The sequence below is a fragment of the Bufo gargarizans genome, chromosome 4, assembly GCF_014858855.1.
Source record: "Bufo gargarizans isolate SCDJY-AF-19 chromosome 4, ASM1485885v1, whole genome shotgun sequence".
NCBI classification, from domain to species: domain Eukaryota; kingdom Metazoa; phylum Chordata; class Amphibia; order Anura; family Bufonidae; genus Bufo; species Bufo gargarizans.
The window spans coordinates 96,759,386-96,831,474 of record NC_058083.1 but is presented as its reverse complement, the minus strand read 5'-3'; the positions used below and the strand labels follow the sequence as shown (position 1 = coordinate 96,831,474).

At 43.3% G+C, this 72,089-nt stretch overlaps 1 protein-coding gene and 1 long non-coding RNA gene across 4 annotated transcripts; one reads left to right on the top strand and one right to left on the bottom strand.

The window, feature by feature from the left end:
- The first annotated feature begins 15,903 nt into the window (after positions 1-15,903).
- LOC122934045 lies at positions 15,904-44,444 on the top strand. The gene is made up of 3 exons (XR_006388627.1): positions 15,904-15,993; positions 34,687-34,773; positions 43,748-44,444. It is a non-coding gene; the product is annotated as an uncharacterized LOC122934045 (long non-coding RNA).
- NRROS (negative regulator of reactive oxygen species) lies at positions 36,426-55,824 on the bottom strand. Of its 3 annotated transcripts, none has more exons than XM_044289189.1 (3): positions 55,474-55,824; positions 47,519-47,735; positions 36,426-40,577 (listed from the first exon to the last, which is right to left on the bottom strand). In XM_044289189.1, the coding sequence occupies exons 2-3, from the start codon at positions 47,624-47,626 to the stop codon at positions 38,637-38,639; spliced, it is 2,049 nt and encodes a 682-aa protein (XP_044145124.1). In that variant the 5' UTR covers positions 47,627-47,735; positions 55,474-55,824; the 3' UTR covers positions 36,426-38,636. The 3 variants fall into 3 exon arrangements, with proteins under 3 accessions (XP_044145124.1, XP_044145125.1, XP_044145126.1); XM_044289190.1 differs by having other exon boundaries at positions 55,483-55,824; XM_044289191.1 differs by lacking the exon at positions 47,519-47,735.
- Positions 55,825-72,089: the final 16,265 nt, after the last annotated feature.

Below are 72,089 nucleotides of genomic sequence, written 5' to 3'. Positions count from 1 at the left end.
CTTTACTGAATGGCAGCACAAGTTGTTTCTTGAAATATCGGTGATACTTCTATAACTACTAGTTTCACTCACTTATTGAATGGCAGCATAAATCCATATGAGTTACAGCAATAGTCCTTTAGGTCCCAGCAGGTATTGGCAATATGCGGCAGAGATCAATATCTCTTCTGCTTCTGATCATATGCTTGGAGAATATGGCAGGTATCTATATCTTCTGCTCTATCTTCTGCTTGGTATGGGCCTGACTAGCTGAGGAGGTATTTGGCTTCTCCTGGACTCTGGACATGTACTCACAGCTATGCTCACAGGGAATGCTCTTCCTGGAGGCTGGAGGTGGCTGCTTGCTTGTCAACCAGCTGAGGCAGATGGCTCAGGCTGGGAATGTTCTCTGGTCTTAACCGAGACAAGGTCCTGGCTTGGGATCCCTGTAACTGGGAGCTCCTACTAACACAGCCTTCCCCAAGCAGGGGTAGCTGGTACACTTACTTAGACTTCCCTCTCCTCCCCATGAGACAGGACATGGGACCGGCCCACTTCTGCTCACAGAGGGGGGAGAGACTAAACTGGAATGAACTATTCCAGTCTAGCAATACTAAACTGGCTAAGGTCCGGCTACATACTGCTGCCACCTGCTGGTGCACATGGAAATTACAGCAAAATACATAAAACAGGCCTAGAAAATACATATAAATACAATAATGACAATATAATTACACCTAACATGTGGTAGCAGGGAAAAAGAGTTTGGTAACATACTTCGGGATGTTACAGATGCAGTGCATCTTATAAAGGAAATACTAGTGAGCGCACTGGTATTTTTTATTTTTTTTGTATCAGCCGACCGTTCCAGCCCCATAAATAGGACCGCAGGGCAGCAGCATTATACATCAGCAGGCACGCTGAGCCAATGAGGAGCGGCTCTACACACGTGCCTGCTGAGGCTGATTGATGCTGCCCAGCGGTCTGCGCTCAGAAGGAAGCATGCAGAGGTTAGGAAGAAAAAACCTCTCTTCATGCTATCAGCGGTGCTCCCCCTCCTTTGTGCCTCCTGACTGCTCCTCTTCTGCAACCTCCAAGTAGAAAGCTAAGGGTTTGTTATGTGTGTGTATGTATATATATATATATCTATGTATGCATGTATGTACTGTATATATGTATCTATATATATATATCTCTATGTATGCATATGTGTATATGTGTCCATATTTATCTATGCATGCATGTGTGTTTATATATGCCTATATATATATATATATATATATATATATAGACCAAGGAATGTGGGCAGCACCACTGTCTGAACAGTGTCACTGCTTGAGAAAAATCCCATTGAGAGGATTGAAACGTCGCATGCTTGGTGATTAAAGCTTCTTTTACTTCTTCACTACTTGGATGTGCTGCGGATTTCATTTGTATATATATGTATATGCATATGTATATATTTTACTATACAGTTGCAAGAAAAAGTATGTGAACCCTTTGGAATGATATGGATTTCTGCACAAATTGGTCATAAAATGTGATCTGATCTTCATCGAAGTCACAACAATAGACAATCACAGTCGGCTCAAACTAATAACACACAAAGAATTAAATGTTACCATATTTTTATTGAACACACCATGTTAAACATTCACAGTGCAGGTGTAAAAAGTAAGTAAACCCTTGGATTTAATAACTGGTTGAACCTCCTTTGGCAGCAATAACTTCAACCAAACGTTTCCTGTAGTTGCAGATCAGACGTGCACAACGGTCAGGAGTAATTCTTGACCATTCCTCTATACAGAACTGTTTCAGTTCAGCAATATTCTTGGGATGTCTGGTGTGAATCGCTTTCTTGAGGTCATGCCACAGCATCTCAATCGGGTTGAGGTCAGAACTCGCGTATTTTCTTCTGTTTAAAGGGAGTCTGTCAGCAGATTTACCCCTTTTTAACAGTTGCCATACCGCTGTAGCTGCAAAACAGATGATTAACACAGTACCTTTATATGCTTTGGTGGACTTTTAAATATGCCAAAAACTAACTTTGATGAGGGCTCGCAAGTGCCCAGGGCGGAGTCCACCGGTTGGAGCCCAGGCAGCTCTGCCTCTTCGGCTCTTATCCCCGCCCAGCCTCTTCCTCTGCCCGCCTATCTGTTGTCTCTCCCCCTCAGTGAGATCCCGCGCCGATGCGATAACTTCCTTGGTCGGGGCATGCGCATAAGCTACTGCGATGCTGTGTCAGCAATGGGCATGGCAGTGCGCATGCCCCGGCCAAGGAAGTTATCGCATCGGCGTGGGATCTCGCTGAGGGGGAGAGACAACAGATAGGTGGGCAGAGGAAGAGGCTGGGCGGGGATAAGAGCCGAAGAGGCAGAGCTGCCTGGGCTCCAACCCGGTGGACTCCGCCCTGGGCACTTGCGAGTCCTCATCAAAGTTCATTTTTGGCATATTTAAAAGTCCACCAAAGCATATAAAGGTACTGTGTTAATCATCTGTTTTGTGGCTACAGCGGTATGGCAACTGTTAAAAAGGGGTAAATCTGCTTACAGACTCCCTTTAAGCCATTCTGTTGTTGATTTACTTCTATGCTTTGAGTCGTTGTCCTGTTGCAACACCCATCTTCTGTGGAGCTTCAGCTGGTGGACAGATGACCTTAAGTTCTCCTGCCAAATATCTTGATAAACTTGGGAATTCATTTTCCCTTCGATGATAGCAATCCGTCCAGGTAGGACAGTCTCAGAGTTCGGTGGCTGTCCTGCCTTCCTGGGAGGGCTGTGGCATGTCTAGCTCTTACCTATCTCTGCATTTTTAGGATGCAGAGACAGTTGAGTGCAATGGTGCTGTCATGTGTGTTCTATTCACCAGGGGAACAGGGGGAGTGTTATTTTTTATTTTAATTCAGGGGCCGGCACTACTGTGAGGGGCCACAAAAGGAAGTATTCTACTGTAAAGGAGAATTCAGTTTTGTTGGGCCCAAAGGGGACTGGGTGAAATTGGGACATGCATAGATAGACCTTAAGCAGGGTTAGAGGCATTGCTGCATGAAACAAACAAGATTTGCTTTAACTGCAGACTTTATTTTGAGGGTATTTACATCCAAATCAGGTGAACGGTGTAGGAATTACAACAGTTTGCATATGTGCCTCCCACTTGTTAAGGGACCAAAAGTAATGGGACAATCGGCTTCTCAGCTGTTCCATGGCCGGGTGTGTGTTATTCCCTCATTATCCCAATTACAATGAGCAGATAGAAGGTCCAGAGTTCATTTCAAGTGTTCTATTTGCATTTGAAATCTGTTGCTTTCAAATCTCAAGATGAGATCCAAAGAGCTGTCACTATCAGTGAAGCAAGTATTAACCCCTGCATTCCCTACCCTATACCACCAACGATTTAACCCTTATCTTTCTATCCATTACCTATACCACCAACGCTGTATTAACCCCTGCATTCTCCCTATCCATTCCTATTTCCCTATACCACCAACGCATTCCCCTGCATTTAACCCCTACTTCACCAAATACCACATTTCCCTATACCACCAACACATAACCTGTATTGCATTAACCCCTGTGGCTCCCCTGCCTGGTATTCCATTTACCCCTATATTGCTACATTGCATTAACCCCTGCTGCTACCTTGCATTAACCCCTTTGTTTTCCCATAGGGACAGAGTGTAAGGCTAGGTTGGGTGGGCTATGTATGCAGGTAGCCTAATGCTAGCCAGTGCAAGCCAGGGGCTTATACACTCACAAGTTCTGGCATAAATGTCAGTGTTCATCAAGAAAAAATGTACCCCAAAATGAAAACCACAAGGCGTCACACAAAAATCAAGCCCTTGCACAGCTCCGTTTTATTCTACAGAAGTGAGCTAAGCTGCAATACCAGGAAAAGCCCATGGACAGATAAAATCTGGGCAAAAGCATGTGTTTCTTTCTAATCCTAGACAATCACTTTTCATATATTTTTTTATAACACTGATCATAGTAGAGGCTACTGGACTGTATAGTTCAGCGGTGGGAGAGAGCATTGGCATTAGCTGTGACTCAGTCTATGGGAAGCATTTCCATATCCACAGGTTCTTTCTTGTTCTGTATCAGGAGTGGAAACACAGATCTGCAGCTACTTAACTACACCAACTGGATGGCACATTCTGAACTAAGCCAATTGGACGGCATCATTTGAATTACACCCACTGGACTACAACTGCACAGTAAGAAAACAATCTATTGCTTAAGTGTTGCTACAGAAACTTTTTAAATAAAGACCAAAAAATGTAAAAGGGTTGTCAATGATTAGGAACACCACCACCCTTATCTATGATGAGAGGATGTGCGGAAGCATTTTTATATGGTGTCTTCCTTCCTATATTCACAGGTTCTTTCTTGTTGTGCATCAGGAGTGGAAACACAGATCTGCAGCAACTTAACTACGCCAACTGGACGGCACATTCTGAACTACGCCAAGTGGACTGCCCTGTTGGTAAAATTCCCTAGAAACTGCCCTGCTCCCAACTTAATGTAAAAAGAAGACAGAGGGGTGGTCCTTCAGACTGCATGCCTGCATTAGGCTTCAGAGTGACGAGGCGTGTCTTTCAGTAATCCAATCTGATTGGCTGGCAGGAGGCTGCTTGCTACGGCAAGTGTGTATGGGAAGTAAGGGAAAGCAGTTTTGGCTTCAGAGAACTGGCAGAGGAGCCATCTTGAGAAGATCCTCATATTCTAGGATTTAAGACAGCCGTAACTAAGGGGAAAACTCAAGGAAAATGGTGGTATGTGAAGAAACTAAAGATTGCTTTATGCATAATGCTGCTGCAGCAGTAACATATGCTAAAAATGATTTTTTTTGATGAAAACATGACAGTTATCCTTTAAGAACAGCTCAGGCAAGATGACTTCCCCCAAAATCATGTCTAGGAAATAGAATAAAAAAATCTAGAATCAGAAAAGAAAAACAGATTAGAAAAAAGGATATAACACTATGTATTGCAAAACATTATACAAGAAACTGCTGTTTCAAGTTTCTTAGTGGGACAAAAAAAATAAGTAAAAATAAAAGTTTTATAGAAAAATAAAGATCCCCCAAGAATAAATTAACAAAAACACTTTTTTTATTATAATTTGTTTAATTAATTGTTAAACAAATTAAAATAAATTTATATATATATATATATATATATTTATATTTATATATATATATATATATATATATATATATATATTACCATAACTAAATACATATTCTGTACCGCCGCAATTGTAACCACCTGTAGAATAAAAACCACTACTACACTCATACTACTCGGTGGAACAATAGCAGAATTGCAAGGTTTTTGCATTTCCCCAACGAACAGATTTGGTTTTAGGCTATTCCCAAGGGCTCGTTCACACGACCGTGTTAAGCCCGTGCCAGCGCTGTGGACCGCAAATTGCGTCCCGCAATGCACTGGCACCGACCGTGGCCCAGCTGCATGGCGATCCTTCCGTTCCGCAAAAAGATAGAGCATGTTCTATCTTTTTGCTGTGCGGAGGCATGGAACAGAACCACAGAAAGCACTTCGTAGTGCTTCCGTAGTGTTCCATTCTGTGCTTCCGTTCCGCACCGTTCCACATCTCTGGATTTGCAGACCCATTGAAGTGAATCCCTGTGCAAATGCAGTCTGCAATATGGCAACGGGCAGCACACCTTCGTGTGAACAAGCCCTAAGGGTGTTATTCTAGCCACTCTCCTGGTTTTCACCCTTTACCTCCCTGTGCAGGGATCTGGATCTGCAGTGCAACCACCAGGCCTCTACTTCCTGGAGTGGTCTCCGTGAGCTGACCTACAGGAGTCAGAGACTCTGGGGGAGAGCACCAAGGGGTCAAGCAAAACTGCAGTCAGGGACAGGCCGAGTTGAGGACAGGCAGAGTATGAGCAACGCTAAACAGTCAGGGCAGGCAGTGAAGGGTCAATACAGAGGTCAGGTACAGGTCAGGTTAGACCGCAGAGGGTCAGAATCCAGTAAATGGACAAAAGTTGGTATAGTAGCATACAAAAGAATACCGCATATCTTTTCAGAAACTAGGAACCTATTGTTCAGGCACCTTCTCACAGAAAAAGGTGCCTTACATACTCCATGGTTGCCAGCCATTGACTATTGAAGATAAAAGAGCAACTGCCATTTAATTTATTTATTTTTTTTGCTAATGGGTAAGGACAGTGACAGGGAACATTTTTGTAATATACTTTATTTAGGGAAAACGTTTATTTGTGGTAGAAAGCTGGGGCTTAAATGTCCCTTAGCGGCGCTCTTTCAAATGAGCGTTGCTAAGGCACATCTGTCTTCTATTAGCATAGGAGAGACGGGCTGTGCTGGAGCTGTGGGCCTCTGCCTGCCCTGCTCCCTCACAGCCTGGTGGGTACAGGAGCTTTATGTGTTACATACAGTATACATAGTGTTATATATACATTTACCCTTGTATTAAATATAATCTTCTACAGTATGTTTATGCTCACTGACCAGCGTGGCCAGCACTCTCAGTGAGCCTTCCCCCTGCACTCGGTAAGTGCTCACTACAGGCAGTGCAGGGAGGCAGGGGGAAGCTGCTATACAGTATATAAGGACAGTTATGTACCTGTATAAGAGCTTTCCCCCTTGTGCACTTACCGCTCACACAGGCATCGCTCCCGGCAGTTGCTTCATTAGTCAGCACGCCGGTAGTACAGTCGTGGCCAAAAGTTTTGAGAATTACATAAATATTGGAAATTGGAAAAGTTGCTGCTTAAGTTTTTATAATAGAAATTTGCATATACTCCCCAGAATGTTATGAAGAGTGATCAGATGAATTGCATAGTCCTTCTTTGCCATGAAAATTTACTTAATCCCCCCAAAACTTTCCACTGCATTTCATTGCTGTCATTAAAAGAACCGCTGAGATCATTTCAGTAATCGTCTTGTTAACTCAAGTGAGAATGTTGACGAGCACAAGGCTGGAGATCATTATGTCAGGCTGATTGCGTTAAAATGGCAGACTTGACCTGTTAAAAGGAGGGTGATTCTTGAAATCATTGTTCTTCCATTGTTAACCATGGTGACCTGCAAAGAAACGCGTGCAGCCATCATTGCGTTGCATAAAAATGGCTTCACAGGCAAGGATATTGTGGCTACTAAGATTGCACCTCAATCTGATCATTCAAGAACTTCAAGGAAAGAGGTTCAATTCTTGTTAAGAAGACTTCAGGGCGTCCAAGAAAGTCCAGCAAGCGCCAGGATCGTCTCCTAAAGAGGATTCAGCTGCGGGATCGGAGTGCCACCAGTGCAGAGCTTGCTCAGGAATGGCAGCAGGCAGGTGTGAGCACATCTGCACGCAAAGTGAGGCGAAGACTTTTGGCAGATGGCCTGGTGTCAAGAAGGGCAGCAAAGAAGCGACTTCTCTCCAAAAAAAACACCAGAGACAGATTGATCTTCTGCAGAAAATATGGTGAATGGACTGCTGAGGACTGGGGCAAAGTCATATTCTCCGATGAAGCCTCTTTCCAATTGTTTGGGGCATCAGGAAAAAGGCTTGTCCGGAGAAGAAAAGGTGAGCGCTACTGTAAAGGGGGAATATTAATCACCAATATTATGCGAACATCGGTAATTAATATTCATAAATAGGAGGAATCGTCTAGTGAAGACTCCGCCTATTTATACCTTTATATAACAATAACACAATACTTTCGCTATGCTTACACTGATCGCTACACTAGCTGCATGCGCCTTACTTACTACCGCTAACAAGTACACACTACACAAAGGGTACAAATATTACGGTATTTATTACAATACACTACGCACGCAATACTGACAACACAACACTAAATATACAGTACTCAACTACACTACACGTTCCCAAATTCCACCCACAAACTAACTATACAATACACACATACAAGTATAACAACCCACCCGCCTAGCTCTATACTGTCCCTACGGGGTACAAGGGGTTTCCAGTGGCGCTGCAGGGGCGAGTGCAGGCCACAGACACTATAGATTCAGCACTGCAAGGGTTATTTGCCAGTGAGTGCTGAGGTTAATACCAGCAGGAGAGCTGGGGTACTGGCAGGGAATAAGTTAAACAGTAGGGTTAATCAGGGGTAACAAGGGGCAGCATGGGGTCTGGGATACAAAGGGTTAAATCGTTGGTGGGATAGTGGTAGGGAAATAAGGGGGGTGAATATGGTTGGCACTGCAAGGGAGGTACAATGCCATGCCAGCATATACTCAGCCATCTCCAGGGCCAAATGGGCCTCTCTTCCTTCAGGCAGCAGTCCTCATGTGTCTCTGGTTCTAGTCTGGTTGCAAGAGCCCTGTTCCTTTGTCTTGGACTGATATATAAGTCACTCTCACCCCCCCCCCCCCCCCTTTCTCCCATCCAAGGTGTAGGGAAATGACATCATCGTGTGCGTGTGACAGAATGCATGCACTCAGATTGCAGCAGACAACTGGCTGGCCCCCTGAGGCTCACAGCACCATACGCCCAGCCATGTCACAAACACAAGGTGGGGCCGCATAGTAAATAGGCTGATAAACCTCAAATCAATTGATCCTTTGAAGTCACCAGCCACCTGGAGACATATCCACCCCCTGCAGGAACTCGCTGAACGCTGGGGAAATTTAAGTATATATATATGCATATAGATACTTGGGGCGCATCTATATACATATATATACTCATTAGAAACCTGGGGGCATACATGGGCAGTTATAGGCCTATATATATATATATATATATATATATACACACACACCTGGGGGAGAGCCATGGCAGATACACATATATGTCCTCCTGATAATATATATACACGTATATAAGGGGCATAATGTATTCTAAGGGGGATTATAGATATATATATATATATATATATATATATATGTTATAAGGGGCCACAGCCATATATATATTATAAGGGGCACAGTCTAAAGGAGGCACATATTTCCCACAGGGGCCACCATGAGCCCCTGGGGATCACCATGGGCAGACGTGCGCAGATGCTGGGCACATCTGCGCACATCGTCCCATGATGCTGTGGTTAATGTATGCACATATATACCATACATGCCCGCACATGTTTGCAGGCATGCATGGATATATATGCATACGTCTCAACCCTTCCTCAACAATCCCCCTGTTGTCGGACTATAATACGACAATATATTGGGGGAACGGGTTGAGATATATTTGCCCCCCCCTCAACCCCATCCTAGGTGGAAGTTCAGGAAGAACTGTAGTGTACACTGTTCTTTAGGTACTTAGACATCCCTAATCCATTTTCCTCCGACCTGCCCTTCACCGTAACCTACTCCTCCGTCCACAGGATACACAGTCTTCTTCTTGACATCTTTAGGATACCACACACCCACAGTCTCTCGGTTAACTGGCCTTTCTTTATCAGTCTCTTGGTGTTGGCCACCCCCACTTTGGAGTGACCACACCCCCACAGTCTCTCGGTAATTCTGCCGATCTTCAGGTATGGCCCGTCTCCAAGGAATCTGGAGCGGGTTCACCCTCGCAGTCTTTAACTGGCCTTTCTTTCGCAGTCTTTTAGTGTCGGCCACCCCCACTTTGGAGTGGCCACACCCCCAGTCTCTCGGTCGTTCTGCCGATCTTCAGGTATGGCCCGCCTCCAAGGCATCTGGAGCGGGTTCACCCTCACAACCTCAGTCCCAACTTTCTTCTATCCAACGTCTGTTTCCATCTTGCGGTTCTCCCGTGGACAGATTAATAGGTCTTTACAAGGCAGGTCAGACTCTTAAGCGGCGATGTCCCAGTACCTAAATTCTACTGCGGAGAACACCTCCGCCCCACTACACCTCCAGCCCTTCCCTTAAGAACCTCACCGTTCCAGGGTTCAAGGTGGCAAATGAATGAGGCCTGTCCCTATCGTGACCTAACCTTATCCCCATTCACACAAAATACATGTCATACATCCCTCCCAACACCACCAAATTCCATTACATGTGTGTACCCATAAAGACTCATGCAACCTGGCATTCCTCTCTACCTCCAAAGACACAGGTAGATCGTAGACCCCTGTGTCAATGGGAAACGACTATAGGATACAAATGTGTACAGTCAAATGATAGCTCACCGCAGTGCGTTGGGCGAGTTTTGGGCTGTCACACATTTGTACCTAGAGTGTCTATGGGTACACCATCGACCGACAAACAAAATCAATAAATACAATGTGCTATGGGGTTTCAGGATAGTACAAGTTATACATCCCGAACCCTCATAGAAAACAATGTGTGTCCATCATACAATAATATTTGGCTACAGGAACAATGTTTGGTTATGTCCTGAGCCTCCTCCTCTGGATAGTTCTGTACAGTTCTGTCTGGTTCTGGTGTATTTGGTCAGTAAGTCCCTTGACCCTCCGACACAGTCTACTGTAGATGACGATCACCAGAACCAGAAGAAGTTTCACTGGGTGAAACAAGTGATAATATGCTCTTCCACCCGAACGTCTCCGAATCTTCCTCCAGAGCCTTAAATAATGCTCCCGCTGGATTGTGGCACAGTCTTCCATCTCTAGAACACCTCTAGGCAGAGGTCGCTTGGTTGCCAAAATCCAGTGGGATCCTCTGGAGCCTCCCAAGAGTGTCAGGGGGAATAGCTGGCCTCTTCCGTGGCCTTTCCTGTTTTTTTTTCTTCCGCTCCATATAAAACCTATGGCAGAAGAAAATACCAGGCGCTCCCAGGGGAATATCTCCCCTAACAGTGCGATTAAGTGTAAAAATTCCCAGCCCCAATACCTTTGACCCATGGGTAGAGAAAGGTATTGGGCTGCCCTTTATCTCACAGGACCCCTCGTTATCCCAACACTGGTGACTGAACACCCTACCTTCAGAGGAGCGCGTCCTCTGCTACACATCCCTCTGCACCAACAGATAAGGATGGCCTCCCTACTAGGTTAGGATAACTGGAGTTCTGTGGACAAAGCTCCATCTTGTTATTGATGGCACCGCATCCCTGTCCACTCATGTGCACCCAGGCTGACTTCCCCCTCTGATCCCATCTTGTGGAGGCCCGCAGAACCAACGGCATAGGCATGCCCTGGCTCCCCAGGACCCCACAACACAAGAACACAGTCCACACTCTGCTGCCAAACACTCCGCGTCCAATCCCTATCAGAGCTGTGCTACCTGCTCGGACTAGAATTAAGTGCGCAGCACAACATTACACCAATGTTGTCTGTCCGCCCCAGTCCCCAGCGCAACACAGCCCTACTGAAAACCTTGAGCACAACAGTGTTATCCGTATCGATCTGAGACCCTGGTTGCCCAGAATAATATCACATCATCCTTTGTGTGCTGCATGAAGAAGGTCCTTATGCCTTCTCCCGACCAGCAGGATTTCCCGTGTGATATTATCTGCTCGCGAACCTATACGTTCTCGATCCACGGTATAACACTGCTCCACTCCAAGGGGACACAGAATGAAACAAGACAGCAGACGGGACTTAAAAAATCAGCCTGGTGGAACACACTCATAGACAAGGACCACCATCAACACCAAGAAGAACGTTAGAATGGACAACAAAAACACACAAACCATATGGACATGTACAGGGAACAAACAGTGTAACAAATAGTACAGGAGTGTCAAATGTTGCCTAGCCGAGCTTGGCCACTCTGGCCCCTCAGCAGCTGATGATGCTGCCGAGAGGTAACCCCTTTATGGCCAAGCTGACTAGACCCCGCTGCACCATTTGTTAACTGAATCCCATCACTGGACACATTGCAATTACTTGCACAAGGGCAATTCCTTGCAATGTGTCCTTTGTTCCCACACCTGAAGCACCTGATTGGGCTTTCTGTCCTGTGTGTTTTGCAGTGCTTCGCTATATGACCCAAGCCACCACACGCAAAACATTTGATGTTTGCCCGGCGTTGCGTAGGTCCGTCCACACTGCAACCGCGCTCCCTGAATTGTTCCATCTTCAGGGAGGCACTTTTCACGATGTTTCTTTTCCCCAGAGTCAGGGAAAAATCTCTGTTAGTCTGGACAGGCTTGGTCTGGTGATTTGGCCTGTCACAGACTACTCTCCCCCCTATTTGCCCTGCATAGGGCAAAGTTTTGGGATATTCCGACCCTGACTTTATGGGAAAAGAAAGGGTCGGCACCAACTTGGTGATGACCTGTTGCATGCCAGTCATTATCTGGGAGCTTACAGCAACCTGAGCCTTCAATTTGGCTACTGTCACATTAGTAGAGGCAGTCTGCTCCTTGAAGGCCTTGACCTCAGTATAAGACTGGGTCAACTTAGCCTCAATTTCCTCCTTCTGCTTCTGCAGCTCTACTAACTGTGACTGTATCCTAGCCACCTGTGCATCTCGGTCAACAGTAGACTGCACATTCTCCGCCAGCTGTGCCCGTAATGCCAAAACCTGGTCCGAATTACTAGCACAGCATAGGCAGTGAATGGCCGGAGGAATTGTCTCCGTTGACTGAGATACCAGCGCCACTTCCTTTGGCTTACAGATGCTAGCCTCAAACGTATGAACGAGTTTGGCCAGCATCTGAAGCCGTTTAGTGGCCTTGTTTAACACCATCCGTTTGTTCACACAAAGCTTGTCATAACTACAAGCCTGTGCCAACAAATCGGACCACAGCATTTCTGCTGACTTGTATGTGGTGGGGAGGATGGGATTGAATGTGCTGTGTCTGCTCAAGTGTTGCAGTGTGGGGAAGTCCATACTCACCGTTTGATGAGCGTCCATCTTCTCCTTGGGGCCGTACTTCTTCGTCCTAGCAGCTGCTTGGAAGAAGTCCATTTTCCCGGATCGCTTCTTCCTGTTTCCCGCTGGACTTGTACGCCGCTCCAATGAAGATGGATCTCCTTTAGTCACGTGTCCTCTTCTCCCTTGCAATCACTTGAGCGATGCAGTAACCGTGTAAAGCAAATAGCAAAATATTAATTCACAGAACAATTATAGATTCTCTGCTAAAGATTTTGATCTGCGCTTGGTGCTGTGAGGAAGAGTCGCGTTACCTGTCTGAATTATCAGGTCCTAGACGCTCAGACCGCTGACCACGTCTCTCCTAGACGCTCAGACCGCTGACCATGTCTCTCTTGCCTGACAATTCACAGGACAACCGACCTTTAGCCTCAAACACCATAAGGAAGAGTCGCGTCACCTGTCCGAATTATCAGGTCCTAGACGCTCAGACCGCTGACCGCGTCTCTCTTGCCTGATAATTCACAGGATGACCAACCTCTAACCTCAAAACCAAACACAGATTTCAAAATCTAAGCAGTGGGCCTGACTCGCCAATGTAAAGGGGGAATATTAATCACCAATATTATGCGAACATCGGTAATTAATATTCATAAATAGGAGGAACCGTCTAGTGAAGACTCCGCCTATTTATGCCTTTATATAATAAATACACAATACTTTCGCTATGCTTTACACTAATCACTATACTAACTGCATGCGCCTTACTCACTACCGCTAACAAGTATACACTACACAAAGGGTACAAATATAACGGTATTTAATACACCAAGCACACAATACAGTAATTATACACAGCACTACACATATACAGTACTCCACTACACTACACGTTCCCAAATTCCACCCACAAACTAACTATACAATACACACATACCAGTAACATTAACAACCCACCCACCTGACTAATATTCTATCCCTAGGGGGCACGACGAGGGTTAACGGTGGTCTTACAGGGGTGTAAGCCGACCACAAACGCAAAGGATTAACAATGGGGATAATTGTACAGCAATGCAGGGGATAAATACCCTGCAAGTGTACAGTGAGGGGGGGGGGGGTGTGGCAGGGTTTAAGGAGGGGTTACAACCAGGGGTTAATCAGGGTAGGGAAAGGGTATATCAGGGGTTTCAGGGGTGGGGGTCAGCATGGGCCAGGGTGCACAGTAGGCACACAGGGACCAGGGTCAGCGGTAGCAGGGATCAGGCATTGCTTATAATTATATACATCTATATCAAAAGAATATATATATATATATATTTATAGCAGCACACTACAATAATAAGGGGGTAGATCAGGGGTTATTGGGTTGATACTTAATCCTTCCAGACTAGGCCTTTTCCAGCTGGTCATCATGTAGCCGCTCTCTCCCATGTGTCTGGTTCTGGTCTGGTTGCAAGAGGCCCCACCTCTGTTCGGTTTGGGTTATTATAGCCCCAAAACAGCTCCTTCCTCAGGCATGTGACATCATAGTGTGGTTTTTGATGTCTCTGGTTAGAAGGTCCCCTCACAAATGGTGCCAAAGAGTCTGATTGCTTTGGGCCTGAACAAAAGGGGACTAGATGCTAATCAGCTGTTATCCTACAGGCTATCAGCACAAGTTTTTCTCTAAACAACTCTGTTGATAACAGTTGGAATTGAACCGGGGGTATGAATGGGCAGCAATAAGCCCACATACATACTGTCATGCTGACATAAGTGTATATACATAGACACGTGTGCAAATACATACACACATATCTATATATACACACACCCTCGCATATATCTGGGGCATCACATACAGGGGACATGCATATGTCCCCACTTGCCATACAGGGCCAATATATACACGGTCATACAGGAAATATATAGTAACTATAAGGGGACACATATAAGGGGGCACATATATACTAATATAAGGGGGATTATAAGGGGGCACAGCTTCCAGGGACCACATATTTCCCACAGGGGTCACCATGAGCCCCTGGGGATCACCATGGGCAGACGTGCGCAGATGCTGGGCACATCTGCGCACATCACCCCATGATGCGGTGGTTAATGTATGCATATATATACCATACATGCCCGCACGTGTTTGCAGGCATGCATGGATATATATGCATACGTCTCAACCCTTCCTCAACAGCTACCATCAGTCCTGTGTCATGCCAACAGTAAAGCATCCTGAGACCATTCATGTGTGGGGTTGCTTCTCATCCAAGGGAGTGGGCTCACTCACAATTTTGCCCCAAAACAAAGCCATGAATAAAGAATTGTACCAAAACACCCTCCAACAGCAACTTCTTCCAACAATCCAACAACAGTTTGGTGAAGAACAATGCATTTTCCAGCACGATGGAGCACCGTGCCATAAGGCAAAAGTGATAACTAAGTGGCTCGGGGACCAAAACATTGACATTTTGGGTCCATGGCCTGGAAACTCCCCATATCTTAATCCCATTGAGAACTTGTGGTCAATCCTAAAGAGGCGGGTGGACAAACAAAAACCCACTAATTCTGACAAACTCCAAGAAGTTATTATGAAAGAATGGGTTGCTATCAGTCAGGAATTGGCCCAGAAGTTGATTGAGAGCATGCCCAGTTAAATTGCAGAGGTCCTGAAAAAGAAGGGCCAACACTGCAAATACTGACTCTTTGCAAAAATGTCATGTAATTGTCGATAAAAGCCTTTGAAACGTATGAAGTGCGTGTAATTATATTTCACTACATCACAGAAACAACTGAAACAAAGATCTAAAAGCAGTTTAGCAGCAAACTTTGTGAAAACTAATATTTGTGTCATTCTCAAAACTTTTGGCCACGACTATACAAGGGGAAAGCTCACTGACAGTGCTGGCCACGCTGGTCAGTGAGCATAAACATACTGTAGAAGATTATATTTAATACAAGGGTAAATGTATATATAACACTATATATATGTAACACATAAGGCTCCTCTACCCACCAGGCTGTGAGGTGCAGCTCCCGCATAGCCCGTCTCTCCTATGCTAATAGAAGATCGCTGCTAAGGGACATTTAATCCCCAGTTTTCTAACACACAAATAAAGTATTTTACAAAAATGTTCCCTGTCAGTGTCCCTACACATTAGCAAAAAAAAAAGGGAAATGGCAGTTATAGTTTAAGTGCGCGCACACCCCAATAAGCACAGAAGGAGAGTCCTTGCTGGAAAGCAGGCTGTAACCGGCATGGACTGCAGGAATAGCCAGACCCATGAGAAAGGTGAGCAGGAGGCATGCCCGGAGCCACGGGAAAGGTGAGCAGAGACCACAGGGCTGCTGTAACATCTAATGAAATACAATGAAAAGTGCTGTTTTAAGGATAGGCTATCCTTATATGATTGGTGTGGTCTGACACCCCACATCCCCACCAATCAGCTTTTCTGGGGTAACTCCAGTGCAGGGAATACACAGCTTTACCTATTGTGTAGTGGACAACTAATAACTGAACCACTGCAGTAACCAACTCCATTCTCTACACAATGGACAGAGCTGTGAAGTTGAGGTGCTGGTGCTACCAAGGAAAAGCTGATTAGCGGGGGTGTGGAGTGTCAGATCTCCACCGATCAGATATTGATGGCCTATCCTGAACACAGGCCATCAATAGTAAAATCCTAAATAATCCCTTTAAGGTAAAAAAAAGGCAGGTCTTCAAGGGGTTAATGTTCTAATGACAGTTATGTTTAATGGTTGGTACAGAGGGACAGAGGTGAGAAAGATTCAGAGATAGTTACGGTATTTCTGTGGTTTCCTGCTAAGTCACTCAGATGAACACCCTCAATTACCCAAAGAGCTGAAACTTCATAATAAGGACATTTGAGATGCTGAGAATCCTGAGTTTATTTTGCATTTGACATTTCGTCTTTGATCTAAAACTAGAATTTGCGTGGAATTTTGTTTAACAGCTCAAAGTTTGCTTTTGCTCCTGCTATGTGTACGTGGTTTTGTCAATTCTTGAATAATGGATGGATTGAAAAAAATGAACCTTATATAAAAGCGGCGCTGCTGCAGAAGACAGGAGTGGATCTTTATTTGTATTAGTCTACGCGTTTCAGGGGCGGACTGCCCCCTTCATCAGGACAATATGTCTGTACATTGTGGGTGTGATTACTATCTCTTTTATTCTGTCTGTTTGGGCGCTATAATTCCGGCCTCTGGGGGCGTGTGGGGGCGTGGGGAGGGAGGTGACGGGGGCGTGGATGCACGTGTTCATTCTTATTTGCATGCCGCCCATAGCAGGTATACTGGGTGCCGGCTTGATGTTGTGTAGGCAGTCCTTGCTGACGTTTCACTGGTGGGTGGGGTATTGGTGACGCGCTTCATGGGCGGAGTTATGCTCTTACAGCGGTATCTTTATGCTTGAGCTCCGATGTTTGTGGGCAGTGTGTTTTGTTATGATGCGCTCCCTCGGCCACTGCGGGTGTTATTGTGTGAGCATGGCTTGCGCGGCGTTAATGTTAGATGCTTCAGATCTCAGCAGCATCCATTTTCTGGTATATGGAATTTCGGTATGTGAGTCAGGTCATTTTTGCCCGGAGGAGAATAATGTCAAGTGTTACTAGTACTCAGTTTCAAAGCAGGAATAGAGAAATGCAATAGACTGAGATGGGAAGTTATATATATATATATATATATATATATATAGAAGCAAAAAGAATCCGGAATGCACTCCAAAGTAGACGTGAAATAAGTGATTTATTCACCCATAAAAAGGCACAACTTGCGACGTTTCGGCTCACAGAGCCGAAACGTCGCAAGTTGTGCCTTTTTATGGGTGAATAAATCACTTATTTCACGTCTACTTTGGAGTGCATTCCGGATTCTTTTTGCTTCTATAATACTTGAGGTATTGCCGCTACCCCGTGCTGGATAGTGCACCCACATTCAGGTTGATGCTCCCGCTGGATTTCTTCGTTTTTTATATATATATATATATATATATATATATAAATATATATACAAAAATATATATAATGCGCGACACTATAATATATATATGTACAGTATATGTGTGAGGTAAGAAGCCCACACGTACAGGTCCATATAAAAATAAGAGTAAACATTAAACTAAACTAAAAAGAATAATAATAAATATAATAATAATAGACAGCCATATATAGGGATGTTTCTTTGAGGGTGTGTCAAGGGTAAAACGTAGATTCATGTTAGAGTAAAAATAGGTATTTTGATAGGGCTGGGATTTATATCTAAAAATTACTGTTATTAAAGGGATTTAACGGGGAGAAATAATAATTTGGACAGCCTTATATAGGAATGTTACTATGGAGATATGTCAATGGGTTAAAATAAAAGCAGGTATTTTGGTTGGGGTTTGTATCTAAAAGTTATAGGTTATAATGGGATTTTCCACTAAAACCTAAAAAGGAGTAGGGTCCCGACAATATTTTGGGGTCCCAGAAAAACAAAGGTAGTGGTAAGAAGATAATAGGCAATATTAATACGCACACATACACTCACCTAAAGAATTATTAGGAACACCTGTTGTATTTCTCATTAATGCGATTATCCAGTCAACCAATCACATGGCAGTTGCTTCAATGCATGTAGGGTTGTGGTCCTGGTCAAGACAATCTCCTGAACTTCAAACTGAATGTCAGAATGGGAAAGAAAGGTGATTTAAGCAATTTTGAGCGTGGCATGGTTGTTGGTGCCAGATGGGCCGGTCTGAGTATTTCACAATCTGTTCAGTTACTGGGATTTTCACGCACATCCATTTCTAGGGTTTACAAAGAATGGTGTGAAAAGGGAAAAACATCCAGTATGCGGGAGTCCTGTGGGTGAAAATGCCTTGTTGATGCTAGAGGTCAGAGGAGAATGGGCCGACTGATTCAAGCTGATAGAAGAGCAACGTTGACTGAATAACCGAGGTATGCAGCAAAGCATTTGTGAAGCCACAACACGAACAACTTTGAGGCGGATGGGCTACAACAGCACTCAAGTACCACTCATCTCCACTACAAATAGGAAAAAGAGGCTACAATTTGCACAAGCTCACCAAAATTGGACTGTTGAAGACTGGAAAAATGTTGCCTGGTCTGATGAGTCTCGATTTCTGTTGAGACATTCAAATGGTGGAGTCTGAATTTGGTGTAAACAGAATGAGAACATGTATCCATCATGCCTTGTTACCACTGTGCTGGCTGGTGGTGGTGGTGTAATGGTGTGGGGGATGTTTTCTGGGCACACTTTAGGCCCCTTAGTGCCAATTGGCCATCGTTTAAATGCCATGGGCTACCTGAGCATTGTTTCTGACCATGTCCATCCCTTCATGACCACCATGTACCCATCCTCTGATGGCTACTTCCAGCAGGATAATGCACCATGTCACAAAGCTCGAATCATTTCAAATTGGTTTCTTGAACATGACAATGAGTTCACTGTACTAAAATGGCCCCCACAGTCACCAGATCTCAACCCAATAGAGCATCTTTGGGATGTGGTGGAACGGGAGCTTCGTGCCCTGGATGTGCATCCCTCAAATCTCCATCAACTGCAAGATGCTATCCTATCAATATGGGCCAACATTTCTAAAGAATGCTATCAGCACCTTGTTGAATCAATGCCACGTAGAATTAAGGCAGTTCTGAAGGCAAAAGGGGGTCCAACACCTTATTAGTATGGTGTTCCTAATAATTCTTTAGGTGAGTGTATATATGTACACCCATACCCATACATATTGAGCACTGTACACATATACATGTGTGCGTACATGTGTATGTCCGCTGGTCTGTGGGGTAAATTGTTTTACAAGATGGTTTCGCTGATCTCATTTAGTCCGAAGGGGGGTTAAGGTGTCCAGTTGGAATATCCAGAAGAATTCCCTTAAGGCTGTTGAACCTATTGTAGGGATTTTCAGGTATATAGTCGATAGGTGTGATTTTTATCAGATGTTTATCTTTTTCTGCTGTGGTCATACAATGTCTGGAGATGCTATGTTTTACATTCTGTTTCCATATATTATATCTGTGCTGGTTGACTCTGCAGTGCATCGGCTGTGTGGTGCGGCCCACATATTGGAGGCCGCATTGGCATTCGATCAGATAAATTACATAGCTGCCCATTGTGTTGGATTGTCAATGCAACCCTCTTCTCCCACTCTTCACACACTGATAGCAACACCGCAGGAAGATACGAGATGTGCAGCACCTGAAACTACTGATACTGGAAGCCTGTGCTAGCATATCTCCTGCGGTGTTGCTATCAGTGTGTGAAGAGTGGGAGAAGAGGGTTGCATTGACAATCCAACAGAATGGGCAGCACATTGAACACATTTTATAAGTGGTCAGAAACTTGTAAATAACTCATGAAAGAATAAAGTTAAGTTAAAACCAAGCACACCATTGTTTTTCTTGTTAAATTCCCAATAAGTTTGATGTGTCACATGACCCTCTTCCTATTGAAAAAACTAAAGTTGGATTCAAAATGTCAGACTTCAAAATGGCCGCCATGGTCACCACCCATCTTGAAAAGTTTCCCCCCTCATATATACTAATGTGCCACAAACAGGAAGTTAATATCACCAACCATTCCCATTTTATTAAGGTGTATCCATATAAATGGCCCACGCTGTATATTCCTACTATTATAGCCAAATTTACCACCCTAACTCCTCCCACAGTTTTTACACTAAATAGACAGTAATATACTGAAAACGTGTGGATTGTTCCCGATTAGTGTGCTATTACTTTGTGGAATGTTTAGCCGAATGGTTCACAAAATATCGGTCTTTTTGTGGCAAAATTGGTCCCATAGGAATGAATGGCGGCATGTTCAAAACTAGAGTGGGAGCTGACAAAAGCTAGAGTGTGAGCTAAAAAATTAGGACATGATTTCTAAACTGCCACCACTCCCTAATTTTTAAGCCGACCTACACAAATCTTATATCAAAACAATCAGCTATCCCTGCTGCCACTAAAACATAGTCCTGATAGTTTTCCCATTATGACCATTTGTTTGCCACTCACGCCACCCATTAAAATTCATTGAAACGCCACTCTAGCCATCCCAAATTTGAAGAGCAATTTCTAAACGGCGAAAAATACCAAAATTAAACCAGGCACTCAGGTATGGAGTGATTGATCAAAATTTAATGAAATAAAAAATATCGATATAAAAAAATACCATAAAATATATAATAGCATAAAATCATATAAATTCACATAAGGAAAAACATTGATCAATAGCAGCAATATATGTCTACTAGTTTCAGCAGCTTGAATTTGAAAGACTGCAGTCCTTGTTTCAAAGGAAGACAAGCTGGCCGACAAAACCAAATGGCTTGACACACAAAGGAAGAAAATATAGTGTCTACAAAATCCAGCAAAAGAAAATCCAAATTAAACAAAACAGTTTCGATATTCCCTGTGCCCCACCCCCGAAAACAGAGCAAACCTCCACTCTGCGGGTGATTTACAGGCTAACAATATAAAAATCCTCTCTAAACGCTGTCTCTAATGTACAAACACTAAAACAAATTGCTGCCTCTACAAAATTACAGTAATATAAAAGTTATGAAGTTACAACAAAAAAACACAATACTCTGTACTGCTCAGCACACACATCACAATCTCTGTACAATCAACTCAGAGCCACCAAAAACTACACAACGGAAAAGCACTTACCTCGTCCTTACACAAATAGAGCGAAAACGTTCTTTCACCAAGCAGAAATTTCCTCTCTGACGCAGCAGATAAAATTATAGTTTACTTTTCTCTCCCCTTTACCTGCTGTGCAGAGAAAAAAATCTGTTGGATCCTTCCCAGTTCGCCATCTGTAATAGAAATATTTATAGTAGAAATCCGCTCGCATCAGACTTTGTGTAAGGAAAGGTAAATCTCTTCAACAAGACTCAGACAAAGGTGTTATCATCTTAATTTCTTACTGAGCAACTCCCTAGCTCCTGCCCAGTCTGTTCACTTTTATTTCTTAATCACAAAAGATGTAACAATAGAAAAGGGGCTGGCCCGTCACCTGACCACTTACTTCACGTAACAAGGATGTAGGAAGTGATGACATACAGGAAGTGATGACATAGGAAGACAAGACACCATCATTTAGAATAACATAGCCAGCTAACACCCATTACCACTGGAGCGAACTTTATCCAGCCTTGCTCAGTGATCAATGCCCAATGAAGTTACTATGATCCTCATGCATGTGTCATGGTCTCACCTTCCTGCTGTTCTCCTTCGTTTGACATGTGCTGGCGGCCATCTTGGTTTCTGGGTTTCTTGTAGCCTCCCACCCTGCGGCTTCTCCTTCCCACTGGGAGGAGCTGGATGCCTAGCTCATATATATAGGAGGTCTAACATGGTTATGGACTCAAGCGTAGAGGGTGAGAAACCATCGACTCCTATGACTAATGTAGGCAAGACTGCAGCCAAGGACAAAAAAGATAAAGTGAAGTCTCAAAGGAAGCAGCTGTTGCTGGGTGATTCAATCATAAGAAGTGTGGAGCTTAAAGAAAATGGTTTTGTGAGATGTCTCCCTGGGGCTACTGCTAGAAGAGATAGAAGACGTATTATTAATATTGTTAAGCAAGCAAAGCAGGAAGGGGACGTGGATGTTCTTGTCCATCTAGGGACAAATGACCTGGCTTGCAATGAAGTGTCAGAGGTGAAAAAATCTTTTATCACACTTGGTAATGACGTACAGGATTTTGCATCCACAATTTCATTTTCTGAAGTTCTGCCTGTACATAATGTTCAGAATGATAGGCAGAGGCGCATAAAGGAGTTTAACATATGGCTTGGTAAATGGTGTCAAGAGCAAGGATTTGGCTTTGTTTCTCATAATAGCTCTACTTGGAACAGAAAGGAACTGTACAAAAAAGATGGTTTGCATCTTTCTCTCAAAGGAACAAATGTACTTAGTGAACAACTCCAAGAATTTGCGAAAGAGTATTTAAACTAGGAAGGGGGGGCAAAAGAGTGAAAATAAAAGAGTCCAATTGCCCCCCGAAACAATGCCAGAACAGGTCAGATGCACAGAGGTTAAGAAATGATAAGCTCAGAGTCCTCTCTACAAATGCTCGCAGTTTAGGTAAAAAAATCAATGAACTTGGGTCAATAATGGCATCTGAGAATGTAGATTTAGTGGCTGTTACGGAGACATGGTTTAATGAAAGAAATGACTGGGACATAACCATACCAGGGTACTCTTTATACAGAAGAGACAGAGAAGGCAAGAAAGGAGGAGGAGTGGCCCTGTATGTGAAAGATAGCATTAAATCTAACCTAATACAAGTTGGTGAGGCCAACATAGAGTCAGTTTGGGTTACGTTGCAGTTTGCTAATCATGCAGTAACTCGTGTAGGTGTGATATATAGACCACCTGATCAAGTTAAAGAACTAGATGATCTACTAGTTGAAGAAATAGCTAAAATGACAATGAAAGGAGAAGTTATCATTATGGGAGATTTCAATCTTCCAGATATAAACTGGAAAACCAAAATAGCAAGTTCTACCAGGAGTACAGATATTCTAAATTCCCTACTGGGGTTATCCCTACAACAAATGGTTGAGGAGCCAACCCGGAGGGAGGCCATTTTGGATTTGATATTCACAAATGGGGATTCGGTATATGATGTCATTGTAGGCGAAACCTTGGGATCTAGTGATCACCAGTCAGTGTGGTTTAATATAAGAACTGTGAAAGAGTCCCACCACACAAAAACAAAAGTTTTAGATTTTAGAAAAACAGATTTTTCAAAAATGAAATTAGTCATAAATGAGTCCTTATCAGACTGGAACGGATTACATGGAGTCCAGGAGAAATGGGACTACTTAAAAGGTGCATTATTGAAGGCAACAGAAAATTCAATTAGACTTGTCAGTAAAAGCAAAAAAAGGAAGAGACCACTGTGGTACTCGGCAGAAGTGGCCCAAATCATTAAAAATAAAAAGCTAGCATTTTGTAATTATAAAAAAACCCAGAGCAATGAAGATAAGGAAATCTACAAGATTAGGCAGAAAGAGGCCAAGCAAGTTATAAGAACTTCTAAAGCGCAGGCAGAAGAAAAACTAGCTCAGTCTATGAAAAAAGGGGATAAGACATTCTTCAGATATATAAATGAAAAAAGGAAATTAAAACAAGGAATAACTAAATTAAAAACAAAGGACGGAAGGTATGTAGAAGAGAATAAAGGGCTAGCCGACTGCCTTAATGAATACTTCTGTTCAGTTTTTACAAAAGAAAAAGAAGGAGAAGGACCTCCACTAGAAAGGATGACTAATAAATCGTTTGATGCATGTGTCTTTACAGAGGAAGATGTTCTAAGTTTGCTGTCTAAAGTGAAGACAAATAAATCACAGGGGCCTGATGAGATACACCCAAAATTATTAAAAGAGCTTAGTGGTGAGCTGGCAAAACCGTTAACAGATTTATTTAACCAATCATTAGTAACAGGAGTCATCCCGGAAGATTGGAAATTGGCAAATGTCGTGCCCATTCACAAGAAAGGTAGTAGGGAGGAATCGAGCAACTATAGACCAGTGAGTCTGACATCAATAGTAGGCAAATTAATGGAAACCCTATTAAAGGATAGGATTGTGGAACATCTAAAATCCCATGGATTGCAAGATGAAAAACAGCATGGGTTTACTTCAGGGAGATCATGTCAAACAAATCTTATAGATTTTTTTGACTGGGTGACTAAAATAATAGACGGTGGAGGTGCAGTAGACATCGCATATCTAGATTTTAGTAAGGCTTTTGACACTGTCCCACATAGAAGACTTATCAATAAACTGCAGTCATTGAGCATGGACTCCCATATTGTTGAGTGGATTAGGCAGTGGCTGAGTGACAGGCAACAGAGGGTTGTAGTCAATGGAGAACATTCAAAACAAGGTCATGTTACCAGTGGGGTTCCACAGGGATCTGTACTGGGACCAATTTTGTTTAATATCTTCATAAGTGATATTGCAAAAGGCCTCGATGGTAAGGTTTGTCTTTTTGCTGATGACACAAAGATATGTAACAGGGTTGATGTTCCTGGAGGGAAACGCCAAATGGAAAAGGACTTAGGAAAACTAGAAGAATGGTCAGAACTCTGGCAACTGAAATTTAATGTGGATAAGTGCAAGATAATGCACCTGGGGCGTAAAAACCCAAGGGCAGAATATAGAATATTCGACACAGTCCTGACCTCAGTATCTGAGGAAAGGGATTAGGAGTAATTATTTCAGAAGACTTAAAGGTGGGAAGACAATGTAATAAAGCAGCACGAAATGCAAGCAGAATGCTTGGATGTATAGGGAGAGGTATAAGCAGTAGAAAGAGTGAAGTGCTTATGCCGCTGTACAGAACACTGGTGAGACCTCACTTGGAGTATTGTGCGCAGTACTGGAGGCCATATCTCCAGAAGGATATAGATACTCTAGAGAGAGTTCAGAGAAGAGCTACTAAACTGGTCCATGGATTGCAGGATAAAACTTACCAGGAAAGGTTAAAAGACCTTAATATGTATAGCTTGGAAGAAAGAAGAGACCGAGGGGATATGATAGAAACTTTTAAATACATAAAGGGAATCAACTCGGTAAAGGAGGAGAGCTTATTTAAAAGAAGAAAAACTACCACAAGAGGACACAGTTTTAAATTAGAGGGGCAAAGGTTTAAAAGTAATATAAGGAAGTATTACTTTACTGAGAGGGTAGTGGATGCATGGAATAGCCTTCCTGCAGAAGTGGTAGCTGCAAATACAGTGAAGGAGTTTAAGCATGCATGGGATAGGCATAAGGCCATCCTTCATATAAGATAGGGCCGGGGCTATTCATAGGATTCAGATATATTGGGCAGACTAGATGGGCCAAATGGTTCTTATCTGCCGACACATTCTATGTTTCTATGTTTCTATGTCTGTGGCTTCAGTTCCTTGCTTGGTCCTCCTGTGCTCACATGCTTCTAAGACTGCTGCTGCTTCTGGTTCCTGATCCTGGCCTCGTCTGACTACCCTGCTGGTTCCTGATCCTGGCTTCGTCTGACTACCCTGCTGGTTCCTGATCCTGGCTTCGTCTGACTACCCTTCTGGTTCCTGATCTCTGGTTTTGCAAGACCCTGCTTCGGTTTAGCCATCCGTTTGGACTTTTGCCTTACAGCTTTATGTTCAATAAAGCCTTCTTATTTCCACTCATCTCTTGTGTACGTCTGGTTCATGGTTCCATGACATTAGGACCAAGCCATGAATTCTGACGGTACAGGGCCATCCTCGCTATCTACGCTGGTTGCCAGACTTGATCAGCAGGATCACCTGTTGGGTCGGTTCGCTGTGGCGTTGCAAACCCTGCTTGAACGCACGGCTCATTTAGCTTCCGTTGCCGATGGGTCGATTGTCGCTCCTGGGCCCGCTCCTACTGCCGCTCCGGTTGTTGCGCCAGAGTCTACCCCGACACCTGTTGCTGCGCCTGCGGTGTTTCGGGGTATGACCGGTTCTGCCCCCCTTCCACAGCGCTTTGGGGGAGAGCCAACTCAGTGCCGAGGTTTCCTTAACCAGGTGGGCATTTATTTTGAGTTGCTGCCACATGCCTTTCCTACTGAGAGATCAAAGGTGGGCTTCTTGATCTCGCTGCTCTCGGACAAGGCCTTGGCCTGGGCCAGCCCTTTATGGGAGAACAACAATCCGGTGGTTGCCGAGTTTTCCGGTTTTGTTGCTTCTCTTCGGAAAGTATTCGATGTGCCGGCTCGTGCTGCCTCTGCTGCGAAGCTCCTTATGTCCATCAGACAGGGTTCACGATCCGTAGCTGAATACGCCATTGAGTTTCGTACCCTGGCAGCAGAGGTGGGCTGGAATAATGAGGCTCTGGTCGCTGCTTTCTCTCATGGTCTCTCGGATGCCTTGAAGGATGAGGTTGCAGCTAAGGACCTACCAGTGGAGCTTGAGTCTCTTATTTCTTTCCTGATTTTGATTGACACCAGACTCAGGGAGAGACCTTCCTTTAAGGAGAGCCTGCGGAGGCCTCCTAACAGATTGGCGCCTACGTTTGCTGTCCCACCCGTGCCTCCCTCTCCTCCCACGCCTCCTGGGGATGACTTGTCTGGGGGTGAACCCATGCAGCTGGGGTTTGCTCGCCTGTCCGAGGGGGAGAGGGTACTCCGGAGACGCGAGGGCCGATGCATGTACTGTGGTCTCGGTGGGCATTTTCGGTTGGCATGCCCGAACCGTCCGGGAAACGCTCGCACCTGAGATCCTGTCGGGGGCAGATCTTGGGTGGAGTCTCCTCGTCCCCGTTTTCCCGTGTTGACAAACCACTGATTACTGTTGTCCTCTCCTGGGTCGGGGGCTCGGTGACGACCCAGGCGTTGGTGGACTCTGGTGCTGGTGGTTTGTTCATTGATAGTGTGTTCGCTGCCGCCAATTCCATTCCTCTGCAGCCTCGAGGTTCCCCACTGGCTCTTGAGGCGATAGACGGCAGACCCCTTCTGCCGCCACACGTGACTCAGGAGACCCTTCCAGTGGGGATGGCCATTGGTGCCGTTCACAGAGAGTCGGTCTGTCTCCAGGTTATTTCGTCTCCACACTACTCGGTGGTCTTGGGGTACCCCTGGCTCCAGAAGCATAATCCGACTTTCGATTGGAAATCGGCCGAGATCCTCTCGTGGTCACCGCAGTGTGGGGCTAGTTGCATCCATGGGCCTGTCAAGTTGCTGTGTACTTCCTCGGACTCTCTGTTGCCTCCTGAATACGAGGAGTACCGGGATGTATTCGATAAGGTGCGTGCGGTTGCCCTACCTCCGCACCGCCCATACGATTGTGCCATAGAGTTACAATCTGGTGCCGTTCCTCCTCGTGGCAAAGTCTATCCACTGTCGGTAGCGGAGAATGAGGCCATGGAGGAGTACGTGAGGGAGGCGCTTTCACGCGGACACATTCGCAAATCCTCGTCCCCGGCAGGGGCTGGATTTTTCTTTGTGAAAAAGAAGGGCGGTGAGTTGAGGCCTTGCATCGATTACAGGGGTCTCAATCGCATCACGATCAAGAACGCTTACCCGATACCCTTGATTTCCGAGCTGTTCGATCGCCTCAAAGGGGCCACGGTCTTTACCAAACTCGACCTGAGGACGGCATATAACCTGGTAAGGATCAAGGCGGGCGATGAGTGGAAGACCGCGTTTAACACCAGGACCGGTCATTATGAATCCTTGGTTATGCCCTTTGGGTTGTGCAATGCGCCCGCAGTCTTCCAGGAATTCATCAACGATGTTTTCCGTGACCTGTTGCAGCAGTGTGTGGTGGTCTATTTGGATGACATCTTGGTATATTCTGAATCCATGGAGGCCCACATTCTGGATGTCAGACGAGTGTTGCAACGGTTACGAGAGAACAAGCTGTTCGGTAAGCTTGAGAAATGCGAATTTCACCGATCCCAGGTAACCTTCTTAGGTTACATCATTTCCGCTGAGGGGTTCTCCATGGACCCTGAGAAGGTTTCGGCTGTCGTACAGTGGCCCCAGCCCAGTGGTCTTCGTGCCCTGCAGCGCTTTTTGGGCTTCGCCAATTACTATCGGAAGTTCATCAGGGACTTTTCCATGCTAGCCAAGCCTCTCACGGATCTGACCAGGAAGGGCAGTAATCCACAGGTCTGGTCGCTCGAGGCCATCCGAGCTTTTGAGGCTCTAAAGTCCGCCTTTGTGTCGGCTCCGATTCTGTCGCATCCCAACCCTGGGTTGCCTTTTGTCCTCGAGGTGGACGCGTCTGAGACGGGAGTAGGCGCCCTCCTGTCTCAGCGTAGAACACCAGAGGGTCCTCTGCTTCCTTGTGGGTTTTACTCCCGGAAACTGTCTTCCGCGGAGTGCAACTATCAGATTGGTGACAGGGAGTTATTGGCCATCGTGCAGGCCCTTAAAGAATGGAGGCACTTGCTCGAGGGCTCGGTGGTTCCGGTTCTCATCCTGACGGACCACAAGAATCTGACCTACCTCTCTGAGGCCAAGAGATTGACACCACGTCAGGCCAGATGGGCTCTGTTCTTGTCACGTTTTAATTACGTGGTCTCCTACCTACCCGGTTCCAAGAACATCAGAGCGGATGCCTTATCACGGCAGTACTCCGAGCTGTCCGGGGAGGAGTCGATTCCGACTTCGGTCATACCTCCGAATCAGATCCTGGCCGCCATTCGCACCAGCCTGACCTCTCCCCTGGGTGAGCAGATTTTGGCGGCTCAATCTGGTGCTCCCTCTGGGAGACCCAACGGCAGATGTTTTGTGCCTGAGGAGTTGCGCACCCGGTTGTTGCGAACCTACCATAACTCCAAGGCCGCGGGGCATCCTGGAAAGAATCAGCTGTCCTGGGCTGTTTCACGTCTGTTCTGGTGGCCTTCTCTACGTTCCGACATCGCCGCATATGTAGCGGCATGCTCCGTTTGTGCCCAGAGTAAGTCCCCTCGGCACCTTCCGTTGGGCCTTTTGCAACCCATAGCCACCGGGGAACGTCCATGGTCACACCTGGGGATGGATTTCATTGTGGACCTCCCTGCATCCCGAGGCCATACGGTCATTCTCATGATTGTGGATCGGTTTTCCAAAATGTGCCACTGTGTTCCTCTCAAGAAGTTACCCTCTGCACAAGAGTTGGCCTCGATTTTTGCCAGGGTGGTCTTCCGGTTGCACGGTTTGCCCAAGGAGATTGTGTCGGATCGGGGGAGTCAGTTTGTGTCCAGGTTCTGGCGCGCCTTTTGCTCCCAGTTGGGGATTCATCTCTCTTTCTCCTCGGCCTACCACCCTCAGTCCAATGGGGCCGCAGAACGATCCAATCAGGCCTTGGAGCAATTCCTTCGTTGCTATGTCTCCGATCACCAAGACAATTGGGTTGACCTCCTGCCTTGGGCTGAGTTTGCCAGGAACACGGCGGTGAACTCTTCCTCTGGGACGTCTCCCTTCATGGCCAATTATGGGTTCCAACCTGCTGTGTTACCGGAGGTATTCTCTCCCCAGGATATTCCGGCTGTGGAGGATCACCTTTCCGTCCTACGTGCTTCTTGGGTACAGATCCAGAGGTCCCTTGAGGTCTCTGCGCAGCGCCAGAGACTCCAGGCTGATCGCAGACGAGCGCCCGCTCCTTCCTACCAGGTCGGAGACCGCGTATGGTTGTCCACCCGCAACCTCAACCTTCGAGTGCCCACTCCCAAGCTGGAGCCTCGCTTTGTTGGTCCCTTTCGAGTGCTTCGCAGGGTAAACCCGGTAGCCTATGCCCTTGCGCTTCCTCCTGGCATGCGGATCTCCAACGTGTTTCATGTCTCCCTGTTGAAGCCACTGGTGTGTAATCGTTTCACTTCCTCAATTCCTCGGCCTCGTCCGGTCCAAGTGGGCAATCGTGAGGAGTATGAGGTGAGCAGTATCCTGGACTCACGCCTGGTTCCTGGGTTCCCTCCGCAGATGTCCATGCTCCTGCCTTGCTCCGAGCCTTCCACGCACGCTTCCCTCAGAAACCGTTCCTTACTCCGCGGAGGAGGGGCCCTTGAGGGGGAGGTACTGTCATGGTCTCACCTTCCTGCTGTTCTCCTTCGTTTGACATGTGCTGGCGGCCATCTTGGTTTCTGGGTTTCTTGTAGCCTCCCACCCTGCGGCTTCTCCTTCCCACTGGGAGGAGCTGGATGCCTGGCTCATATATATAGGAGGTCTGTGGCTTCAGTTCCTTGCTTGGTCCTCCTGTGCTCACATGCTTCTAAGACTGCTGCTGCTTCTGGTTCCTGATCCTGGCCTCGTCTGACTACCCTGCTGGTTCCTGATCCTGGCTTCGTCTGACTACCCTGCTGGTTCCTGATCCTGGCTTCGTCTGACTACCCTTCTGGTTCCTGATCTCTGGTTTTGCAAGACCCTGCTTCGGTTTAGCCATCCGTTTGGACTTTTGCCTTACAGCTTTATGTTCAATAAAGCCTTCTTATTTCCACTCATCTCTTGTGTACGTCTGGTTCATGGTTCCATGACAGCATGTTTATTTACAGGACAGCGTCATTATCTCCAGCGGCTGATCAGGCGCACTAGAGACAACAAACGCACGTTCCTTTCATATATTGCTTTCTTAACAAATGTTTCCACGCCAAACCAATAAAGCCACATCTTGCACGGGGGCCCTAGCCAGCGTCCATACATCAAACAAGAAAACACTGCTCTGCTGAACACATCAGTCTCCCACAGCCCAGTGCTTAGCACATGGACCATTCGTCGACGGAGACCTCTGCGCCCCGGCAGCTGTGTCTCCACATACACAGGAAGATATCCACTCCAATGGTTTACCCTGACACTGAGAGACATGATGACAATACACAATATATTAGAAACACATCCTAATAAAATTTCCACAACAGTAGAGAATCTGACGGCATCCAGGTGTGAGACCATCCCTCAGTAACCAGAGCTGTAGCTAAGTGAAGCTGATCATGTCCAAGACCCTGATCCTGTCCAGAGGAAGGAAGATTGCTGCCGGAACGCTGATGAGAGCAGAGGAACAAAGTGACATACACTGCGGTACCGCATGCTTGTTGGAGAGACGTTTGTTCTGTTCGAAGTCACGGGATGCAAAGCAGACCTGGGTCGGTAAGATCGTGCAATCACCTCATTACAGTATTGGCGCCTAGAGACTGAGACCAGGCCTGTAGTTAGTTAGTTAGGGTTTCTGTTTGTGTTAGAACACAAGTGTTACTACTGTTTATTGCAAGGACTCCATAACTTAAAGTGACATTTCACATTGGAGAGCTAATAAACTTCCCACAAACTCAAGCCAGGCTGGCGTTTTCTTGCTCAGGAGGAATACTCAGGCACGTGCTACAAGACCAGTTATGGGAGGGGGAATACTGTGGCGCTTGTTAAGATTGTAAGCTGTTGTGCTGACCCGCAGGATAGTAAACACCCATACAGTGATTCTTGTTTTTAGGGTAATAACAGGTAAGGTGTGTTTAGTTGTGCCCGCCAACAGGTAAATTACTTCACTTTTGTCCTTCATCCATCGGAGGGCGCCGTGCAGCACAAGGGTCTCAGCCTTCGGGCTGGGTGTATGTAAATTGATTATATGTTCCCAGAATTTGTGGTTGTGTTTATTGCCACATTTAAGTAAAATTCTGTTTTGGCAAAAGCTGGTGTTTGGATTGCTTTCCTCGTTCATGACTTCACTGTATCCTGGGGAGCCCCCCCCCCCCCCCCGGTACATGGCTTACACAGGGACCGGAACATGAACACAGCAGAGGCATCTCGGAGGATTGGAGTGGTGGGGAACGGGTATGTATGAATATCCTGTTTATGGAGGCAAGCTTCGGGGGCTTGCTAATATATCAATATTCCTAGAGAACTCTCTTAAAAATTAGGGGAGGTTAGAAAGAGTAAAAACTAGAAAAAAAATAAAAAAGAGATTCAAAAGATATAAAAAGTCTGAGTCCTAGGAGGCCAATTAGAGCACATTTGATTCATGTAAAATCAATTTGTCCACAAATCCAACTTTTGGGAAGCTTTGACGGATCGGACACAAAATGATTTTCAAGAAGTTAGCTCATCTCTACCGAGTTCCTCTGCTTCTCTCCAGGGACCATATCACTGGATACACTGGGGCAGTAGTGGATATATTGTGTGGCAGGTAAATGCGCATAACGTCTCTCCTGCTCTTGATGAGACAATTATGCCGCTTGTGTCCTATTAACATCCAATATTTTGCTATTTTTCACAATAACATGGAAGAAGAGTTTCCAGAATCAGTGGTCTTCATAGTAATCCTCATGGTGAACGGATGTAGCCTTCTAAAGGGAGATAACACGATGACGAGCTTAGTGACTCTAGAACTATTCATCACTGAACAGCGACCATCACTGGCGATTATATTTATCACTGACTCCAAGTGTCTATAAAAACGACTAATGGAATTCTTCAGCTGATAGACCTCTTTCACACGGTCAGTATTTTGCATCAGTACTTGATAAGTATTTGTAAGCCAAAAGCAGGAGAGGGATCAAAACACAGATGACATACACATATTTCCATTCAATTCCCACTACTGTTTTTGGCTTACAAATCCTGATCACATATTGACCATCTGAAAGAGGCTATAACCTGTATTGTCTATTTCAGGATCTGGCATCCTTCCATCTAGTACAGGTTTATGATTAGAGAAGAGTCATATCATTGGCCAGAGAATCCTATGCGCCATGGGATGGATTGAATGTATTGGATCTGCCATAACCGGCGTATTTTTTATTAGTTATCAGGAGTAATATTAAATGGTGTCTGTCACCTACTCCTTATTTATCCTCCTCCTCTGGTTTAGATCTCATTCGAGCACCGGTCACCACTGGGCCCACGCATGTGCACTGTTAACATCAGTGCCTCTGCCCATAGCGGGCAGAGCAGTTGCTAAGAGCAGTCCCGGCAGTGGTCAGTGCTCACATGAGATCTAAACCAGAGGAGGAGGATAAATAAGAAGAGAAAGGAGGGCCAAAGGAATCCAAGGGGAATGGTTATCTGGGCATATCACAGAGGGGTCTGGGCACTTGGGGCCATAACGCCACCCCTGGGCACTTGCAGGCCCTAATTTGCATATCATTATAAATTTTTTTGTTTTTTTTCCGTTTGTGGACAATTGAAAGAAACAATACAGGTACTATTTTTATGTTGGGAAACTGTGTTAAATCGTGATAAGAGCGATCTAAAACACTCAAAGTAGGGAATAGACTCCCTTTAAAAGGGTTGCTCACTTTCCGGTTACTGTTGACCAAAGTGTTTGTAAGATGATTATATAACACTTACTAATATAGTATTTGTTGAAATTCTGCACCATTTTCTATATTTTATATGGTATGCCCCCTTGTTTACAAAGTCTTTTGTTCTGTCCACATAGAGGTCCTGTCCATAAAATGGCTGCTGATGGAGGGTCATGTGACCAGACAAATCACCTCCATGTGATGTTTCCTCCATTTACACACACTGTACCTGCACTGAACTCCCAACAGAACAAGTACAGGTGGCAGGTGCAGTGTATTTGAATGGAGGAAGCATCAAATGGAGGTGATGTGCCTGGTCACATGACCTTCCATCAGCAGCCATTCTATGAACAGGACCTCTGTGTGGACAGCAGAAAAAACTAAACAAGGGAGAATACCTCATGAAATATAGAAAATGGTGCAGAATTTCAACAAAGACTACATTAGTGTCATCTCAAACGCATCGATCAACAATAACCATAAAGTGGTCACCCCCTTTAAGTATCCAGAAGAACATAGAGGGCTTAGGACAACTAGTCATAGAGGGGTCAAGCTTTGGGCTCAGTGATGCATACATATATACAGTGTTTGGACCTTTTTAGGCTTTGCTTCATAGAAAATAGTGTCTGGTGCGCAGTATATTGATCGTTCTTTTTAATAGTGCCCAGTCGAGCATACATTACAAGGATGCCCCCTGGTAACAAGTCCAATGTATTATTGCCCGTGTATAATTACATTACACCTGCAACCTCTGCTGTGTTGTATTCTAAGATCTTAATGACAACCTTGTTGATGGCAATCCTACAGTACACCGGATGAACATGTTTTCTTTTATGCCATGTACAACCTATGTCAAGCTATATGCCTGTAGAAGAGACTCCAGTAGTCAGCGCATGTGTCACATTGCACTGGCATCAACTTTGGTGATCAAAATACACTGAACATTACCCGCTGCCTGTAACTCCACTGCAGCATACTGTAGATCAGACATGACAGCATAGAAATCACTACAATAGAAATATATTACTTCTTGACACGTCCTTCCAGTTGATGTAGGTGTGAGCGAGAGCTACTTTCAACGGTTAACTGTAAAGAGGTGAGTTCATGTCACTATTCACCAACTTAACCATGTATATTCCGTGTAACAATAATATATATATATAAAAACAATTTGTGAACGTGGCATCCACTCGATGCTAGAGTCATATCCAGGCTCTAATATCCTGTATTGTATTCTTCTCTCTTCTGCAGTTCTTCTGTGTGACCGGCATGATTACTGCGTGGAAGTGATCCTTCAGCCTGACAGTATACACGGTCATGATTTATACAGCTTTCCAGGTGAGTAGATACTGCATGAAGGTCTCCTGTGCTCCAAAAACATTTCAGAATATATTGTAAAGATCCATTTATGATAAATGTTCTTTCTTATTGTTTTTTTCTCAGCATTTGTTATTATGTTGTCCAGAAAAGGTTTCTACATTGGTCTGAGGGAAAAGACCAGTAGCCCTAAAAAGTATTTATAGGATCAAAGAAAAATAACCAGGTGTGAAGCACCAGAAATACACTAAAATTATCTGGACATTTATCTATTGCATTAAGAGGTAGATTGTAGGCTTGTTCTATGTTCTCAATACTGGCCATGGCATTAACTGGACTTTAGGCAGTTTTATAGATTTTATCCACTGCTGTAGATTCCAGGCCCGGTCTCTGTTCTCAATAATGGCCATGGCATTAACTGGACTTTAGGCAGTTTTATATATTTTATTTGCTGTATTAAGAAGCAGCTTCTGGGCTCAGTTTCTATTCTCAATATTCTCAACGTTCTGCAATCAGATCCATTCACAGTTCTGCTTTAGCTACTTCGTGTCAAATAACATTTGACAGTTACAAATTATATCCAACTATGGAAAGTCTAGTAAATATCGTCACAGAACAAGGGAGTTATCTGCTGCATCAACAGATAGATTCCGGGCTCGGACCTTTTATCCCCATTTATCCCACAGTAAATGTTCTGCTGCAGCTACCTTGTGTCAAATATTGGCTTTCTAACCCTTTACCCAGGAGAAGGACAATTCTTCAGCCATGGTTCCCTAAAGGTTTTACCAACTGGAAGTTTTACCTTCCAGGAGTGTTTGTGCTAAATACAAGTCCAATCTCCACCACAAGTCACATAAGTTCAAGGTGGGAGATAAGTTTGTGGTTGTCTGCCAAGAACATATGGCTAAAGGAATCATGTTTCAACTTGGGTACTAGTTTTATTTGTCCTATTAAGACAACCAATCCTGGCTGCTTTTGTACAAAACTATGTATTTAGCCTCCATATTTCTATACGGGTAATTTAAATATTGTAATTGTTTTAGTTGATCATAAGAGTAGGAATGACTTTCTGTGCACTGTACACCCCTGCATGTATATATTTATCAGCGAAGTAGCAAACCTGTTGTTAAAATTTGACTCCCACCTCTGCATAGATTTCTGCATATCCAATTCAGGTTAACAAATCTGCTGTGTGAACATACCCTTAGACTTCCTTTTCCTTTCCAGCATACTCAATATTCTGATAACATCTGGGGATGAAGGCAATGCATGCATTTTATCTGCTGCTGTTCTGTTTTTCCAGCCAGTTTATTAAATACATGAACAGTTCCTCTTTTATAATCAGTTTTTTTTTCCGACAAGGGTGACATATTAGTCTGTTTATCACTTGATCTTATGAAATTAGTAACATATTCAAATCCAAACCTTATTTTTCTCACTCAACCATTGAGACATGCAGGCTATGAGCCCACACTTGTACATTTTTGTTAACTGACCCTGGATAGGGTGGGCTCTTAAAAATATACTTTGCCACTGCCTGGTCCTATCAATCAAAGCTGGCCACAGAAAAGAGCGGATCCTGGGTGCAAAATGAGCAACAGTGATGCCCTCATTGCACCAAAGGCCTAATTTGCATTTTAAGAAAAAATATAACTCAAGAAAAAAGCCTAGGGTCAACTAAAGACAAACAGAGTTTTAATCAGGTGAACCACAGCTATATGTCTACGCAAACAGTTGGATATGGAGGTCTTTGGTGACAGATTCCCTCTCAGGCAAGGAACCTGCGGAGAACTCATGTTTCCCAAGCACTTTGGGGAAAGTTATAAAATGTTGCTGAGGTAAAACTTAAATGGGTTTACCTTATGTGTTGTCATCATAGCTATACCTACATTGTATTTTTGGCCATTTTGCTTTTGGTATACCTACATGGTGATTTTCTATTGTCATAATTAAAGTTCATGAATAATAACTTAAAGGGGTATTCCCATCTTGGACATTGGGGACATATCGCTAGGGTATGCAGCCAATGTCTGATAGGTGCGGGTCCCTCCTCTGGGACCTGCACCCCATCTTAGAACGGAGCCCGGACTTCTGAAAATAGCCAAGTCCGCCGCTCAGCTATTTTCGGTGCTCCCATAGGAATGAATGGAGGGCACTATAATAAGCAAAGGGGAGGAAAACAAACCTATAAGTCATAGGAGGTGGGCAGATAATGCAGATCCCTTCATGTTCTTGGAAAGGTGGCCTGAAGGAAGAGATCCCAATGACACTATGGATTTTGTATGGGGCTCCTTTTCTATGCATATTATAGTACAGTATGTGTGCATCCTTCATTCTAACAATTAACGTCTAACTGACTCATATCTAGTTAAGATGGGAACATACAGTAGCTTAATGATACACTGTGATTATTTTAGGCATCTCATATGTTATTGATCTGATCTGCACTGTAGACAACTAATGGATGCAATAGTGGCTGACGATAACCAAGTATAGACTATACAAATGTGTTACATTATTTTTAAAATTAATTTTAGGTTTTTATTAAGGATTAATGTGACAATTACAGTTTCTACTGATTCATCAATTCTCTTGTGGTTTCCCTTTAAACCAAATGTATTTTTGATGAACAGATCTATGACTTTCCTGCTAATTTCACCCCGGGGCAGTGTTCTAAGCTCTAGCATTTTTCAACAGGTTGGTACATCCAAAACTCTCCCAACTCTAACATCTAAGTCTCGGCAAACAAATAAGGATTTCCAGATGTGATTGCAGTTCAGTGTTGCCATTTGTAATTTCACAAACTGAAGGGAGTTCTGCACAATCCCCTGGGTTTTTAATAAGCCCATTTAGCATGGTTGACCTAATACATGAAACACACTTACCTGGTCCCAACTGCTCTGGTCCTGTCCCCTGGCTGTAGTCGCCAGTCTTCCAGTCTCAGGCTTGATGACTTCCAGCTGGGCTGTGGCTGCTTTTTGCATGCACTGCTGCAGCCAATCACTGATTTCCCAGCGAAAAGGGACCCAGCATTGAAGTGCCCGTAGGGGACATGTCACTGCTGAGGCCAGTCATTGACTGCAGCATGGCAAGTGACTGTCCACAGTCAGGTCAGAAATCAACAAGACTGGGACCAGAAGATTGTCAAACACAGCCAGGACGCAGGACTGGACCAGTGGGGACCAGGCGAGTATGATTCTTGTATTAGGTCAACGATGCTAGGGGGGCTACATCAAAACCACAGGGATCCTGGAAATCCCCTTTAAGTGACAGACTCAAATTGGAGCAACACTGGCCCATCTGTTCAGCTCAATGTCAGGCTGGTGTAGACGCAAACTGTGTTACAATGTGTTGCTTTTATTTATAATTAATACAATTAGAACATATATTTTATAATACAAATACACACTTTTCTAAACATTGGGCTTGTTATTTAAAGAAGACCTGTAACCCACCCTAGATATGTTCATTGAGGTACATATTTGTATCACCTATGAAATAACAAATCTGGAGCATCTATTCATAAGTCTGTGATGTGTCGTTCCTCTGAAAACTGGGTGTTACTGGTTGGGGGGGGGGGGTGTTCCTACACACACTGACACACCCCATTTGACAAAAAGGAATGGTAACATCCAGTTGCCAATGTATGCATACATTTCTAGGAGAAATAACAGATCAACAGTACAATGCAGAGTTTTAAGATTAGCCAGAATTGTTATGTTATGGAGAATACAAGTAGTTTACTAAAACAGAAGTGTCATGAGAGCTGAAAGGTCCTCTTTAAAGATCTCTGCTACTACTTAGGCTTTCCAGTGACAAGGAGCACACCTCAAAGTCAATGCCCCCTGGTCAAACAGTTGGCTACATTTTTGACATTTGAAAACTTAGTAGCTTGAGGACGTCTGAAAATTTGTTTTGAACATTTTAAGCAGTGGTCGTTTAAATCGAAGGTACAGCAAGATAAAAGCCACTAACAAGGTCACACAAGTGGGAAGAGAGAGGACCAGTGACAACAAAGCACCTCCATTTCTCCATTGACAACTTTGAATCACAGACTCTGGAAGCTCCTGCACAAACATATGGCTTTTGGAGAAATTACAAGTGATCTGATTGAGATCAGCGATGTTGATACCATTGGTTTCTTTAAGGATGTCATACCAGCTCAACTTACAGCAGTCAAATGAGTTTCTACTTAGGTAAATGGTTTTGAGGCTCCTTATGAGAGGTTGGTAAGAACTGGATATTGGTATTGAAGTCAAATTGTTTTCATGGATATCCAAACACTGAAGAGTAAGATCCATTACTGACATGGGTAATGTAGTGAGGTTATTTTCTGATATATCAAGGGAAGTCAAGCTCTGGAACGCAGAGAAATCAATTTTGTCCGCAAAGTGTAAGCTTTTTCGAAGAGAAAGATATTTAAGCATTTTGACTGTATTTTGCAAAAAGTCAAGGCTTTTAAACTGATTGTAGGAAACATCGAGGTTTGTTAGTCTAGCTCCATGGAAAATAAGTTGCTTGTCCAATTTTAGCCCACAGCCTGACAAGCGAAGGTGCTGAAGAGATGGTATATTTCTAAGGTCCACACAGTTCTGGTAACCAACAATATTGTCTGAAGTAGAACATAGGGAGATCAGATTATGGCTCAGATCCAGGGTGCTTAGGCTGTTCATGGTGCTGAAAAATTGTGTGGGCAGCTCCTGTAGTCTATTTTGGCTAAGGTTAAGGTATCCGAGCTGATCAAGTTTGGAGCTGCTGTCTTGTAGGCTTAGCTCTGATAGTCTATTATTACTCAGGTCTAGAAAATGGAGATGACTTGTAATATGTTTACTTGATAAATCAAATGTTTTTAAGCAGTTCCAATTGAGTTTCAAATAAGACATAGATGACATTGCAGCAAGAAAGTCATCGGGCAAATAATCAAATTGGTTTCTGCTAAAGTCCACAACATTTAAAGTAGAGAGATTACTTGGGATGAAGTCTTTCCACAGGTAAACATTGGTGATATTGGATGTATTGTTTTCGAGTATGAGGAACTCTGCAAAGGATGAATATTCATCAAAGTGTTTGCTATAGAACTTCATTTTGTTGTCTGACAGCAGCAATGTGTTTAAATGATGGTTCTTTGGTAAAAAAGGGAAAAATAACAATTGGTTGTTAGAAATGTCCAATTTTTGCAGCTGAAAATCAACATCAACTTCCCTTGAAAAGAACCATTCAATGTGATTGTAGCTGAGATTGAGTATTTGAAGCTGTGTCAAACCAAAGTCAACAATACATGGCAGCAAGTTGAAAGCAAGGTTCAGGGTCTTCAGGTTCACAAGGCTGTCAAACGTGCCTATTTCAATCTCGTAAATATAATTCCTCTGAAGGCTCAGCTCTCTCAAGTTCCTCAGACCTTCAAAAGAGGACCTATCCAAACGCATGATAACATTATTGTCCAAATTTAGATATTCCAGGGATGTGAAATTTGTAACAAGTGTAGGTACCATGTCCTCATTAAGAGCGTTTTTGGAAAGATCCAACCACCTGAGGGATAAGGCAGATCTCAAGCCCAAGGATACCAAAGTATATTTTTTGAAAATAGTGTTGTCCTGTAGTGATAATGACTCCAGCTTAGAAGTGTCCCTAAAAGTTTTCAAGTCTATATGACCCAAATTGTTGGATTTTAAGCTCAAGTTGATGAGATCAGGATAACGCTGCAAAGTATCTTCACCTAGACTTTTCACATAGTTGTGATCCACAAGCAATTCTTGTATATCAGATGGGAGATCTTGAGGAATTGACGTGAGCCATAAATATCTGCAACGTGCCACTTTGGAAACCTAAAGCAGAGTCAACAAATTTATATGATGTACACAAGAAATCTAAAAAAAATAAATGATAAAGTAAAGCTGGCCATACAAACAATTCTAATGATTCCCCAATTTGATTAAAGAAGAAGCCAGGATTAGAGGGGTTGTTATTTTTTTTTTTTGAAAAACAAAGGGGCACATTTATTAAGACCGCCGTTTTAGACGCCGGTCTTAATAAAGGCCCAAAGCAGGCGGTGGTTCCGCCAAAGTTATGAAGAACACTAGCCTCTCCATAACTTCGGCGCATCCAGCGCCAGGTCTAAATGTAAGACAGCTTCTGAGCTGTCTTACATTTAGACCATTCTCTACAACTTAAACAGGCGTAGAAAATGGTGAAAGAGATGAGCCCCTTCTCCGCCCACAATTTTAGACCTCACGTGAGAGGGTTGAAGTCGCAGAGATTTCATCTGCCCCTGGAATACGCCAAATTTAGGCATATTTCAGAATAGTAAATGACCCCAGAAGTCTCTGCATAATATAAAATAATAGGATAGTTGATACCTTACTGATACCCTACTGTTCCTGTTACATGACTTGACGGTCCTCGGCCGATCTCTACTTCCTGGTCCATCTCGTCACACACATAAAATGGCTACTAAGCCAATCACTGGCAGTAGCAGTGATGCACCTCAACAGTAATTTCCTGCGTGTAGAGAGGAACCAGGAAGTGGAAAGCAGTAGGGCACCTTGTGGAGTTATAATAGGAGCGGTGGAGAATCGGCCCACCGAGAAATTTCCCTGTGAGGTCTATGGCCAATCCGCCCCTGGCTTAAAGGGATTTTCCAATAAAAATGAATTTTTAACAAGTTCTTGCAGCATTCCCCTGAAACCGAAGAGTTATACTTACCTGCTCCCCGAACTGTTTTTTCTTGGCAGTGCATGGCCATGGTCACATGCACCTCTCCAGCAAATCACTGGCTTCAGCGGTGATGTGGCCACAAGCAGCGTGTCACTGCTGAAGTCAGCCATTGACTGGAGCAGTGTATGTGACCATGGCCATGCACTGACAGGTGTAAAAGTGCAGGAACCGGAAGATGGAGGCAGAGGGGGCAAGGGCGGCATGAAGCAGGTAAGTATCAATCTTCTGTTTTAGGGGCCATGCTGCAGGAACTTGGTCATAAATCAGTGAGGATGGCGCTCCCTGGTTATTACCACCTCCTGCCAGTTACAGGTGCCATGCAATAACCAGTAAGCACTTTCTCTTACTATTGGGGAAAGCGCTTATTGGTTAACAATTTAATAACCAGGCCTGAAAAGACACTTTTTTTTGTGATTTAGTGCATGTGGTCGTTCGAACGGTTGTAAATTTTTTATGTGCTGTGACTACCAAAATAATTTTTGCAACATTTTTTTGCTTGACACATAGGGCCTTATAATTTTTTTTCAAGCTATAGCTCCTTATCTGCCACCAAAATAAATTATTATAATTAGTTACCTTTTTTTTGTTATATAATATGTATAGTTTAACGTGAATGGGGCGATAATGGCGACGGTTTTGGTTGGTGTGGGTATTTTTTCTTTTATGTATTTTATTATTTTTTTATCTTTTTTAACTTAATTTTTAATATATTTCTGCTACAAATAATATCCCCCAAGAGGTCATAAAAAGACCTTTTGGATCACACTGACACTTTTTGTAAATTCTTCACTCTTTCCTTTTAATTTATTACTTTTATTTGCATTTTAATAATATTTTATTGTATTCTTTTTTATAATTAGTTTATTACTTATTATTTAAATACATTTTTGCCACATAATATCTCCCCCAAGAGGTCATAAAAGTACTGTTAGGGTGCAATGAACACTCTACTATTTTGCACTTTACATTTTATTTCTTTTACTTTCTATATTTTTTTTATATATATATGTATATTTTTGCCACATAATGTGTCCCCCAAGGGATCATAAAAAGACTGTTAGGGGGCAGTAAACACTATTTTATTTTGCACTTTTTCCTTTTAATTTTTTATTTTATTTGTATTTTTTTTTATCATTTTAATTTTTTTTGCCACATCATATTTTATATATTTTTTATTTTATTTGTGATTTATTGTATTTAAAAAATAATAATTTTCTAACTTATTTTTTTATATATTTTTTCCACATAATTTGTCCCCAAGAGGTCACTGAAAGACCTTTGGGGACACAGACTTATTTTTGCACTATTTCCACTGTAACTGGGGCATCCAAAGGAGCCCCAGAGACAGGGGAAACCAACCTGCTGTGGGGGTTTTGTACACAGGCAGAGGTGATCAGGGTCTCCTGACCCTGCAGCTCTGCACTCCTCTGCCCCCAAGCCAGGTCCACCCTGCATAGCGCTCACCTGTGTGAGGAGAAGGCAGAAGCGCTGATACACTGCTTCTGCCTTCTCCTCGGGTCTCGTGCTGTCACTGACAGCCGGGGACCCGTCCTGCTACAGTGCAGGGGCAGCAGCTGTAATAATCCATCGTGCTGCGCTGCAGGCAGAAATCTCACGATCAGCTGTGTTTCTGTCCAGGAGGAAGGGGGCCGCAAACCTTGGCTCTGGGCGCCGCGGGTTGTGCACCCCTAGTCTAGTGTGTAGTTGGTAGTGTAAAGTGTCACCTACAGAATGAAGCATAGACTGAAGTCATTGCAATGCTTAAAGGCAATGAACATCTTTGGGGGGAATTTTTTATTATTGCATTCTACTGACAGGCTTGATCTGTAGTTTTCCAAAAGACGCACCAAAATCACATATTCTTTACTTCACTGTAGTATTTTATTAAGGAAATACATGCAAATTCACTATTTCAGTCTTTTAGTTACAATTAGTCAGACTATAATTACCTTTTCTTGACATGTCTATTCCCATAAAACGTAACTTTTAATGTTGCTTATTAAACTTACTTACTGACCATTAAACTACTTTAAAACTATCAGTTGTGTCGCCTTTTCTTTGTTGTTATTATTATATCATTCACACTGGTAGTAAGGTACTATTTTGTGTATCACGCGTTCCCTATTCCCTGACGAAGCGTCGAGCGAAACCCGGGTCGGGCAGGATTGTAAAGACTGCTCTGACTGTCTATTTTTGTCTTACGTTTGTGAGTATATTAAATCTTTTATACTCTGATTGTGCAAACGGTGCTTTACTAATGGAGCGATTAAATGTTTTTTAGCGGTGGTGAAAAGAAGACTTAAAAAGATAAGAAGGAAAGCCCTGGAGTTTGTGTGATGTGCCTGTATACCAAGCTGCGCTTGTGAGTACAATCACGCGGGAACGGTTGCTGGTGATTTATAGTACTTCACTATTTGCGTATTTTCTGACATCCCACAGGAGCCCTGGATCGGTGATAGTGGGACCTGATAAATTGCTTATGTTTCCGTAATTGGATGTGTCAAGTTTGAAGAAGGTTTATTCTTCTGGATAGGGAACGCGCGGTCCCTCAAAAACACATGTACTGAACTGTGACTTGTACCCACTTCACTCTTGGGAATCGCTGCGACATACCATTGACTACGTATTGGAGCTACTATTGTTTTTTTTTTTTTACTATTTTGTGTATGACTGGAGGCTGGCAGGCGCGCGCTGGCTCCAGACTCTTCCAGTATATTCCTCTCCTATCATTTATGTGGTAACACTTTCTGATTGCAAGGCTTCACTTCTGTGTTAAAACCTATTCCCCCAAACACTGCCCCCCGACATGTTTCACCAGCTGCTATGGCGTCTTCAGGGGATCGGGCAGTATATGCTTGATGGGCGTGGCTGGATCTTTTAAGCACTCTTATTATTGCGTCATCTTCAGTAACCTATCGCCTCCCGTGATAAATCCACCTCGGGGTGTATTGTTTAATATCTCCTCACTTACTGGTGCTAATTTCTATCGCACTTCCCATGGTTAACGTCATCTTCTTGTTGAAGATGAAGAAGATGACGTTAACCATGGGGGGTGCGATAGAAATTAGCGCCAGTAAGTGAGGACATATTAAACAATACACCCCGATGTAATTAATAGTCTGACTGACTAGTTGTAAATAAAGGATAAAAGTGCCTTTACATATGTCTGGGTCAATTATTCAGTATTTCAGGGCTCGATTTATGAACTCATGACAACTTATAAACGCTAATTTAAGACATATTCTTATCAAAATGATTTTTATCAAACTGAAGATTGTAGCTATAATGAGTGCTTTATGAGCTGTCAGGGATACAGATGGAGCCATCATAGCTGATAGTTGGCAGGTCCTAATACGTATGGGTAGCTGAACATTACATTATGGAATGGCTGACAATGAAATTCTCTAAACAAAATATGTAAAGTGTCTCTAGCATGGCACACTGCATTTGGCCAGTTTAGTATTAAAGTCACTCTGTGGTTGTCCTCTTGTGCATCCATTTTGAATTGCCCCGTTGCATGTAAAATAAAATATACAGAGATATATATAAAAATAAGAAACTTTGTATATAGTCTTGGATTAAAAATATCCTTCTGTTTTTGTGCACACAGCTACTAAGTAGACCCCTGTGTCATCATTGATACTGACTACAAAGAGGCGGTGAACTAGTAGAGGGACTCGATGGAAGATTCGAATACAGGATTTGTTTGTGATCTTTAGTTATGAAGACACATACAGTAGATTTGTATAGGAGGTGTAGACACTATATGATAGGATATGATACACTCCTTAACATTGCAAATGCAAAACCAAGAAGGACAAGCCATAAGTGATGTAAATAGAGGAGGTAGCAGGTGTTGCTAAGATCTACAGATGATGGTACGTGGCAGAGGCATAAAAGCCAGATTAAATGCAATTATTTTTTTTGCCACATAAAACCTCAAAAGTCAGATCAAGTCGTGTGTGATGATTGTGTGATGCCTCCTATTCCCAATATACCAGTTATTGCCACTTATTGCAGACTGAGAGGTACGCAATTCTTGAACTGAGAGACCTTGGTTTATCCCTCCGGAAAATAACTACGCGCCTAGGCCAAGATGTCACTGCTGTTCAACGTTCCCCTGGTGGTTGGGAGAACAACGATGAACTGGAATGACAGCAAGAGTTTCACAGAAGCAAACCTCTGCATGGACGGATCGTCTGATTAGAAGAATGGCACATAGTAACATAGTATATAAGGCTGAAAAAAGACATCTGTCCATCCAGTTCGGCCTGTTATCCTGCAAGTTGATCCAGAGGAAGGCAAAAACTGTGAGGTAGAAGCTCGTTTTCCCCACGTAAGGGGAGAAAAATTCCTTTTTCGACTCCAATCAGGCAATCAGAATAACTCCCTGGATCAACGACCCCTCTCTAGTAGCTATAGCCGGTAATATTATTACCCTCCAGAAATACATCCAGGCCCCTCTTGAACTCTTTTAGTGAACTCACCATCACCACCGCAGAGAGTTCCATAGGGTTCCATAGTGATCCATCCTGTACTGCAAGTAAAATCTGACATCACAATTAAAGCCCAGTGCCGCAAACAGTGTCTACACAAACTATCAGAAGGCATTTGCTAAGAGACGGACATCCAGCTACAAGTGTTCAAAGACTATCATTTTGCACAGCAAGATGGCAATGGAGATCTATCCTCTTCAGCTATGAGTCCTGCTTTTGTCCCGGATACAATGATAGCCAGAGATTGATCTGGAGACTAAGTGGTCAACGCCTTTAAAGGGCTTCTGTCACCCCACTAACCTCATTTTATATTTTTGGGGTACTTTTTTGGGGGTACTTATAGTGGGGTGACAGAAGCCCTTTAAGAAGATTTCACAAGTAAACATCACAATGGTCCTACTCCTGGGATTATGGTGTGGGGTGGCATAAAGTATGGTAGCCAGGCCCCTCTAGTCTTCATTTCAGGTACACTTACTGCTGGATTTGGTTGTGGAACCACTGGTATGGTCATTTCTCCAAAGTCCCTTTTCAACAGGACAAAGCAAGGCCACATGTTGCTAGTGCTACTGTAAGCAGCCTTCCATAGAGCACATCATGAACATAATTGGTTGGCAATCGTAAAGGAAACAGCCAGCAGCAGATCATGATGATTTTCGTGCCCAAGTGAATTCAGCGTTACAGAACATTTCTCAGACAACCATTAATAACCCCGCTGATAGAATGCCAAGGCGTATAAGAGCACGTATTTCTCCACATGGCACTCATACTCAATGCTGAATAAATCAAGATGTTTTGAATATTTTGCTTCCATTTGTTTTATCATTTACATGTCTATCCACCCTGTAATTTTCATAATTACATGAATTTTCTTTCTTGGTTTTGCAATTTCAAGGTTGACGAGTGTATTTTAACCAACTCTGCAAACTTGCTTCATTTTATATTTTAGATGCAGTGTAACACATGTGTTTCAAAGGTGTATGTAGCCTTTAAAGGGAATCTGTCACACCGATTTTGGACTATTATATACAGTACAACATGAGTAATACTGCTCACAGGGAGGCCAGATCACTATTTATTTTCCTACTGCCCCTGGTTCCCTGCTGTCAGCACTCAAAGCTGCACTGAAAGACGTAGTCCAGACTGCTGTCCAATGCTAACATAATGGAGAGGACTCCTGTGCGCATGCACTGCAGTCCTGACAATGTATTTCAACGCAGCTGTGAGCACTGACAGCGGGAGAACAGAACGCAGCAGGAAAATAATAATAGTGATCGGGACTCCATATCTGCAGTACTCATGTACTACTGTAGATAATGGTCCAACATCGGGGTGACAGATTCCCTTTAATAGCTTGAAAGATAAAAGATTGTAGAATAATAGATAATAAAAGCCATAAAAGGTATATAAAGCTGCTCCATGTACGGCTATACTGTAAATGTTTTGTCTGTCAACTAAAGCAAAGTCAAGTTAAAATGCACAGACTGCTATAGAAATCAGATAAGTGTGAAGTGAAATGATATCATAACTTTTATCCAGTATAACATGGGCAGACTTACCAGCTGGCAGCCACTTGGCGAGAAATGTTTAGCTCCATCAGCAATATTCCTCCAGTGTAATGAAACGTACATGTATATCAATAAGCACCAAAAGGACACAATGGCCATATCATCAGCAAATGTCCTGCTAAACCAAGGCGGACAGTTGTGATTGTTGTGGTATCAGTGGTTAGTCTGGTATACAGGGCACATTCACGGGGAGCTTTTTTTCTGGCTTCTATGCATGTAAATAAAATAATGACATTAGTTACTAAAAACTACAAACACTGAAATAATGGTGACTGCATATGTGACAAAGGTGACCACAGCTCCTTCCACGTTTCCTCTTTTATATTGAAAAATAATACATAACCTGGGCATAGTGACAATGTGTTATACCGGTCCTTCTAAAAAAATTAGCATATTGTGATAAAGTTCATTCTTTTCTGTAATGTACTGATAAACATTAGACTTTCATATATTTTAGATTCATTACACACAACTGAAGTAGTTCAAGCCTTTTATTGTTTTAATATTGATGATTTTGGCATACAGCTCATGAAAACCCAAATTTCCTATCTAAAAAAATTTGCATATCATGAAAAGGTTTTCTAAACGAGCTATTAACCTAATCATCTGAATCAACTAATTAACTCTAAACACCTGCAAAAGATTCCTGAGGCTTTTAAAAACTCCCAGCCTGGTTCATTACTCAAAACCGCAATCATGGGTAAGACTGCCGACCTGACTGCTGTCCAGAAGGCCATCATTGACACCCTCAAGCAAGAGGGTAAGACATAGAAAGAAATTTCTGAACGAATAGGCTGTTCCCAGAGTGCTGTATCAAGGCACCTCAGTGGGAAGTCTGTGGGAAGGAAAAAGTGTGGCAGAAAACGCTGCACAACGAGAAGAGGTGACCGGACCCTGAGGAAGATTGTGGAGAAGGACCGATTCCAGACCTTGGGGGACCTGCGGAAGCAGTGGACTGAGTCTGGAGTAGAAACATCCAGAGCCACCGTGTACAGGCGTGTGCAGGAAATGGGCTACAGGTGCCGCATTCCCCAGAAACAGCGGCAGAAGCGCCTGACCTGGGCTACAGAGAAGCAGCACTGGACTGTTGCTCAGTGGTCCAAAGTACTTTTTTCGGATGAAAGCAAATTTTGCATGTCATTCGGAAATCAAGGTGTCAGAGTCTGGAGGAAGACTGGGGAGAGGGAAATGCCAAAATGCCTGAAGTCTAGTGTCAAGTACCCACAGTCAGTGATGGTCTGGGGTGCCATGTCAGCTGCTGGTGTTGGTCCACTGTGTTTTATCAAGGGCAGGGTCAATGCAGCTAGCTATCAGGAGATTTTGGAGCACTTCATGCTTCCATCTGCTGAAGAGCTTTATGGAGATGAAGATGTCATTTTTCAGCCCGACCTGGCACCTGCTCACAGTGCCAAAACCACTGGTAAATGGTTTACTGACCATGGTATTACTGTGCTCAATTGGCCTGCCAACTCTCCTGACCTGAACCCCATAGAGAATCTGTGGGATATTGGGAAGAGAAAGTTGAGAGACGCAAGACCCAACACTCTGGATGAGCTTAAGGCCGCTATCGAAGCATCCTGGGCCTCCATAACACCTCAGCAGTGCCACAGGCTGATTGCCTCCATGCCACGCCGCATTGAAGCAGTCATTTCTGCAAAAGGATTCCCGACCAAGTATTGAGTGCATAACTGAACATAATTATTTGAAGGTTGACTTTTTTTGTACTAAAAACACTTCTTTTATTGGTCGGATGAAATATGCTAATTTTTTTAGATGGGAATCTTGGGTTTTCATGAGCTGTATGCCAAAATCATCAATATTAAAACAATAAAAGGCTTGAACTACTTCAGTTGTGTGTAATGAATCTAAAATATATGAAAGTCTAATGTTTATCAGTACATTACAGAAAATAATGGACTTTATCACAATATGCAATTTTTTTTAGAAGGACCTGTGACCTGTATATACGATGGATAGACAGCTTACTAGTGATGGACACATGGCTACCTAATCTTTTTACTAAGCTACAGCCAATGTAATAGAAAGCATTACATTCATGATACTAAAAAGATAAACTACTAATTTGAAATTTAAATTTTTGGTTGGTTGTTCACCAGTGAGTTTGTCACCAGGAAATTCACCGTTACACCAGGCACAATGCCTTGCATGGCTAGCTCAACTGCATGTAATGATACATTTCACTTTAAAGGGTTGTGTCAAAAGCATATTCTACATTTTTCAAACCAGCACCTGGATCTGAACACTTTTGTAATTGCATGCAATCAAAAATTTTGTATAGACAGTAAGAAATAAAAAAGAAAAATTATTTGTATAGCGCCACCTGCTGTTTGTTCTTTTCCTTATTTTTTTGTCCGTCTGACTGAGCTGGTCAAACGTCTGAATCTTCACCTACTATCAGCCATATGTTCTGTAAGGCTACTTTCACACCTGCGTTAGGTGCGGATCCGTCTGGTATCTGCACAGACGGATCCGCACCTATAATGCAAACGATTGTATCCATTCATAACGGATCCGTTTGCATTATGAAGAACAAAGTCAATCCGTCCTGACTTACATTGAAAGTTAATGGGGGACAGATCCGTTTTCAATTGCACCATATTGTGTCAGTAAAAACGGATCCGCTCCCATTGACTTACATTGTAAGTCAGGACGGATCCGTTTTGCTGCGCATCGCGAGGCGGACACCAAAACGCTGCAAGCAGAGTTTTGGTGTCCGCATTCAGAGCAAAATGGAGGCGGAACGGAGCCAAACTGATGCATTCTCAGTGGATCCTTATCCATTCACAATGCATTAGGGCAAAGCAGATCCGTTTTGAACCGTTCAAAAAAGCCAGTGTGAAAGTAGCCTAAGAAGTTGTGGCAGTTACAGGGAGAAAGCTGCAGCAGAAAGGACACATCCCCTGCCAGGGTGAAGTTAATCTAGCAGAGCAATTGGAGCAGTGAATGTGGAGATCTATGGACCCATGTGAGGTACAGGGCTGGTTCTAGCTTTGCTAGAAAGGTATTGTCATATACTGTATGATGTCTGATTTAAAGGATGGCAAAACCCCTTTAAGGATCCGTTGCTTCATTCTGGAGAAAAAGTAGTTTTAATCCATATGTAAATGAGCACTTAAGTGCACTGAGGGTGGATTCAAGCCACTCTGTGCACCCTTCTTCTTCTTCTAGCCCCTCCCTCTCCTTGATTGGCCAGGTTCCTGCATAGGCATCTGTCCTGGCCTTGTCAATAAGGAAGGAGAGAGAGGGGCTGGCAGAGGAATCAGGAGAAGCAAGGGTGCACAGAGTATGAGATGAGCTACTTCTACAGGGCATTGTGTTTGGTTTAACACAAGCATGTGTAATCTTTTCTTATAATGTCAAGTGGATGGTTCTTAGCAGCTGGGCCTGTGTGTGATCAGGTAGTCCAAGGATGTCCAACCTGAGGCTCTCCAGCTGTTGCAAAACTACAACTCCTAGCATGCCCAGACTACCTACAGCTATCAGTCTATAGCAGGACATGGTGGGAGTTGTAGTTTTACAACAGTTGGAGAGGCGCAGGTTGGCCATGCCTGAGCTAGTCACTTAGGGGAACGTGGCCAAGGAGTCATCAAACTCCCAATCTTTCTAATGATAATTTACTTTATTGCACATTGAACTTTTGTAGTTACCAACCTCCTTCCAAAAGCCCGACAGCTAGTTAATGCGTATGTATATTGCCGTTAAACATTAATGTGTATTTGTTGTGTTCTTAAAGGGCATCTGTCAGCAGATTTGTCCCTATGACACTGGCTGACCTGTTACATGTGCTCTTGGCAGCTGAAGACATCTGTGTTGGTCCCATGTCCATATGTGCCCGCATTGCTGTGAAAAATTATGTTTTAGCATATGCAAAGGAGCCTCTAGAGGCGTTGCTGGTGCTCCTGGAGGCTCTGCTTTCTCCAACTGCTGCGCCCTCTGCACTTTGATTGACAGGGCCAGGCGTGATGACGTTTTCACTGCCTGGTCCTTTTAATAAAAGTGCAGAAGGTGCGGCAGTTGCAGAGAGAGTAGAGCCTCTAGCTGTAATGACAACGACCCCGTTATTCCTAGAGGCTCATTTCCAGATAGTAAAACATCATTTTTCTCAGCAATGTGGGCACATATGAACATGGGACCATTTCACCTGTAAAACAATCCATTAAAGTCTGCACTGCAAAAGCCAAGAGAACCTGAACCCTGTAGCGTACCTAAACAGCAGCTTATGTCAACATTTATGGCATTTCCATACTGCGTAGAACCAGAAAAATACCCGTAGTGCCAAAATGCTCACTCCACTCCTCGATAAATGGCTTGAGGGGTGTAGTTTACAAAATGGGGTCACTTATTAAGGGTTTCCACTGTCATAGTCTCTGCAAATGATGTAGAGGCTGACAACCATTCCATCACAATCTGGGCTCCAAAAGCCAAATGGCACTCCTTCCCTTCTGAGCTCTGCTGTGTGCTCATACAGCAGCTTATGTCCATGTTTTGGGCATTTCTGTACCCAGTAGAACCTGCCTATGAATTCAAATGGTGTGGTATGAATCTCAGGTGACAGCATATTGGGTACTGAAATACTATGGCTGTGGAAAACTTAAATATTTTGAGGGGTGTAGTTTCCAAAATGGGGTCATTTCTTGGTAATTCCATTTATTATTTCACCCCAGAGCCTCTACTTACACAGGCAGTATAAATCACCACACTGGACCTCAAAATGTGCATAATACTAGGATATCACTAGGATATGCCCCCATTGTCTCGCATGCGCTGCGCTGTGTACCTTCTGGGACTTTGCCAGCTCCGTTTACGAGATAGGATCGGCCCCCATTGTCTGATAGATGTGGGTTCTTACCTCAAGAAACCACACCTATCAGACAATGGGGGCATATCCTAGCGATATGCCCCCCATTGTCTGAGATGACACAACCCCTTTAAAGTGAAAACTGTGTCCTGAAGGGGCTAAATATATATTTAAAGGGGTTGTCCCATGAAAAATATTTTAAATTTTACAAACCAGCACCTGTATCTGAATACTTTTGTAATTGCATGTAATTAAACATTTTGTATAGCCACTGAGTTATTCTATATTATTTTATCTGTATATCACCACCACCTGTTCTTTCTTTTCCTTATTTCTCTCTCGACCTCACTGAGGTGGCCGCACATGCTCAGTTCCATCCTTTACCTGCCACCAGTCATATTTACTGTTAGAGCAATGAATGGTGAACAGAAACTGGAGCAATGAATGGTGAGCGCTCTGGATCCATGGGAGGTATGGGGCTGGTTCTAACTTTATTGGAAAGTGATTTTTATGCACTATATAATATTTGATTTTCATCTTTGTCATTAATCATGGCATAAAACCTTTAATATAAAAACTTGATTTAAATGATAGGTAAATTACAGATGGTACATTGTGTGGATACCCCCCAAATGTTAGGTAGGTGCGGGTCCCACCTCTTGGACCTGCACTTATCTCTAGTACGGGGCACAGTGAACAAGAGCACACCGCGTACGCGCAGCGTGCTCTCTTTTCACTTATATAGGAGTTCTGAATTATTCCCATAGAAATGAATGGAGAGCTTGCACACAAGTGTGGCCTCCTCTCTGTTCACCTATATAGGACTGCTAGAAACAGCTGAGCCAGTTCTCAGCTATTTTCAGAACTGTCATAGAAATGAGGGGGGGGGGCAGCTGTTCTGCGTTCACTTCAGGGGTCCCATTCTAAAGATAGGGAACAACGCCTATGTGACATTGGTGGAATATTTAATTTTCTAGGACTTAATTCTTACTTCTTAGGATAGGTCATCAATATAAGTCATAATCCCATCACTCCCGCTCAGATCAACAGTTTTTACTAGATCTGGAGCTGGAACGGCGTACCCAATCTATGACACTCTCCACTGTGTAGTGGCTATGCCTGGTTATTGCAGCACCACTCCCATTCACTTGATTGTGTTGCAGCTAGTAAAAAAAAAAAGAAGCTGATTGTGAAATAGCCAGGAGTCGGACCTCCCCGATCTAATATTGATGACCCATTCTAAGGATGATATATCCTAAAGATAGGTCATCAATGAGCAAATCCTGGAAAAGCCCTCTAAAGGGTTTGTCCCATTGAGGCATTTGGGGTCTGTATTCAACCCCTTATATTAGTCAGAGCGGATGCGCACTACAAATGGCCTCTTGCACTCTGGAGGACATAGTGCATTTACCTATCACATGGTTTGGCATGCAATAAGTGAATGGATGCAATGCAATACTATCTTTTCCCAGTAGTGACCTATATAGGGGAAATGCATAGGTGTCCATAGCTTCCCCAAGGAATAATAGCTGGTGATTAGGGGTTTCTGCTAGTACAGCTTCCAGAAGCTCATTTAGGAAAGGGGATGTCCAGATGGGGAAATCTGGTTAAAGTGGTCTGCGTAAAGGGAACATACATTTTTCACCTTTCTAATTATTTGTTACCCATGAGGTTTAAGTTTTGTTTTACAGTCCAACTTTAGGTGTACAACTTGATTAAAGGAACCTCAAGGCATAGAATATTTCTCCCTTTTGGCCACGTTCCTTTGAAAATCAATGGTGTTACATGAAGTAGTGGTGCATCTGTGGTTTTTAGTAAAACACTTCTATAAAATACCTAGAACTGTTTCTTTAAAAAAAAAATATAATAGAAAAGGCAAATTTCAGTCCATCCTCCTTAAAGGGAATGTGTCACCCCAAGATGACCTATTGCCTGTATCAAGTTTTTCAAGTTAGATCTGGTTCACGATAGGCACATAAGGATGGAAACCTTCCAAACCGAGTTTTACTGATGGTGGTGACAATTTGTTTTATTGCAATACTGTGCGTGAACAAGGGCATAGGTGCAGAGGTAGCAGTCACTACCGGGCCTAAAGACCCTTGTGCCACATTAGAAGATACTAGTATTATAGAAAGTGCATGCAGGTCAAGTTACACCTCTGGCTGGAGGGAAGGGGTTAGGTCAAGAGGTGTAACTTGACCTGCATGCACTGGGGGGGGGGGTTGCCCTTTCAATTTTTGCCTCAGGCAGCACAAAGGCTATGTGACTCCCTGCCCCTGGCCACAAAGCACTGAGGGAAGGGGGGCCCAAGCTGGACTCTTGCACCAGGGCCCGTGAGCCTTTAGCTACGCACCTGTAAGCGTAAAGCATATTATGTATAATAATAAGATCCAGATCTCTCAGTAGGTATCAGAGTGTGGAAATGTATGAGTAGCTATAGCCTACGAAATAGGTTTATTTTTCCCCGTTCCAGCTCAAAAAGAGTATCTTACGATTTCTATAGATACATGGGAATTAGATGACATAATATGATTGATAAGGAGTACCCATGCCCATAACTGTGGAAACTAAAAAAAAATTTAGTTTACAGATTATCTTAACATTATGTAGTGGTGACAAGCCAAGAATTTCCTACACAAAGAAAAACCACCATCATTGTGGGAAAATTCCACTAATTGGTTGTATTTCTTTCAACTGTTGAGTTACAGGAACCTGAGAGTAGCTATTCATCCCCATTCGCTTTCCTGTAACTTAATCGAGGGGCATGTGTTAGCCAAATCTGAGGTGAGCACCTTCAGAATTACTTAGGTATGTGGATTTGGGTTCATCGGAGGTTTCACCTATGAATGTTTTATTGAAGATGAACATACAGTACAGTGGCTAGAGAGACTCAATCTTCTCATCATAGTTTCAAGAAGCTGTTCCTTCAGAATTCTGTCTACTTTTAAAGATCTAGGGTTAACATTTACCAAGCTTACACTTCAAGGAAGTCTTCTGACCTGCAGTGTCCTAAAAGATATAGTATGCTCTCTATACTAACAGTTTAATAGTGCAACTCCTTTGATTCATTCATTTATCTGTTTGTGGGCTAGGAAACCCCAAAAGACACAATAAGCGAGTCACTTACCGCACATACCTGAAAGCACAACATCTTGGGTTCCACTTGAGCTGTTTGGGGCCACAGGAATGAATGAAGAAGTGGTGTCATGGCAGTGAATGACCTTGGCATGTAGAATTGTAACCCATCTGCAAAAGCCGCAAAGTTAACCTACGACATTAGTCTTAAGTTATTTTGCAGAGAAGTTAGTCAAAAAGTCCACTGCTTCAGCCATGCAGAGGTCAAAACGATGTGATCGCAGAATAGGAGGTCAGCAAGTGCCAATGTGGGCATCTCCAGGATGTTACATGGGGTTTGGCAACTTAGTTGAAGAGCAAGGTGTGCATGTGGTTAGCATGGCACATTCAGAAGCAGGACTGCACATTTCTAGCTTCTTGAGGTTATTTTAGATCTTGCGGAAGGAAATAACGGAAACCAAAGTCACATGAACTGCTGTGAAATGAAAAAAAATGTATGAGAGATGTCACCAGGCCATGCGTCATCTATAGGCAGTTCTTCTTTTTCATCTCCTGGAGTGAATTTAATTTTCTTTACCTCAATGGGTTTTTCTGGCCAAGTTTTCTTTTAGGGGCAAGATTTAGAAGATGGTAAAATATAGTGTCACTTTAAGATGCACTCTTATTAAAGAGTTTTTCAGTACTTTAGTACTAATGACCTTTAGAAGTATTACCTACTTTGTTATTTTACACTGTTCTGAGCCTCTTTTATAAAATGTTCATTGGAAGATAGCCCCTTTAAGGCAAGGGCTACATGGCGACACTGTTCACGCGACACCTGTCGTGGACAGGATCTCTGAGTAGCGGTGATCCCATAGAAATGAATGGGATTGCCGCGGCAGTCGCAAAAAATCCAGGCGTGTTGGATTTTATGCGACTGCCACAGCGATCCCATTCATTTCTATGGGATCACCGCTACTCAGCGATCCTGGCCACGACTAGTGTCACGCAACCAGTGTCGCTGTGTAAGCCCTTGCCTTAGTGTTGTAGTGTTAGCAATCGTTCAGACTAGAATTGCAATTGTATGACGTTTTGACATATTCTCTTTACTTCATTGTGTTGGCACTCCCGATATTTAATCTGTATAGTAATGTGCACGACCATCTACTGAGATGGTCGCAGATCCTTCAGCTGCCACCAGCCTGTTAGAAGCTATGACAGTTACAGGTAGAGAGTTGCATCATAAAGGACACACCCAGTAAGTTGTGAAAGGGAGTTGGCTGCATCAGAAAGGGCACACCCCCTGAGAAAGGACGCGCACCCTGAGCTTCCCGCCTGAAGACAATCAAGCAATGAATGGGGGGAGCTCTGGATCCATGTGAGGTACAACACTTCATGGAGCTTTTTCAATGTGGATTTTAGTATGATTTCTAAAATCAGCACAGATATTCAATGCCTGGTAATTTTACATGGTGTCTTTCCCTTCCGCTTGTGGTTTTTAAAAATTGCAGCATTGAAAAAGGAAGTGACGTGTTCATGCTTAGTGCATATTCCGCACCAAATCCACATCTAATGTTCCCACTGAAATGGGTAGGATTGAAAAAACCACATGGAATCTTGAAGCAGATTGATTGGTGAGCGGATGGTTTCCACATTTTTGGATCCCATTGTGAGGCACGGAGGAGGAGGTGTGATGGTGTAGGGCAGTGTTTCCCAACCAGTGTGCCTCCAGCTGTTGCAAAACTACAACTCCCAGCATGCCCACACAACCAAAGGCTGTCCAGGCATGCTGGGAGTTGTAGTTTTGCAACAGCTGGAGGCACACTGGTTGGGAAACACTGGTGTAGGGGGACGATGCAGGTGACATTGTTGGTGACTTAACCAGCATGGCTACCACAGCATTCTGTAGCGACATGCCATCTCATCTGGTTTGCTATTAGTGGAACCTTCATTTGTTTTTCAACAGGACAATTACCCAGGGGGGTAACTAGAAAAGCCTGGGCCTCATAGCAATCTTCTGAACAGCTTCCCCCCTCAAGCAACTTCCCTGCAGCTTGTCACCACACTTGACTTACAACCTCCCACCCATTCAGTCGTGTAAAAATATAAAAATAAAATGCTTACTAGCCCTGGACAGCAGGAGGAGCCAAGACTTTACGGTATGCCGCTGGGGGCTTGTTTGCCCTTGTTAAAGATGTGTGAATTTTATTCTATATTTTGTATATCTAGGATTGTAATGAGTTAACTTTTTCTACTTCCAAGTGCCCACCCACCCCCCTCTTTGTTTCAAGACTGGAGAGGAGAGAGAGGGGGGCAAAGAGCTGTGCTGTGGGAAGTGTCTGATTTCTCATCTTTCTACAGGTGTCCCATAGAGTGTGGTGGAATGCGTAGGCCAATCATATGGCTTGATGATATCAGGGGTCGAGTGGAGGGGGAACGCATGGGAACGGCGTTCCTGCACTTTTTTCATGGCAGGAACGCCATTCCCTTTCAACCTCAAGCCAGGAGAACGCAGCTGAATCAGAATCAGATTCACAGGGGGAGACGGAGCGCACTGTGCAGGGCAGGCTAAGGGAGGAGGGGCGGCTTCAGTTGAGAGGAAGCTGTCCGGTGCTGCTGCCTGCGACTGCCTCCTCTCATGGCGCCCCGCCCCCTAATGACATCATCTCCTTCACTACGAGATCATTTAGAATGTCTTTTAGAAAAGTTTGTCCTGGGATTCGAACTCATGACCTCTGACACATCAGAGGAAGGCATTTACCCTCATAGCCATGAAAGCTGTCTAGGTAGTTGCTTTAAAAAAAAAAAATAAAAAAAAAAAATAAGACTTCTACTTATACCTAGTGTACTGATACCTAGTGTACAACCATACACATGACAGCTGCCCACTGTGTATGGATGTAGCAGAGCTGGGTGTGTTGGGGCAGCTGTCATGTGTATGGTTGTACACTAGGTATCAGTACACTAGGTATAAGTAGAAGTCTTATTTTTTTTTAAGCAACTACCTCAACAGCTTTTATGGCTGTGAGGGGAAATGCCTTGCCTCTAATGTGTAGAGGTCATGAGTTCGAATCCCAGGATAATCTTTTCTAAAAGTGTTTTTTTTTTTCTGATACTTCTACTGATACCTAGTTTACTGATACCTAGTGTACAACCATACACATGACAGCTGCCCCAACACACCCAGCTCTGCTACATCCATACACAGTGGGCAAAGTTACATACAGTAGAAGTCTTATATATTTTTTTTTAAGTAACTAGCTAGACAGCTTTCATAGCTGTGAGGGCATATGCCTTGCTTCTGCTGTGTAGAGGTCATGAGATCGAATCCCAGGACAAACTTTTCTAAAAGTGTTTTTTTTTTTTTTTTTTTTGTCCGCAGCGACACAAATTACAGCATGCTAGATTTTCTGTGCTTTTTTTATTTTTTGGAGGGGGGGGGGGGGGGGTTGCAGTGGATCTTGGGTGAGTTCCCACACTTTTTTTCCCAGGACTTGACCCCTGGATATGTATATTTTATTCACTGCCTATAGAGAAGCACCTCTTTGAAGTGTCACATATGACGTAGGCAGTATTCTTGTTAGACTAAACTCCATTACAAAATGGCGATGGTAACCAGATGTTTACATTAGTTCACATTCCAAAGTAGGACCCAGTGCGCAGAAGCCAGGATGCTATCTCCTCTTTCTTATCTCTTCTTCCATTTTGACCAATGAAACAATGTTTTAGCCTCAGTGAGGACTGCCCTCTTCTGAAAATGTATATACGCTTACCCCATGTAATTAAAGTTAGTATTTAGGGTGGTTTTAACACCCTCTTAGTGACTCCACACAGTAGAATCTCCAGTAGAATGCCCCCTTAGTACCCTCCCTAATGTCCCCTTACAGCAGAGAAGCCCCTGTAGAAAATAAAAAAGTAACGCTCACCTATCCCTGTTCCCTTGATGAACAGAGCACATCATACTCACCCTAGCAGCAGGCACAATGCCATCATGCCTGCTGAGCTGAGCAGAAGAGAACACAGGCAAGGGGATGATCCCCAGCCTGTACTATCTCCTAATCAGTCCAGTGGTTGCGATAATATCACAGCATTGCATTGGCTGCTAGGGGGAGCACAGGCCGAGGAATGCTGCCATATCTGTCATCCATTACTTTGGGTGTCGGCCCGGGGCCCCCTGCTACTGCGGCCTCTGTATCAGCTGCTACATGTGTCGCAATGGTAGTTCCACCTTTGCAATGACCACAGACACATGTTTAGACTATGCAAGGGCTACTTGTGTGCTGGAGTTGACGTGTGCCAATTGACGTGTTTTGGGGCGAGTTGGACTGGAGAGTGAAGGAAAAGCACCTCTGGGAACTCCTTCGAGACTTTTGGAAACTATTCCAGGTGACGACCTCTTGCAACAGATTGACAACTTTGCACACACTTGGTATTCTCTCAAACAAAAGGGGGCTGCTGTGAAAGATCTAAAATATTAAATATAAAACATATTCTAGTTTGTTTGACACTTTTTTGTTTACTACTGAATTCCATGTGTTCCTTCATCATCTTCATGTCTTCAATATGAATCTACAATGTGGAAATTTAACAAATAAAAACATGACTGAATGGAACTGTGCCGAAATTTTGTATATTATAATACAACTCTACACAGTTAACAAATAATACCACTATACAAGTAACCAATATTATCATCATACTGTTTCTGAAAACCAATAAACCAACTAGTAAACCAATATTACCAATAAGGACACAAGCTAAATAATACCGCTAGAGCATGAGCACACATTACCACCACATAGTGACTAAATACCACCATAGTGATATTGAATAAAAATACTGAACTTAGACCAAAAGTAACACCATACTGTGACCAAAAAGTTATATGCACCAGTTCTACACAGGCACTCTGCAGGCTATAGAAGTGAATATTATACAATTATATTCAATGAGTTACAGGTGGTGTTCTATCTGATTCCAGTTGTACACTTTCCTTTTACGTCTTCATCCAGCCCAGACCGCCATAAAGACTTCTTCCAGCCAGGACATGTGCTTGCAGTGTAATACAAACACATTTTTGGCTCCTTGCCTTTCCCGCACCCTTAGTAATTATGTCCCAGAAACAGCTGCCTACGGATGGACATTTGGCTTGGCTATTTTTCTGTACCTTGTCACAACCCAAGGTTTGTTAGAAAGTTGGATCATGAGTCATAGAGAGCCACTTTCAAAAAGGTGGTTCTAGTGACATGGTTCTCTTTCCCAGAAGATACTTCTTTGCATATTATTTCCCCTTGGAGTATTGCCACTTAGTCTCCATACACGGCTGGTCTCTTTAAGGAGAGCTTGTACCCTGCCTAAGCTGTACTGACCGTTGATATACACTCATTGATAAAAATATATCACACCATGAAAGAGTTGTGGGAACCTAATGAAACTTTATCTGTGACTGTAATGATGATATACGTAAGTGATTACAATACAAGAACGAAAGGAAAAGTTTATTGGGGGAAAACCGTACAATTGAAAAGAGGCTCTAGCACCCTAATGGGCCGCATCTAGCCTGGATATAAGATGAGAAATAGTTGGGCATGGAGGCATACAGGTTCTGTAGGGTATCCTGCAGTACATTTACCCACAGATGTTGCACTTGGGCCTGTAGATCCTGCACATTCATAGTTTGCCAAAGCTGATGTTCTAGCTGTTCCCATCAATTCTCGATTGGTAATAGGTCTGATGAATGGGCAGGCCAAGGAAGTATTACAATCTGGTGGAGACATTCCTGGCAAACCCTCGCTGTGTGCGACTATCCTTCTGAAAAATTCCAGTTGGAAGCCCTGCCGAAAGGCAACACATGGCTGCAGAACATCCTGGCTAGTGAATACTTGCTGTCAAAAAAAACCAGAATTTCCTATTTTTGGTTATTTTCACTGCCAGACAGACACTATTAAAATTAATGGGCCTTTGAGAGTACCCATTTAGCAGCTGTTAAAAACTGGCACACCGTGTTAAAAAATAAAAAAGGCCTTAAATAAAAAACAATACCTCATCCACTTGCATGCGAAGGAACACTCACTCCACACTGGAGTCAGCAAGAACTGATGATCACACTGGGAGGGTCAGGTCCTGCTAACTCTAGTGTGAAGCAAGTTCTCTCGAGTGGATATTTTTTTGGGTTGCCAGCAGCAGCCAGCTTATTTACTGTGTGAGCCATTATATATGTGTATATATATATATATATAAATAATGAAGATACTGCAGGGGTTGGGATTTAAGCAAAAAAAGACAATACAATTCATTAGTTTTTAACGGCCATTAAATTATAATGCAAAATGGCCATTAAAAACTGATAAGCCAGAAAATGTATGCAAAACGACCATGAAAAATTGACAGTTTACCAGTTTTTAATGGCCATTTTAGTGCATTGTAGAGGCATGTCTACCAGTCCATCGCTCACGAAGAGGTACACTACCTAAAAGTAGCCTCTGAAATAAAAAGATTTATAGGGCAGCAGAATAAGCACATTTACTCCATTTTGTGGCAAGACTCAATGTCAGATCAGGTATCTGCCCGAGACATAACTGCATGCCAAGTTTTGCACCAATCTGAAATTTCTGTATGTCTGTGTTTTTTTTTTTTACCTTGATTTTTAGTGCCCCTAGGGGGTCTTTAACATGAGATTGTCTGATCTCTTACACCATAACCTGAAATGGCTTACTATTGCAGTCTATGAAAGAATCAGTGTGTTCCTATTAAAGAGGACCTTGCACCTGGAAAAACATTGTGAACTAAGTATCCTGACATATACAGCGGCGCCCAGGGATCTCACTGCACTTACCATTATCCCCGGGCGCCGCTCTGTTCTCCTGTTATGTCCTCCGGTATCTTCGCTCACTAAGTTATAGTAGGCGGAGACTGCCCTTGTTCTGCTGGCCAACCTCCCAGGCTGTGAGCTGTGCGCTGTGATTGGCCAGCGCTGCAGCCTAGGAGGAGGAGACGCCCAGCAGAACAAGGGCAGTCTCCGCCTACTATAACTTACTGAGCGAAGATACCGGAGGGCATAACGAGAGAACGGAGCGGCGCCCAGAGATAATAGTAAGTGCAGTGAGATCTCTGGGCGCCGCTGTATGTCAGGATACTTAGTTCACAATGTTTTTCCAGGTGAAAGGTCCTCTTTAAACTCTGCCACAAGCAGGGCTTGATAGGAACTTTGCTATGGTATGTCTAGGAACCTTCAGAAGGTCCCATGCTGCCATAGCAACCGGACAGCTCTCCCGTTCAGTCACAGGGAGTGCAGTGCTCCCAGTAAATGATCACTTAGATGCCATGGTCACAATTAATCACAGCATCTGGTGGTTAGAAGTCAGTGACTGGCGTTGGTCTCTCACCAGGAACTCTGGCACCAGGTGTCTGATATTACACCTATACACGCAAGGCTCGATACCGCAATGTGGCGGTGTATATATATGCCACAAAAAAACACCAAGAATAGCGACAAAATATATTCAAATTATCAAAAAAACATAGGGGTTCATTTATTAAGACCGGTGTTTTAGATGCCGGTCTTAATAAGCCCCTGTCCTGGATCTGCCAAAGTTGTAAGGTCGTTGGGTATGGCAGTAACTTCTGTTTAAATCATGGATTATTTGTAACCTGGATTTGTTTCAATAAAATGATAACTGTCATGTTTTCATTAAATAAAATATTTTTGAATATGTTACCGCGGCAGCAGCATTATAAATAAAGCAATCTTTAGTTTCTTCACATACCACCGTTTTCCTTGAGTTTTCCCCTTAGTTACGGCTGTCTTAAATCCTACAATATGAGGATATTCTCAAGATGGCTCCTCTGCCAGTTCTCTGAGGCCAAAACGGACTTCCCTTACACACTTGCTGTAGCCAGCAGCTCCCTGCCAGCCAATCAGATTGGATTACTGAGAGACACACCTCCTCACTCTGAAGCCTAATGCAGGCATGCAGTATGAAGGACTGCCCCCCTGTCTTCTTTTTACATTAAAGGGGTTCTACACTTTGGATAGATCATCAGCATCTGATCGGCGGGGGTCCAACACCCGGGACCCCCGCCGATCAGCTGTTTGAGAAGGCAGCAGCGTTCCAGCAGCGCCACGGCCTTCTCACTGTTTACGCAGGGCCAGTGACATCACGACTTGTATCAACTGGCCTGGGCCCGGCTAAGCTCCGTTCCCTTGAATGGAGCTTAGCCACGCCCAGGCCAGTTGATACAAGTCGTGACGTCACTGGCCCTGCGTAACCAGTAAGAAGGCCGCGGCGCTGCTGGAGCGCCGCTGCCTTCTCAAACAGCTGATCGGCGGGGGTCCCGGGTGTCAGACCACCGCCAATCAGATGCTGATGATCTATCCAGAGGACAGATCATCAGTTTAAACAAAGTGCAGAACCCCTTTAAGTTAGGAGACAAACAAGCCCTAGTAATAGTGTTTTAAAGGGAGCAGTGGCAAGGGACAGGAGACATTAATAAAAGCTGTTATTATAAAGGTAATTACAGATCTTTAAGCAATCATTGACAGACTAAGGCCGAATGTACACGGCCGTGAGCGGTCCGTGGATACAACGGGCTCGATTCCTGCCTAGAGCAGGAGCGCACGGCGTCATTGGTTGCTATGACGCCGTGCGCTCCCTGCTGCCGCAATACACTGGTATAGAATAGATCATACCAGTGTATTACTGTACTGTGGCGGCAGCAGGGAGCACACGGCGTCATAGCAACCAATGACGCCGTGTGCTCATGCTGTCAGGAGGATTCCCGGTCGGCTTTCCACGGTCCGCTCTCGGCCGCGGAACATGGCCGTGTGCATGAGGCCTAACTCAGGTATACATGCCTAGCTCTAATAAACTAGAAAAAATAAAAAAATAAATATGACAGTTATCCTTTAAGGCTACATGCACACGTCCGTTTTAAGACCAATGGTATTATTCACATGGCAGTTTTTTTGACTGTTAGTGAAAAATGGATGTAAAAAAAAAAATAGAACATGCTCTATCTTGTCCATTTTTCACTGACAGACTGCCCCCATACAATTGAATGGGTTAATTTTTAATGTCAGTTTCTCAGAAAGGCATCAGTGAAAAAGGCCCAAGGGTATGTTTTTAATAATTTGAATATAGTGTGTGGTGTCGCTATTCTTGGTGTTTTTTCAGGTGTCCGCTATGTTAAACAGCAGGCACTCTGTGACCATGGCGCCCGATTAGCCACCGAGAAAGAGTGCCTATCCTCTGGCTGGGTCATCACTATCAGATCAGTGGGGGTCCGACCCCAGCCGATCAGCTGTTAGAAGAGGCCGGCACTCTGTGAATGCCTAGGCCGTGTGAAGACACGTTCATCAGTCAGATGGCCTAGTTGCAGCTGATCATTCAGTGGGGATGCCAGGGCTCGGACCCCCACCGACGTGATCACTAATTTATTGCAAAGAATAAAGTTTAAAATGCTGTTAAAAACAAAAAAGTTCACCATTTTCTGCAGATGAAAACGGTCAGAGTATTTGCATCTGCTAAATGGACTCAAACGTGTGAATAAGCCCTAAGTATGTAAGCTTTGAGGCTGGAATTAATGCAGTCCTCCCCCACAATATCCTACATCTGCCCAGTCTAAATGGTTAAACTATTCACTGAGGTCAACGATTATTGCCTTTCACCTACTTTTTTGGGTGACACAGTTTTGAAGCAAGATGTATTTTCTAATACTTTACCCAAACCACCTTTTTGGTTTAGGTGGAGTTAATTTCAGTTCAGCTTTTCACTTGGTCTTCTACATCTTCTCGGCTTTTTCACCCTCCACACATTGTGGACTCTTGGTTTGTATGGACTGCCCTCTACTGTTCACTAGCATAATATATTCATGATACAGTTGTGTCTCAAATTTTGGTGCAAAATATTACATCTAGATCCTGATTTAACTAGTGCAATGGAAAACTGCCAGATTTCACCTTTCATTTTCCTAAGTAGCTCTGAAAAATGAAAGGCGGAATCCTGTTGGTTGCTATGAGCAACTAAGACTACTTTCAAATCTCAGGCATGTCTGATCCGACAGGCTGTTCTGACAAACGTAGGCAGGACAAAAAAAAATAAAAAAAATATTTAGCTGGCCAAAAACTTCCATTAATGCCAGAAACTGAACTGTAGAATCTGGCGAACTCCCGTAGGCTGTTCTCTGCCTAGATGGCCTGCTGGATATTTTCATCAGAGATGTGAAAGCTAGCTTAGGCCAGGTTCCCTTTGCTTCAGTTTTTTTTTCAACATGCTTCACAATTGGGCATTGCTTTGTTGAAAAGGTGCAAGGCTTAGGCTACTTTCACACCGGCGTTTTGAATTCCGTTTGTGAGATCCGTTTCAGGGATCTTACAAACGGTTAAAAACGGATCAGTTCAGCCCCAATGCATTCTGAATGGATAAGGATCCGTTCAGAATGCATCAGTTTGCCTCCGATCAGTCTCCATTCCGCTCTGGATGCGGACACAAAACACTGCTTGTCCGGCTGGCGATGCAAAGCCAAACGGATCCGTCCTGACTTACAATGTAAGTCAATAGGGACAGATCCGTTTTCACTGACACAATATGGTGCAGTTGAAAATGGATCTGTCCCCTATTGACTTTCAATAAATCAGGACAAATCCTTTTTTTTTTTTTTTTAAAGAATAATGCAAACAGATTCGTTCTGAATGCAGACACCAGACGGATCCACACCTAACGCAGGTGTGAAAGTAGCCTAAGCTGTAAAGAGCATGTGAACTAAAATCTGACTTTTTGTGCAAAACTTTTTGCCTTAAAGCGAACTTTCATGATAGGTGTTCGTCTTTGTACAACAACAAGTGTGAAGGAACAAGTTTCTTTTAGCCATATTCTGTTTCAATTGCACAGCTAGATGCATTTCACTCAAAAGCAGGAGGCCTCTCCCTTCTGTGGATTCTGCTAGCACTGTTCTGCTGTGTCCTTTACCTTACTTCCCACTAGGTTTCTATTCAGCACCAGAGCTCACAGAACAGATCAGGTATAAATCACACTTACATAAAGGCAGGAAGCCCTGTGATGTTCAGAAGCCGTGTAGAAACAGCACTTCGAACAGGCTCAGGAGCTCAGCTAGCACACACCACCATTTCCTGTGAGCTGTCTTCTGAGTCTCTGTTACCAGTGACAGATCTTGCTTGACAACAGGCAGTGGAACACAACTTGGATGCAGGCAGATTTTTTTTACATGGATTTAGAAATTTTCTAGTTACACCACTCTATTGTGTGAAAGTACAGTAACTCTTTAAAAATCTTAAAGACAACTACAAGTTATCTTAAGATCGCTACACATGAATTTTTTTATAGCTTTTATAAAATAATAATAATAATAATAATATGAATAAGGGCTCATGCACACATACATTTTTTTTCCCATGCCTGTTTTTTTTGTGTGTGGAACCATTCACTTCAATAAGGCCACAAACCTCCATCCCCACCCAAAATGACTCAGTGTGCATATGTCCACATGGCCATTCCGCAAAAAAAAAAAAAATATATAGAACATGTCCTATTATTTATGGACAAGGATAGGACTGTTCTGTTAGGTGCTGGCCCTTCCATTTCGCAAAATGTGGAATGCACATGGCCGGTATCTGTGTTTTGAGGATCTTCAATTGCAGACCGCAAAACACGCAACAGTCGTGTGCATGAGCCCTAACTGGATTTTTTGGTGACTTTTATATCTGAAAACAAGATTTAAAAAAAAAAATAATACCACACTATCCTTGCTTTATATTCAAGGCGACACACAATTTGGGGAATATAATAGCCCCTTCTGTCAAAACAACAAAAAAGAATAACAAACAATACATAACACCAAGTCTAGTTTCTTTCCCTGCAAATTTTGTAAGGCCTGCCACATGACAAAACAGACTGAACCAATAGAGGGTGTACAAAAGACATAAAATAGAGGTCATCTCACTTGCCATACTAGAGGTGTGATTTACTTTATAAAATGTCCCTATGCTAAATTATATGTAGGTAGAACAAAAAGAACCTTACAGACCAGAATAAAAAGGAACATATGGGTAACATTAACAAAAAAATTTGACGGCCATCCACTCTCTCACCATTTTGCAGATAAACAGAGGGAACTTTGGGGGGGGGGGGGTCAATATTTGGATCATCAGAACACATCAGACCTGACTAAAGAGGTGGAGATTACATTAATGTCAAGGAATGAAACAAAAATGATCTTTAACCTGGACACTCTTGTACCAGGGGGACTTAAATTTCTTTTTTGCTTTCTCCTAGTATTTATTAATCTGAAAAACAATAAAACATAACAAATTAATAAAAAAAAAACTAAGAAAGAAAAAAAAAGTCCATTAAGATAATAAAATAATTCAGAAACAAAGCTTAGCTAACAAATTTCAAGATACCCTCATTATACCTCCTTGTCATTTGCTAAAACATCAAATAGAATCCTAAATTTGGTCTAATAAAAACAGAAGACATTTGATATGTCGGTAGTCTGCGATTTAGAGACTGACTGGAGAACTGGTAACCATGGGAACGAACGCCTACTTATTTCCAGAGAGAAGAACCAACAACCATCCCTCAGGAAGGAATTCGTTAATTTCAAAACTCGTCTGAGGTTTTTTGGTTCGAGAAGGCACCCATCCTTAGTGTGATGTCACACGGAACCGATCGCTCTCAGGGATTACCAGCTTAGTTTCCCTCGCGCGCACAGAGTCAACGGCCGGGACCGCGCCCGCTTGTAGAGGAAACCTGAAGACTCGAACACTCCAGCAGTACTACTGAGAATTACAGCGGGGATCCCGTACACCAGTCCAGCAACGGCAAGTTGCTATTCCTTGCAGCATCAACAGCATACTTTTCTCCCACCAGGTTGATTATCACGGTTTAGGAGTGTATGTGGATTCGGTGAATATTGGTGTGTACTTACCTGGTGGTATCATTTTATTTGATGCAGCATTGATTGCGGGATTCATTACTGGACACTATTCAGTCAGCACGGTCTACCTCTACTTTTGTTTGACTTTTATATAGTGTTTAATGTCCATTAGTGTTCCCCTACAGAAAGGATGTCAAAACGCCAAGAAATACACTGCCTGTCCCCCCCCCCCCCCAAAAAAAAGTGCACACTCTAATATTTTGTTGGACCGCCTTTAGCTTTGATTATGGCACGCATTTGCTTTGGCATTGTTTCAATAAGTTTCTGCAAAGTCACAAGATTTATTTCCATCCAGTGTTGCATTAATTTTTCACCAAGATCTTGCATTGATGATGGTAGAGTGACTGCTGCGCAAAGCCTTCTCCAGCACATCCCAAAGATTCTCAATGGGGTTAAGGTATGGACTCTGTGGTGGCCAATCCATGTGTGACTATGATGTCTCATGCTCCCTGAACCACTCTTTCACAATTTGAGCCCGATGAATCCTGGCATTGTCATCTTGGAATATGCCCGTGCCATCAGGGAAGAAAACAATCAATTGATGGAATAACCTGGTCATTCAGTATGTTCAGGTAGTCAGCTGACCTCATTTTTGGAGCACATACTGTTGCTGAACCTAGACCTGACCAGCTGCAGCAACCCCAGATCATAGCACTGCCCCCACAGGCTTGTACAGTAGGCACTAGGCATGATGGGTGCATCACTTCATCTGCCTCTCTTATTACCCTGATGTGCCCATCACTCTGGAACAGGGTACATCTGGACTCATCAGACCACATGACCTTCTTCCATTGCTCCAGAGTCCAATCTTTATGCTCCCTAGCAAATTGAATCTTTTTTTTTTTTTCTGGTTTTCCTCACTGATTAGTGGTTTTCTTACGGCTACACAGCTGTTCAGTCCCAATCCCTTGAGTTCCCTTCACAAGAGCATTTCCACACGCACATTCTTTCACTATTAATACATAGCCCTGAGTTCTACTGTTTTTCTTTGATTTGATTTTACAAAACGTTTAAGTGATCGCCGATCATTCAGGATTTTTTCCCGCCAGATTTCTTCCTCGAATACGATGGGTCCCAACTATCGTTCCAGCTTTTAATAATGCGTTGGACAGTTCTTAACCCAATTTTAGTAGTTTCTGCAATCTCCTTAGATGTTTTCTCTGTTTGATGCATGCCAATGATTTAACCCTCCTCAAACAGACTAACATCTTTTCCACGACCACGAGATGTGTCTTTCGACATGGTTGTTTAAGAAACGAGAAGCAACTCATTGCACCAGTTGGGGTAAAATAACTTGTTGCCAGCTGAAAGATAAATCGCCCATGCAGTAATTATCCAATAGGAGGCTCATAACTATTTGATTAGTTAAATCCATGTGGAGACTTTTTTTTGGACAGGCAGTGTATAACATGATGCATTTTTTTTATAAAAATCTGAAAAACAAAGCCACGTAATTAACCAAAAGGCTATTACCAAAATACGACCTGTGTCTCCTGCATTTCATATTTCACATAGGCATTAAAGCTAACACAGGGAACTGGTATTTTTACAGCAAAAAAAGCCCACTAAAATGCAAAAGTAATACTTATGGGTTCCGTACTTTTTGTACATTGCATTTGTCAGGCCACTTTGTGGTATATTATTATCTTATTATTACCTTCAATAAAAAAAATCATCTGATCTGGAAAACTAAACATTTCAGAAAAACGTCAGCAGAAACCTGTGTGTGAACACGTAAGGAAATTATAAATCACTTATTTTTCTTGCCACATTGTTGGTTAACATGGGGCCGGGTTTACCACCGCATCTCTGCCACTGCATACATTTACATAATTCCAGGTGTGTGTTGGTGTCTGAGGTTTGAACATTAAATGCTATGTACACCGTTGGGGGGGGGGGGGGGGGGAAGCAAGTTTTAGTATTATATATTTTTTTCAGCTGGTCTTTATTAAAAATGTTGAGCTCCCTTTCTCTGTACAGCCTAAAGATTCTCAAGTAGCAGGGTCTGAATTTTCACTTTGTCCCCATCAGGCAGCTCAGCGGACTGCTCCTTGTATCTGACCTTCTAACCACTCATAGCTCAATCCTTATACTACTGTTAAAAATATGGCTTAGGCTACTTTCACACTAGCGTTAATATTTTCAGGTATTGAGATCCGTCACAGTTACAAAACGTAACTGAACAGAACGGAATGCTCCAAAATGCATTCCGTTCTCATACCGGAGAGCAAAGCGCAGCATGCTGCGGATTGCTTTCCGTCCTGGGATGCGGAGCAAGACTGATCCGTCATCACCCACAATGCAAGTCAATGGGGACGGATGCGTTTTCACTGACAATCGAAAACTGATCAGTCCCCCATTATCTTCCAATAGAGTTCATGACAGATCCGTCTTGGCTATGTTAAAGAGAATACAACCGGATCCGTTCATAACTGATGCAGATGGTTGCATCATCAGTAACTGAAGTGTTTTTGCTGAACCCTGCCGGATCCAGCAACAACGCTAGTGTGAAAGTAGCCTTTAATAAAAGGTTTATGACCTTTCAGTAGTTCAGAGATAAGGGTTATTAGATGACCGGCACAAAGTGAAAGTACCAGTCACACAGACAGAAAAACAGTTAACCCTCTGTGACAGAACAGCTCAATATTAAATAAAGACCAACTGAAATGATTTTTCCACACACAACCTATAGAAATATATGGATCCATAAAAATACAAATTATAATTAACTACCCCTTGAGGAAGCAGACCACGAAACGCGCGTCAGGGAGTGGACTAGTGGGGTTTTTGTGGTCATTGACTTCATATTGGTCAGTAGATGTTTGTAATTATATATCTGCTTCTGATCTTCGGGTTTTGGTTTTTATATATTAACTGTGCAGACGTTATATATATTCTTATCAGCAGAATTTAAATTAGGCTTTGTTCTTGCCTATAATTTTACCATAACCGATTAGCATATTCATGTGTATTGCTTACTGGCCTTTGTTGCACTTGCACTTTATTTATGTCGCCCACTAATCATGCACCACCAGTCCTGCTATATTTTTTCATGTTTTTATGGGTTGTGTTATGCTATTCAATAATAAAATTGTCAATAAATTATCTAATTATTCATTATAATTTGTACTTGTATTTTTGTTGATATATCCATATATTTCTATAGATTTTGTGGTTTATAACATACATGGGTTAAATATTACTATTGAATGGGAAATACTTTTGGTTGTTGAAATTATTTTGAGACCTTTAAAAAGTTTTGTTTCACCACAGTTTAATGGGACTTTCAGTTTTGACAAGGTAAATGACCAGCGTTGCATTCATTCATGTCGATGCACTGGTTTACTGGACTTGGACAAAGAATTTAAGATCAGAGTTTATTAAAAAGCATTTTACAGCAGTTATGTCTTACCAAAAACAAAAATACAAAGTTCATTGGGCAAATCAGTAAAAGGCCTTCTAACGCCATTGCCAGAAGAGGCAAGAATATGGCTAGACAAGGTACAGACCATTGATAGTATGAGGCTGCAGTCACACTTGCAGTTGTTGATGTAGCCATTTTCTATTTTTCTTAGCCAAAGCCATCAGTAAGGCCACATTCTCATGGGCAAATCTGCTGCCGAGTTGGCAGTTGCATTTTCTGCTGCATAATTCACGTTAAAATGGTCAACAGCTTCCTTTTGGCTACCATGTGCACATGGTAGAGTGTTTTTTTTTTTTTCCAGCTGTGGACTT

Excerpts from the sequence above, each read along its gene's own strand:
- NRROS (XM_044289189.1), bottom strand. The coding sequence starts at position 47,626 with ATGGCCATTGTGTCCTTTTGGTGCTTATTGATATACATGTACGTTTCA. Across the intron at positions 40,578-47,518 it reads CGCCAAGTGGCTGCCAGCTG|GTTTCCAAAGTGGCACGTTG; the intron begins GTAAGTCTGCCC and ends ACTCTGCTTTAG.